General features: G+C 49.2%; 3 protein-coding genes across 9 annotated transcripts; 1 reads left to right on the top strand and 2 right to left on the bottom strand.

Annotated features, from left to right (window-relative positions):
* Window positions 1-521: 521 nt before the first annotated feature.
* ABCD4 (ATP binding cassette subfamily D member 4) lies at window positions 522-15,656 on the top strand. 6 transcript variants are annotated; one of them, XM_066188490.1, is made up of 19 exons: window positions 522-984; window positions 1,079-1,203; window positions 1,312-1,439; window positions 1,622-1,761; window positions 4,743-4,859; window positions 5,148-5,273; window positions 6,126-6,176; window positions 8,747-8,820; window positions 9,785-9,906; window positions 10,759-10,850; window positions 11,028-11,117; window positions 11,386-11,594; window positions 11,885-11,976; window positions 12,180-12,216; window positions 13,328-13,377; window positions 13,656-13,708; window positions 14,051-14,127; window positions 15,288-15,403; window positions 15,561-15,656. In XM_066188490.1, exons 1-19 carry the CDS (start codon window positions 938-940, stop codon window positions 15,654-15,656), a joined length of 1,842 nt encoding a protein of 613 aa, XP_066044587.1. In that variant the 5' UTR covers window positions 522-937. The 6 variants fall into 6 exon arrangements, with proteins under 6 accessions (XP_066044587.1, XP_066044586.1, XP_066044585.1 ...); XM_066188489.1 differs by having other exon boundaries at window positions 8,747-8,841; window positions 11,389-11,594; XM_066188488.1 differs by having other exon boundaries at window positions 8,747-8,841.
* On the bottom strand, window positions 14,136-27,913 carry LOC136292581 (acetyl-coenzyme A synthetase 2-like, mitochondrial). 2 transcript variants are annotated; one of them, XR_010721920.1, is made up of 16 exons: window positions 27,757-27,913; window positions 27,158-27,679; window positions 25,682-25,778; window positions 24,358-24,557; window positions 23,719-23,894; window positions 22,678-22,830; window positions 20,456-20,603; window positions 19,899-20,036; window positions 19,660-19,752; window positions 19,152-19,264; window positions 18,531-18,657; window positions 17,735-17,862; window positions 17,431-17,494; window positions 16,963-17,084; window positions 16,621-16,874; window positions 14,136-15,027 (listed from the first exon to the last, which is right to left on the bottom strand). XR_010721920.1 is itself a non-coding variant. In XM_066188487.1 (15 exons), the coding sequence occupies exons 2-15, from the start codon at window positions 27,468-27,470 to the stop codon at window positions 16,698-16,700; spliced, it is 2,049 nt and encodes a 682-aa protein (XP_066044584.1). In that variant the 5' UTR covers window positions 27,471-27,679; window positions 27,757-27,913; the 3' UTR covers window positions 15,619-16,697. The 2 variants fall into 2 exon arrangements, 1 of the variants encoding a protein (XP_066044584.1); XM_066188487.1 differs by lacking the exon at window positions 14,136-15,027 and having other exon boundaries at window positions 15,619-16,874.
* Window positions 27,914-32,248: 4,335 nt separating this feature from the next.
* VSX2 (visual system homeobox 2) lies at window positions 32,249-54,024 on the bottom strand. Its single transcript, XM_066186901.1, has 5 exons — window positions 53,586-54,024; window positions 52,339-52,423; window positions 49,382-49,505; window positions 33,904-34,084; window positions 32,249-32,914 (listed from the first exon to the last, which is right to left on the bottom strand). Exons 1-5 carry the CDS (start codon window positions 54,022-54,024, stop codon window positions 32,583-32,585), a joined length of 1,161 nt encoding a protein of 386 aa, XP_066042998.1. The 3' UTR covers window positions 32,249-32,582.
* Window positions 54,025-60,948: the final 6,924 nt, after the last annotated feature.

The following is a 60,948-nucleotide window of genomic DNA, read 5'->3' as shown; positions in this document are numbered from 1 at the left end:
CCCTCTGCCTGGGGTTTCGCATTGCTCTGTTCCCGTTCCTGCAGCAGGGTGGGGAGCACACACTGCCATTCACCATCACGCTGGGGATCGCTGCCTAATCCCAATGAGCCGGCTTGAGAAATCTCCTACAATGGCCACTGCAAGTTGTGTGTCCTTTGGAAGCAACCTGAAACTTCACTGCCGACCCCAAAATAAGACGGATGTGCAGAATTAGTACTGGTACTTCTTTTTTGTCTCCCCTGTAACAGGTGGGCAGTACTTGCTGCCCACGGCGACTGTCCCTCGGCCTCTGGGATCTCCAGAGGGAACAATTCGTGCCTGCCCAGCTCCTTCCTCAGGAGAGGCGTTAGCCCCCGGGTTCTCCGGCCCTGCGGCCTGTGGCTCGTCCCTGCCCGGCACCACGGTCCGTCTCTGTGAGCAGGCGGGCGGGGAGGAGGTGAAGGACGGGAGCTCATCCACCGCGCCGGGATGACGGCCCGCCGGGATGACGGCCCGCCGGGATGACGGCCCGCCGGGATGACGGCCCGCCGGGATGACGGCCCGCCGGGATGACGGCCCGCCGGGATGACGGCCCGCCGGGATGACGGCCCGCCGGGATGACGGCCCGCCGGGATGACGGCCCGCCCGGCTCCGCTGTGTGGGGACCGCGCGGGCGGGGCGGGCGCTGACCACGCACAGCCGGCACGGCGCCGCCAGGGGGCGTTGTGCCCGCGGTCAGCGCGGCGCGTCGCCAGGGGGCGCTGCCGTCTGGATGGCGCGCGGAGGCGGCGCTGGCGGGCGGGGTCTCTGCCGTGACGCCGCACACGACAGCGGCGGCGGCAGCGGCGGCGGCCGCCCCCGGGCGGGGCTGATGCAGGGCGAGGAGTGGTGGTGAATGTTCAAGTGAAGCGCCCACGGGGCTGGGTCTGGCCTGGCTGGTTCGGTCCGGAGGGCGCCGATGGCGGGGGGCAGCGGCAGCGCGGGGGGCGCCGGGGCCGGCGGGCGGTGAGGACTGACCGGGCTGGGCCGGGGCGTGGCGGAGGGGAGGTGGGGTGGAACCCCCGAGCTCACTGCCGTCCCCCGTCTCCCTCCGTTGAAGGGCTGCCTCCCGGCTGGACGGGCTGTTCCTGCGGCGGTTCCTGCGGCTCCTGGCCGTGCTCTTTCCTGGATGGCCCTCCCCGAGCGCCCTCATGTTCCTGACGCTGCTCGGTGTCGCCTTGCTGGGTGAGCCTGGGTAGTGGGGATGGGGGGGCTGCACCCCACGTCTGCTCCTGTGGTCCCTTTGTCACGGCAGTCCATCAATTCCTTCCCCTGCTTGCCTTTCTCCTCCAGAGCAGCTGGTTATTTACCAGGTTGGCGTCATCCCCAGCCAGTACTATGAGGTCCTAGGGAACAAGGACTTCTCCGGATTCAAAACATTGACTGCCGTTGCCGTGACTCTGATCGTTGTGAACTCCACGGTAAGACCAGAGGCTCACGGAAGGGAAAGCTGCCCATGGCTCCTGGCATGATCCTGGTTACAAAGGATTCAAGTCTGCCCATGCCCAGATCAACTAGTACAAACTGCTAGTTTTTATTTCATTTTGAAAAAATGTTTGTTCTCACTTATCTCTCCCCATCCATCTCTTTGCCCTTGTTCCAGCTAAAAAGTTTCGACCAGTTTATCTGCAATATGATGTATGTGAACTGGAGAAAATCCCTCACTGAATACCTCCACAGCTGCTACTTCCAAGGCCAGGTCTACTACAGCCTGCACGTGCTGCGTGAGGACGTCGATAACCCGTAGGCTGCCAGCAGCTTCTTTCAGTGTCTTGCTTGGCTTCTCCTGGGCTGCTGCGCACCTTTTCCTGACTACTCTTTGTCTCTGGGTAGGGGCTTGAGCCCTAGAAGCTTTTAGCATTTAGGCACAAATCTAGGCACCCTCTTCTACCTCGGTGGGAGGTGATACTTGTTGGTGGGAGCTCCTGTGACTGCTGGTCGTAGTGGTTTTAGGGGCAGGATGTTTCAGTTGGAAGGAAAGCGGATGCCCATTGGATCAGGGATCTAGTGCTGCTGTGAAATATGCTGTCTGCCAACTCAATCCTTGACACTGTGATGTTGCAAAGGGCCTGGCTGGAGTCAGCAGTGCCTCTCCTTCACCCAGCTGATGCATTTGGGCAGTCCTTGTTCTCTTTGAACTTCAAACACCAGAATCTGCAGCTGAATACAGTTTAGTTGTATTTTAGTGGTTTGATAACCCATGGGAGCCACATCCAGGAAGGGCTTTGTTTTGCACTGTATGAGGGTTGCATTTCCCTTTCCTGTTCCTTGGAAGGAAGTGTCAGTGGTGACCTGAAATTTAAGAGGAGGAGCAATCAGTCTCTCCTTGTGGATCCCAGCTTCCGCCCCCAAGAGGTCCCTCTCCATTTTGCTTTGTGCACTGTGCTGCTTCCTGCAGAGCTGTAGATCTACCTGGGCTGTGCAGCTAAGGTCGAATGCCCTTCCTCAGGGCTGTGTGTGGACTTTGGCTTTCCAGCCTGTCCTCGCACACAGGGCACTGCTGTCATAGCTGCACACTGTGAAGAGCTAAAAATCCTATGTTGGACATCATGTGAGAGGTCACAGAATCACGAATTATTCTTAGTTGGAGTGGATCCACATGGATCATTGAGTCCAGCTCTTTAAATGAATAGCCCATACAGGGATTGAGCCTGTGATTAGCACTATGCTTTAACCAGCTGAGCTAATCTCAGTGTAGAATCTCTCTGATTCTTCCCCCTCCAGAATTTAAAGTTATTATTAAATAGTAGTGGAAAAACTAGAAATAAAGGGGGAATGTTTTCCAAATAATGTGGTGTTATACTTTTGTTTTGAGACTCCCAAGTTCTCCTATGCTCGAGTGGCCACCCCTGATCTAGTCACTGCATTGATGCCATTTCCCATGTTGATGATAAAGAGGAGACCGTGCCCAGAGTCCTGGGGAAAAGTTGCTGTCTTGCAGGGACTCATAACTTGTTAATAGTGGAATCTTCAAGAAACTGAAGCAGCTTCTGCACTTCTGCTGCCTATTGCTACTGGCTGCTCGTCCTTGCTCCTTCATTGCAGAGCAGGATGGTTTGTGTGGCTGCTGCAAGCAGACATGCTGGGTATCTAAGGGGGAGCAGTAAGCAAGGAGAAAGGTCTCAGCTTGGGTCAAAGAGCTCTACATGTTTAGCTGTAGGTCATTATCAAGCTGATGCACTTCCAGGTTGCTGTTGGGTTTACTCCCACTGTCATTAAATGTTCATTTCTGATAGTGTTTTGCAGTGGCATGGAATTGCAACGAGAGGTTAAAAAACTGTGTCTGTCACCAGTCACCACATGATTATTCTGCTCAGGTTTATTTTTAACTAGGGAAAGTGTTCATATTGTACAGTGAAATGTAGAAGACAACTGGGTCAGTCTGCCCTGCAGCAAAAGAGACAGCTCTCCTGACCTTTGCAGCCAAATGTGAAATATGTCTCATCATACCTTGCTTCTGTTCCAACATTCAATCTTACTGTTTAGTGTGGTTTTGGTACCACTGCAAAAAATCTCTTCATCTTGCAATTCCTTGATGAGAGGTTTTTTCTGTGCACCAGGTACTTAGAGAACAAACTAGAGCAACAGAGACCTCCCATTATGCAGTGCAAACCAAACTGAGTGATAAATGCATGGAGTCATCCACTTTGAAGGAATGAAGAGTAGGTTCTGAGTGGCATACAAACACTTGCAGCACCTAGCAGGGCATTTGAGTTGATGCTTTCGTGTGTTTCATGTATTTTCATTTCATGTTACTTAACAGCTTGTAAAAAGCAATATCCTTCTATGAGACTATAGCACAACTTAAGTTACAATTTTATGGGAATATTACAGTCTGAGGAAAAGGAAAAATGCTGACTGTAAGGTCAGTCAGGGTGAGAGCTGCCCTAGAATTAAATCCGTTGCTGTTCCAGAACTGCAAAAGTGTTAAAACATGAATGTCCTTGTGGTTGTATCTGCACTGAGACTAATCAGGAGTCCACCCTTGCTCTTCATTCTGAACTCCAGCATTAAGTTACGGCCTTTCCACTGGAGCTTAGCACAGCAGGCTGAAACCCTCATCCATGTGCTCTGGACAGATGAGATGCTGAGATGTAGATATACTGAAATTCTTCCTAGTTACCCCAAGTGCATCTCCTGCTCAGCAGTGGGGTAGGTGGGACTTGAGGGTCTGTCACCCATGTGCCTGCTGCTAGTGAGGTGAGAAGTGTGTGCTGCTTCCTGCTCTTGGGAGGTGGGGTGGGTGGAAGCATCTCCTTCTTTGGAGCAAAGGAACCAGAGGCACTCCATGCATAGCCAAGGGATCAGCTCGGGTCTGATGGCATTTCAGCCCAGCACTGAAGGTTAGGGTGAGCGTCACTGTTTTTTCATAGTATGGGGGTTGTTCCAGGGGAGGAGTAAAGGACAGTGATGCAGAGATCTTCAGCGCAAGTGTTGAACAATATTGTTGAAAGTGGAACAAGGGATAAATACAAGGAACAGGGTGAAAGCAATGGCAGGAGTTGTTCTTCCTGGGTGCCATGAAGGCCCTTGGGTGGGTCCTGCTGGGCTGTGAAAATGGTCTCCTGTGGGGGAGCTGCAGGTCCTTCCCAGCCAAGGTTCTTCACCTGCAGCCTGTCCTATGTTCATGCAATGAAACAGCCTGTTTTGTGCCCTGTTAGGGCTTTAGTATTGGGTTTTGCTTCTGGGCTGGAATGGTGTCAATGGCTCTTTGTGTTGAGCAGGGACCAGCGCATCAGCCAGGATGTGGAGAGGTTCTGCAGGCAGCTCAGCTCCATGGCCAGCAAGCTCGTCATCTCACCCTTCACATTGGCCTACTACACATACCAGTGCTTTCACAGGTAAGGATGTATCCTGGCCCTGCTTGCACACCTCTTTTCTGTGTTCTTTTTTTGGAGCCTGCCACCCATACTGCTACTCCCCAGATAGATATTTGTACACATGGGTGAGTGGTCTCTACACTCCAAAGAGAACTCTGCCTTGGGAATGCTGGGATGTACAGTGTTGGCCCCCAAACTTCTGTGAAAGCAAAGAGAGGTGACAGCAGAGGGCTCTGATTGTTTGAGCCTAATGGTGCAGGAGTGTCCTTTTGCTTGGATTATTAGCTGACTTCTCTTTCTCCTCTGTAGCACAGGCTGGTTAGGCCCGGTGAGCATCTTTGGGTATTTCGTCATTGGGACGATGATTAACAAAGTGTTGATGAGCCCAATTGTGTCTAAACTTGTGCAGCAGGAAAAACTGGAGGGAGATTTCAGGTGAGTCCCAGCAGAGTTGTGTTTTCACTGCCCCTTGGCAGCTCTGTGAAAGCTGCTTTTTTGTCCTCATTCAGTACTGTGTATGTAGCTACTTCTCTTGTCTGTGACTTTCCCCACCCTCAGGGAAGGCTACCTCTGCAATGGTGCCTCAAAGTCGGTGTACTGAGCCCCTGCCAACCATTCACAGCCTTGTGTCATGGCTGATACTGCCTTTGGTTCAGTCTCACAGCTCAGTCTTCAAGCTGTTTGCTTGCTCACTGCTGGTGCTTCTGCTAGGAATGTGTTGAAGAAAACTGCACATGAAACTTCCTTGGGTGCAGATGCACATTCAGTGAACTGCGTCTACTGACAGAAATCAGGTTTCTACTTCACTGTCTTCGCTGGGTTCCTAAAGCAGCCCAGTCTTTCCATATGCTCTGTAACTCACCTCCTCCCCCTGGTTGACACAGTTGGCTGTGTGTGTAGCAGGGGCTTTGTAACTTTCCCTGGGGCTCAAGGCATCCAGGGACAGCAGCATAAGCTGTTGTGCACAGGGAGCCCAGCCCAGAGCAGGTGGCTGCGGTGATGTGGTATGGTGGAGATGTTGGATTAGCAGCAAACAGTAAGCCCAAGGGCTAAGATGTGCACAGAGAGCAGGATATCAAACAAATGCAGCACTGAGCTGGCCCTGAATGATGGCAGCTCGTGTTAAGCCTTCGTCTCTGGTGCCTTTCTGAGCCTGTTGAGTATTTCTGTCAAGAGATGCCTCAGATCACTGCTGTAACATGCAAGATAAGTTTCCTCTATGAATGGCTTTGGCTGCATAATTCACTGAGCATTTTTGTACAATTATGATGTTTTTTGCTTGTACAGGTTCAAGCACATGCAGATTCGTGTCAATGCAGAACCAGCCGCTTTCTACAGGTTAGTAGTGTTAATTTCTTTATATCCTCATAAGGATTGTCCCAGTTCAGAGCTTCCTTGTGTTCACATATCCTAAAGGAGCCCAAGTTCTGTTGCTGCAGCTTTCTGTCCCTTCCACTGCAGCATCATACAGCTGTGACACTCTGTTCTTTGCATTCTGTCCATCATCTGCAGAAGTAATCCACAGCAACTGGAGACAACTATCTTTCCTTTGTCTCCCTTCTAACATCTTTAGAGGCAGATACAGATTCGGTGCTGGCTTAGAGACCATTACTGATGTTTTCCCAGGTCCTTACCTGGAAGATTGCTCAAAGTCTTATTGAATCTGGTTCTGCTGAGGACTTGTTGCATGTTGCTTCTGGCCCCATCCCGCTGCTGCTTGCCTGCATGTCTTCTGTGGGTGTGCTAGCTACCTGGCCACCTTACCTCTGCTTTGCTCCTCTTGGTCAGTCTGTGCCCTGACCCTCCATACGCTGTACTGGTGCTCTGAATTTGCTCAATGCCATTCACTCCTGAGCTGAGCACACAACCAGGAGCCCGGCAGCACCTCCCCTATTTAGTGATGCCCTGAAGCCTGTTGAGCTGTCGCTTGGTTCACCAGGAAAAGAGGTATGAATTTGGTGTAGCTTGTGTTGGGGTGGCAGGAGCTAGTTGTTTCTTGTCACAAGTCTGCCTTTGCCCCATATGTTGCGAAATCAACACTTCTTCCAGGAGTTGTAGCACGTGTCCTCTCTCCAGTCTTCCCTGTCCTTGATCTGTATTTGGCTCCTTCATGCTCTATTGAGCAGGCATTTCAAGTGTTGTGGTGCGGTCCCACAGTGGTTTGATTCAAAGTCACTGATTTCATAACAACTTATATTGACAGATTTAAGTAACCAAAATCAATCTGGGTTTGCACAGGCAAGCCTGAGTTATTTCTTTGTACTCTGATTGATTCCTACTCGTTGATGATAGTTTTTTGTAATGGAAAAGATATTGTAATTACATTACCTTATTTAAGTACTTTTGGGGGAAACAGTACTTTCCCTCACAATTTAGAATTTTTTTTTATTCTATTACTAAGTAGAAAATGGAAAGTGGATTATTATACCAGAAAACAGAATGTCTTGGTTCAGTACAGTGTTTTAGTAGAAAAACTTCATTTTGTGTGAAACTAGAACTTAGCTGAGTTGCACACAACCAGGCATTTTCATGGTATGTGTCATAATTAAAAATAAAGGATTTTTTTATTACGTTGCATTCCTAGAATCCTGCAAGGGGAGGAGCATGTGGTGAGTGGCTGATTTTGTTTGCTCAACTTCTCTGGGTTGTGATCTTGTCTTCTTAAGACTGCCTAAACATCGTTTCAGTAAAGGAAGAAACACAAGCAGAGCACTGCCACCTTTTCACTTTTGTTACTAAGCCTTTGGCAAACTTGCTTTAAAAGTGAAGTGAATGGGAGGAAAAGAGGAAACCAATACAGCAATCTCTTCTCATCTGCAACAGAATAATAGCTCTAGAACAAAGGTCCCTGGTTCCTTTCTCACCTTTAATTCCTTATGTGCAAGCCTTTCTCCTTTCCTGATACATGGAAAGCAAAGATTGCAGCTCAGTAGTTACCTGAAATGCGTTATAAGGCAGTGAAGCCAAACTGAATTCTAACCAGGTGAATTTTTGAGAAAGAAAATGTATTTTTCTGTGAACTGGGAATCTTTTGAAGTGAGACCTCAAAAATCCTATTTTGGATGTTTTTGTGCTGCTTTCTGGCCTTATCTTCTTGGGCCCTAGTGACTCCCATTGTATAACTACGTTGGGAGCGTGGTTTGTGTAGTGGGCACAAGCCTCTGTTGGATGTCAGGAGCAGGTGAGAGTCTGAAGCGAGATGTGGAGCTCTCTCTGCATTTTGCCACCTGAGGGCAGCCCAGGCCTTGCAAAGCAGCCAAAGGAGCTGTCACACTTGCTGGAAGGTGGTGGTTTAGGAGATACTACCTTGCTCCTGGCTCAGCCTGGCCACTGGAACATCACCATTAACTTGTGTGGTGGGTGACCTGATGGAGATAACCCTGGGAAGGGGAGAGTTGTGGAGCTGTGGTACCTGTACCAGGGGTTGCGCTCCTCAGGACTTGGCTTTGTCCCATTCCTGTGGAGTGGGAAATGGGAAGAGGTGGGCTGAGGCTGATGGCCATGCTGGCCATGTGGGCTGATTATCACCCCCTAGACTCTCCTCTGCCCTCTCCTTTCTGGGTGCAGCTGTGTAGCAGTGCCTCCTTTCCAATCAGGGTGTATTTGGGAACTGTTTCATCTTGGGTGTACATTGCTTCAGGCTGCAGCCTTGCTGATAGTGTCTGGCCTGGCTTTACCTCCTCCTGCTGCGACAGCAGCAGCCATGGGCTCTGGGAGAGATTTGTAGGACTGTTTGCTTCAGCCAGAGTTTCTTGATGATACCCTCAGGAAGGCAGTCCTGGCTGTTCAGTTCCTGGTCAATAAAGAGCTTTTTAGTTGGAGGCAAAGGTGCCAGGCCCGTTCAGAGCTTCAGTTTTAAAGCCCATGGTCCTAGGATGTCTGTGGCACGTGCAATCTTATTTTTACAGGGCTGGGCGAGTGGAGCACATGCGCACAGACCGGAGGCTGCAGAGACTGCTGAAGACCCAGAAGGAGCTGATAGGCAAGGAGCTGTGGCTCTACAGTGAGTGGGCAGATTGGGTGTGAAGTGGGATGTGTGGTAACTCCATTGTGGTGGCCCACACACTGTGAAACTCTATTGGTAGAGCAGTTGGGTGAGTGCTGTGTTTTCTTCTTCTGCCTCTTGCTGGTCCGTGAAAGCCCTGAGGGTGAACACAGGGTGCCTCTTGCAATGTTAAATGGGAATCCTTTTGTGTAAAAGCCTCATAAAGAGGCAAAATTGTGGAGGACCGAGAATCTGGCTTTTTGTGGACCAGGTATTCACAAGAACATGCTAAGAAAAGAGGGAAGGGCTTGAGCTTTGGGGACTGTGTATGTGGTTGGGAGTTGGGGAAACTTCTTTCCTGTACAGCCTGACCCTTAAGCATAGTTGTCCCCTGTAAATACTCCTTCTCCCTTTTTCACCGAGTCCAGGTTTTTTCTTTAAATGACCCCTATAAAGACAGCTCTTCCTGATCTCAGCAGCACAGTAAACTTCTGAGCAGTGTAATGGAGGGAAAACCCTGAACAGAAGTGTCTGTGGGAATTTGGGATCATAAGTCTTTCTGCCTGTTGTGTGCTCCCAAGACACACTTTGTGGCAAACCATCTCACCTCAGAGCTTCCTTTTGCCCTTCCTTCCTGTTAACTGTGAATCAGTCAGGCCCCTGAAGCACAGCAACAAGCAGGCAGTGGCTTTTTCCCCGTAGTAGTCCCTGAGCTGTCTGTCTGGATGATGATTCTCTGCTCAGGGGCCTGCCCCAAAGTCCTCTTTGCCTGGAAAATGGATTTTCACCCTGATGCTTGCGCTATCCTGCAAAATGGGTTTTTCTGCTCTGGTTCATCATAAAGGGCTGAGGCAAGAACATGGCTCTTCCTCTGACTGGGCTCAGGGTCAGCACTTGGGCCTGGCTGGGACAGAGGTTTCTATTTTAACTCACTGTCTTCTTTCAATGTGTTTGTGCCCAGTTGGGACCAACACCTTTGATTATCTGGGCAGCATCCTGAGCTACGTGGTCATTGCCATTCCCATCTTTTCTGGGGTCTACGGTGACCTGAGTCCAACAGAGCTCAGTGCCCTTGTCAGCAAGGTGAGCTAAGGGTAATCTCTGTGACCCCATTGTGGAGGGTGAGCCGGCACTGAGGATGGAGGTTTCACATGGGGCTGGTGGCCCTGGGTCTAGATAACCTGCAGCACTTGATCTTCAGGTTAGACTGTCCCTACTTACGGTGTCATGGAAATGGGAACTTGTAGCCAGCTGGTATGTGATTAACTCGGGGGGGGGAGAATTGTCAAGGACGCATTTACGTAAGTGTTTCCCAGCTCAGACCTCTGTGTCTAAAAAAATACAGGAGGTCAGAAAGTCTCTGGTTTTCAGTAGTGCAGATGGGGATGGGGTCTGTGCAGTGCTGTGGGTCTGGGTTATGTGCTGGCTACTGCCTGTGATGAGCCTGGCCACCAGTGAGGCAGAGCTGGCTTGCCTTCACCTTTCTGACCTGACTCGTTACCAGATACTTGAAACTGGCTTGTGATAGAGAATACAGAGCTAAAAATAGCTAAATGGACACTGCAGGCTGAGACAGCCTGCTCTGAGCCATATATGGTGGTGAGGCAGAGTTGGTGGCATGGATCTGTGTGACTTGGGCAACCATGCTGGGCCCTAGGCAGGCCATCAGGCACTCTGCAAACACCATCCCTGGGTGACAGGACATGTCTGCCTGGCAAAAACTACTGTACTGAGCAGGGACGCCCTGCTTCTTTCAAATGTGGTCATCCTCACTCCCATCACCCTGGGTGACTTCACCACCCCTCTTTCATGTTGCTGAGACAGCTGATGTGGCCAAATGTGTGGACTCCTTGGCTGCCTCCTTGCAGTCATGGAATAAGGGTCAGGGCCCCAGCTCAGCACTGACCCTTACTCTGGCATGTGATTTCTCCCCAGAATGCCTTTGTTTCCATCTACCTCATTGGCTGCTTCAGCCAGCTCATAGATCTCTCCAGCACTGTGACTGATGTAGCTGGCTACACACACAGGTGAGCTTATCTGTGGGCACATCTCTGGAGGAAAGGGAAGTGCAGGACAAAACTCTGCCCAGGTCTGGGCTAAAAAAAAAGAAACAGTTGCTTGTGTGCAAGCATGGGCAAGTTTGGATATTGTGAGGAGGCTGCTGGAATTGTCCCTGGCATTCATGCAGCCTCCTGTGTGTGTAGGATTGGTGAACTGCAGGAGACCTTGCTGAGCCTTGGCAGAAAAAAGAATGGTAACTACTCTGAAGCCAAAACCAGCTGGGATTTGGATGGGTGAGTCGTCCCTCAGCAACTGGCTGGCTTGCAGCTTACATCCCAGCGTGTGGGGTTTCCATTAGGTGGAGGCGGCCCTTGGTGTCATAGTCTGTTGCATGCATTTGGTTGGAGCAGGCAGTGCTCACTGTCAGTTTTCATTCCCAGGGTGTGTGGGGCAGGGCTACTGTCACAGATGCACAGGAGGTCTAAGGTGTCTGATCTTTGTTAGTCTCAGCATAGTCACTTACCCCTGGATCTCTCATTCTTTGTCTTGGTGGTGGCCCAGCAGCCATTCTGGGGAGGACCCAGTGCCAAGGGACACAGCTTTCCTTCTGGAGCGAGTGACACTCTCAGTACCATCCTCTGGCAAGCTGCTCATCAAGGACTTGAGCCTCAGGATCTCACAAGGAAACAGTGTGATGATTGTGGGAAACACTGGTACAGGGAAGACATCTCTCCTGAGGGTCCTTGGAGGACTCTGGGAGAGCACACAGGGTAAGGACTGCTGCTTGACTCAGCCTTCTCTTTCTCAACCAAAGCTACCCTGAGTTGGGAAGGTGACAGTGTGGCAGTTTGTGAGGCCAGTGCCACCATGTGATGGTGAATGTGTCACTGATAACTGATTTGAGCCACCCATCTCTGTCAGCATCTTTGGTTCTCACTGCTTTGCTCTGTTGCAAACACACTTTTGTGGGGACTTGTTGGCTACTTCATGGGATAGGACTACCAAGGGCAGTGGGGAGTTGCTGCCTGGTAGTGCAGGTGTGATGAGTGTCTCTGTGCAGGGAGCATCAGCATGCTGACCTGCTTTGGCCCCCGAGGAGTGGTGTTCCTACCACAGCGGCCCTTCTTCACTGATGGAAGCCTGCGTGAGCAGGTGAGCCCAGGGCCTGTCTGCTCTGGCCTCAGCTCTGCTCCCAGCTGTGGTCATGCCCTGCAAACCCGTGGGGTGCACACAGGCCTGCAAGAGGGAGGATGCCTGTGGCTGCTCCTTCCCTTGTGCCTGAGTTCATGCTATTGCATCTCTGATGGGCAGTGTCCAGCTCCCTCTGATATGGATTCTTTTGCTCTGTTGAACAGGTTATCTACCCCCTGAAGGAGATCTATCCACCTTCAGGTTTGTGGAACTTTATTAGAGCAATTAACCAATGCTGTGGTATTGCCTCACTGTCCTATACCCAGTGCAGCTTCTCCCCTGCTATAACCCATCAGGAACACTCATCCATTTTGCTTTTGTTGCTCTGGTGTTCCCTAGCAGATTAGTGTGTATTAAGGTCAATTCTGTGTCCCCATCCTTTTGTGAGGGAGCACACTCACTTGATTAGAACTTGCTGTTATAGTACAATGAGGACAAGCTGGCCGTGCTTTTCCCTGCTGTGCTAGACATGATGTATATTGCTGTTGGGATATGTCTGATTTGTTTGGTACAGCCTGACTTTTAGCAAGCCATGTTTGCCTTCATCTCATTTTCCATCCACCTCCGTCTTTTACTGTTCCACTTTTTTCAAAATTATATCCCAGGTCAGAATGTATGGATCTTTTCTCTCCCCTGCCCTCTTCCAAAGCCAGACCACATGTGGTCTGCTGTAGCTTGGAGATGTCCAGCAGTGTTACTTGCTTCTTTTAAACACTTGGGAGTCACAATCTTGGTGAGAGTAACTATAGCCATCAGCTACTGTTATGACTCTCTGGCAGCTTCAGAGAGGTCCATGGCAGATGCACAGCCCTTCTACTCAACATCCATAGATGCTGACTGTACCAGGTCAAGTGCATGTTCTGCTCCACAGCTGACCCACCCTGAGGTATTTCTCTCCCCACACAGGGTCCCTTTTCTGGCTCTTACCTGAACCCCATTTCCATGATTCCACCACTTGTAGTGTGCAGTCCCGGGTCTAAGAGAGCAGCTGTTGGGCAGGGCCTTGGCAGTTGAAGCCTGGATCCTTGTGTTCAGGCTGTGGCCATGAACTGAGGCAAATCTCAGGTGTATCTGTGGAGCCCAGCCACCTCCTGGTATACTGCTCACAGGCATGGTTAACATTTTTAAGGAAGGTCAGTCTTCGGGGCTATCTCTGCCTAAGCTCAGGATCTGGTATAACTAAGAGGTCAGGTCAACTACATTGAGCCTAAGAAGATACTCCAGTTCTTCCCTCCTGCCCCACCAACTCCTTCATTCAGCAGTGGCCTCAGCACACACTGCCTCTGCTTATGCTGTGTGGCTTTCTCCCTAGGATCTGCAGATGATGAGAGGATTGTGCGATTCCTGGAGCTGGCTGGGCTGGTGAGTCACTGGTAGCACTGCTGCCTTCTTTCCCGGTACCACCAGTGAGGGAAGAAGGGATGATTTTTTTGCTGATCACAGCATCATGTGCTGAACTTATGTGGGGACATTGTCTGTACCTGGGACACAACTGTCTATGGGACAGAAAGAGGAGAGATACGGTACAACTTCAGCACGAGTGGGGAAAGGGAGACCAGTGAGAAGCAGGTGGCTGTGCTTAGGGCCATAGGCTGACAGGGTTGGGGACTGTGTTCACAAGTTTGCTGTGCTCTCTGCAGACTGATTTGCTGGCAAGGGCTGGAGGACTGGATGAAGAGGTGGACTGGAACTGGTAAGGGAGCTCACTATTTGTATGTATTTGGTTGATTTCTGAGTGGGGAACACTTCTAAGCACATGCACATTGCTGCTGGATTTATCTGTGTTCTGTGAGATGTGGACACTATACAGGAGCAAAACCTTCATGCCTCAAGCATGTATGCCAACAGTCACTAGCTGTGGTGTTCTGCAGGGAGCTGACTGTGTACAAGGGTGCAGTGCCGGGCCCAGTATGGAGGGGAGGCACAAGGGACACACAGGGACAGTTGTCTGCTGGTCTCCAATATCAGAAGCTGTAAGATTTTCAGCAGATAAGCTCTTTCTTGAGGAAGGTGTTGAATCTCAAACCTGCTGCAGGTATGACATCCTGTCTCCAGGGGAGATGCAGAGGCTCTCATTTGCACGGCTGTTCTACCTCCAGCCAAAATATGCAGGTGAGTGACTGAGTACAAAAGAGGGGAGAAAAAAAGACAAGGCTTTTGGTGTATAGAGAAGCTGGTGCAGAGACACCTCATGAAATCCCTTTTGAGCTAGGAACATGCTTTGTCTTGGCCATTATTTTAGCAGCATAGCACACAGAAGATTCATTTGTGAAATGTGAAAACAGTTCATTACTTGTGTGGAGGGTGGTAAATCAAGAGGCTGTACATAAGACATTTTTCTTCATGGGGAACTGGTGATTAATGTTCATGGTCCATGTCCAATGGTACAGAAGAAGAACTTTGTCAGCCTGCTCGCCAGTTGCATGTAAAGAAGTGCATGTGTTGGGGACTGTGGCAGCAGCTGTCATATCTGAAGCTCATGAACATCTGTGTGGTTGTAGGGCAAGACGGAAGGTTTAGCCCTGAGGTAGCAAAAGAAGACAAGGAGCAGTGGGAGAAACAGTCTTGAGAGACCACAGAAGCATCTGTGATTAGCTAATAGGGCCAATTCCTTAGGCTCTGCTGGGGGCTTGAGTTCTTGGAGGACTTGCCATGAGGGCCAGGTTGGATGTGGGTTAACAGAGCCAGTTTTGGTAGCAGGCAGCTACATGTAAGTACCTCTCTTTCCCCTGAAGCCCGTGGCACAGCTCAGTGATGTCTGGGCAGAAGGAACCTGTGAATTGCAAACTAAAAGCTGTAGAGATGATTTGAATTTATTTGCTCCAGGTCTGTAGTATTTACCTTTAATAGTCAGGAAGGTGCCACAGGCCATCCTACATGCTCCATGTGTGTCTCCTGACCATGTAAGGTTTGTGCTGACTGTTGTTCAGCCTGGCACTCTGGCACATGGTCTGCCTGGAGAAGGTCATGTCTTGGCTTTTGCCATGATGGGGATGAGGCAGTGGCTGGCAGCTGTTGAGGGAAAGGAGCGAGGTGAACGGTGTGGTTTGGATGGATTCAAGTACTTGAGGGGAAGGACAGCTTTCCTAGTTGCCTGACACCAGCTGTGCCAGAGGAATACCAGAGTCTTTAGGTTTTTCCTCACTTGCCTTCTGCAGATGCTCTTGGTGAACTCCAGTTAATATGTGAAATGTTCTTGGCAGTTGCTGCTCTTGCCTACAGGAGGTATCTGATGGGGAGAGGATTTGTGGGTCTTACGACTTCTCTTTCAGTGTTAGATGAAGCCACCAGTGCCTTGACAGAAGAGGTGGAGCATGAACTGTACCGTATGTGCCTTCAGCTGGGCATGACACTGATCAGTGTGGGACACAGACCCAGCCTGGAAAAGGTGAGACAGGGAGGTAGCGCTCCATGCCTCCCTCATGGTGGTGGGGTAGAGTGGGTCTCTGGTGAGCAAAGGGGAGTGACTAAGGCTGGACGATCTCACTGTGGGGGGACCATGCCCTTGTAGAGACATACCTCAGTCTTGTGCTATTGAATTGCAGTTTCACAGCTGGATTTTGAAACTTCATGGGGAGGGAACATGGGAGTTTACTCGATGTGAGAAGATGAAGCGACTCCCCTCTGAGGAAGGACACTGAAAAACATGCCCTTGTCTGGCCAGCCACAGAACCTGCACACATGTGGAAGAGCTCCCAATAGCAGACATGGAGCTGCCAAGCTAGCAGCTGTGTCAAACAGTGCGAGACCAGTTCCGGATTTTGCTGATAGACACAGAGTATGTCTGAACTCATGGTGTGGAGTTCTGCTAAGAGCAGATACAACTATGCCATCCTTCTCCCAGCCTCCTTCTGCCTCCCTGGCTCTCATGGGAGAAAGGAGCTGAGCTGCTGGGCCTCCCTGAGAGAAGCTGCTGCTGGGTCTTGTAGAAACAAGAGCCAGAGAAACCTCCACTTCGTCTGGGACACACTGGTGTGAGGCTGGAATGCAGCCTCCTTTTCTGCCCTCTGTGCCTTTCTAGGAGCTCTGTCTTTGATACACAGCTCTGCAGAAGATTTATGTACCTTGTGGCTCTGTCAAGAATTGTGTTTTCCAGGAGGAGACAAGGGGAGGAGAATGAATAGCACAGAGAAGGGGCATGTCTCTGCTCTCGTTGTAACACACAGCTACAGGTGAAAGGAACATTTTTGTATTAAAATCTGGGGCCAGTTTTCAAACTGTTTTTGTGGAGAAGAGTCAGTATTTGTTAACCAGACTGTTGGGTGTTTTCTTTCTGGGCTTTGAGATGTTTGTATATTGGCAGTGGTCCTGGACAAGACTATTGCTAAAGAGCAGAGCAGAGGTAGGAGTAGTATCCCTATCTAGGGCTGAACATCCTGCCTGCTGCTACCTCTGCAGCTACTGCAATGCTCAAGGAACTTCAAGGAGGGCTATCTGCCCTCTGCTTTCATGGAATGAAACAGCTTGTCTCCCCTTACTCTTCTGCCTATGATTCATGTTCTCTTCTCTGTCTGCATGGCTGTATGGAGACATGTTTTGAGGGTCTCTTGTGCTGTGGACAGGTCACTCCCAAGACTGCAGTGGAGGTGTGATCTGAGAACTTACTGGCCACCACTTGCGTTTCTGGATGGTTCCCTGGTTTTGCAGTGAAGGAGGAGGAGGTGGCTGCTGGCAGAGCCAAGCTAGTGGCCCTTTTGCTGCTCCACAAGGTGCTTGTGTCCCTCTATGATCTGCTGCACAGCCTCATGGTCGTCCAGGGTGGTTAGGTCCCCGAGCTCACTGGCCTTGTCCTCCACAATCTTCCGTAGCACCCGACGCATAATCTTACCCGACCGTGTCTTGGGCAGCCGGTGTGTGACCTGTGTTGGGGAGGAGCAGAGTCAAGGCTGAGAGAAAGGGCTCAGCCAATCTGCCAGTGTGGCTGTTGGACCAGTTTGCTTGTGTTACCTGAACATAATCTGGAGCTGCGTACTTAGCGATCTTCTTTGAGACGAGCTCCCGTAGCTCGGCAGCAAGAGTCTCCTGTGTGTAGCCACTGTCCTTCTTCAGCACAACAAACACGTAGGCTCCTGGCAGAAGGACCACCAGGTTACTGAGCACGGTGCATACCATGCCCCTGAGACCCTGCCTGGAACTAGTGCCAGGAGAGTCCTCTGCTGGTAGCCTCAGGGGGTGCTCTGTCGCCAAAACTGTGCATGCTTTTGGCCACAGAAGCACTGCTGCTGCCACCTTGTGCTGCTCCCACCTTATGCAAAGCCTAGCTGGTCTGTGGTGCAGGTGCAGGTTGTGATGGCTATGCTGAGATCCCTGCTAACATGCTGTATGGTGTGGACACAGCATTGCTACCAGCGCCACTTCCCCCTGCAGTGCTATAGCCCTGGGGGATGTTTCAGGGCAGGGTAGAAAGCATCTTACCTTCTCCCTTGATCTCATGTGGGTAGCCAATGACAGCAGACTCTGCCACTGCCTCATGGTGAGCCTAGAAGAGAACAGGGCAGGGGTTGGACTCAGTGCTTTTGGCAGGCTGGCTGTCACCTGGGAGCTGCCCTGACCTGACTTGGCTGTTGCAGCCCACAATAATGCAGGGAGATAAGGAAGGGCCTCAGATGGCCTCTGCCTTTTTTCCTTCTTGCCTCAGGAGGTCTGCAAGCACTGGTCTTTCCTCCTGCCCCTGACTACTTTAGTTTGGATGGTTTTACCTCCCACCCACATCTCTTACCACAATATCCTCCACCTCTGCAGTGCCCAGCCGGTGTCCACTGATGTTAATGATGTCATCCAGCCGTCCTGTTAGCTGGTAGTAGCCCTCACTGGTACGATACACACCATCCCCAGTGAAGAAAAATCCTGCAGTAGCCAGAACCATGCCATAGTCACTTGTTGGAGGGAGCATGTGAGCTGCTCAGCAGCCATACTCTCACATTTCCCCTCCTCCTCTCTGTTGGCTTCAGGGCCCATGTACTCTGCTTCTTCCTCAGCTGCTCAGGGTAAATGTGCCTTCCCTGTTAGTCTTCTGCCTCTGCTGGTACCTGCTCTATCATCAGGCTCCTGCCCTCATTCTGCAGTGTACTGGCTAATGCTGTGCCTGTCTCATCACCATGTGCTGGGAGCACTTTGCTCCAGTGCAAGTGCCTGTAGTCTTGCTGCTTCTCCTCTTCACATTACCTCAAGACACACACACTCTTGGGCTTGCTCAGTGCCTCTGGGTGAGTCACTGAGGCTGACAGGGTTCGCAAGAGATGCAGCAAGAGGTCTGTGCTCAGGGGGACTGCGAGCAGAAGGATAAGTCCACTGCCTTAAAACAATGTGTGATCCAGCTGGGGAGGTTGCTGAGGGGCAGTCCTGTGATATCAGATCTGGGGAGATGAAAGGCCTCAGGACTGTGGAGGGTCTCTGGAAGAACAAAGGAGCACTACCAGCTCTCCTGAATCCTGCCTCCATACAGAAAGCCAGCAAGCAGACCCAACCATACCCAACCAGACTTGTGCAAGTGTCCTGCCTCATGTTTTCCTTACCTGGATAAGGAGTCAGGTAAGTTTCCAGAAATCTCTTATGGTCATTGTAAATGGTTCGTGCCATACCGGGCCAGGCTTGTGAAATGCAAAGAGCTCCGGAGACATCATTTTCCAGAAGGACATTTCCCTGTAAAATTTCCCTTTTAGTAATCATGGCTGAAGGTACTTGGGATGTTTAGCTACTCCTTGTTTAACAGCCCTGTGATGGAATTGTCAGGAAGGGCAGTGAGGAGGGTCCTGTGTGCCTCACTTCAACACAACAGGCTTAGTCTCTCCCAGCATATGTCTGCAACAAACTGCCTCCCATGGTGGGGTGCAGGGCCTCTCCAGGGAGACTGGCTGTCCCTGCCCAGCCCTATCCTTCCTGGAAAGATGTGCCAGGGAGCCCAAACACAGCCTCTCTTGTCAGGACAATGCAAACTAGACAACAATTCAACTTCTGCACTAGCTGGAAGAACAGCTTCCCTGTTTGACCCTTTCCAGAAAGGAAGGTTGCTGTTTAGCAGAGATGAGCAGGAAAGACATGCTAACCGATTTTCACTCCCATTGGCAAGTACATATTGCAAGTACCTGGGGGAAAGGGGTCTGAGCCAGAGCCTAGACTGCAGGTTATAAACATACCTTGTTGTCCAAGAGGGAGGGGCTGATCCCAAAAAAGGGTCTCATAGCCATGCCTGGAAGGATTTCAGCTCCAGGATTAGAAGGACGGGGTGAGATACAGATGCCTCCTGTTTCTGAAGAAAAAGAAACTAATGCTCATCAAAGTCGGGGACAAGAGGAATGCCAAGTAGTACTGCTTGGCCAACAGCCTTTGCCCTCTTCCTTACTACACACTGCACAGGCTGGGGCTGACTTTGCCAGACAGCTGGGGGAGGAATTTTGCAGAAGGATGATTGTGCTCATTTAGTTCAGCAGGGATCTGTTGAGGTGTGCCCTCAAATCCCCATATTTATCTGGGTTAGCTTTAAAGGCCATTTTTCTCTTCCATGTTTGGGTGCTCATGGGCCCTTACAGCCTTGCTCACACAAGACTGTCAGCAACAACCACTGTCACTTGTCCAGCAAAGCAGCAGGTCACTCCTAAAGCCTGGGAGAGCAGAAGCTGGAACAAGGAATCATATGCATCTCACCAGTTTGCCACCAAGTGTCCACTATTGGGCATCGCGTCTCGCCGACCACACGGAAGTACCATTCCCACGCCTCCCTGTTGATGGGTTCCCCCACTGCAAGGGGAAAGAAGGGGGCATAGCAGAAATAGTGCAGTTTCCTGACTCTGGGGTCTCATGTGCTGCTACTCCTGGCATCTGTGGGAAGAAACACAATGTGATGTCCAAGGATTTGCTCCCCCAGCCCATGTTGCTGCACTTACCTGAGCCAAGCACTCTAAGAGAAGAGCGGTCGTACTTCTTCACCCATTCATCGCCGTATCTCAGGAGCAGGCGGATGGCAGTGGGCGCCCCATAGAACTGGTTAATTCTTAACCTCTCTACTGTTTCCCAGTAGCGGCCTGGAATGGAAACAGGGCCAGTAAGTATCCACATCGGTCCTCCCAGCCCAACACCAAGGCAGAGAAAGAAGAGGTGAGAGCAAAGACTTCAGCAGTGCCAGGACCCTCGGCCAGGTTAAGGATGGAAGCAGTTCAGGAGCAGCAGCCCCTTTTTCTTCACATCGCCTAGCTCTGCTACTGTTCCTTCTGCAGGGAGCGACAGGCATTAACAGCTCCACCCCTGGAGAAGCAGCAGTGGCTTCCTAAGCAGAGGAAAAGACTTTCCCTTGCAGCTCTCTACCAGGCACAGCCCACGGGCTGCTGCTGAGGCAACAGTGCCCTTGCTGCTCATGTCCTGACATCAAGCCACCAGGTCCCTGCCTGCTGTGGATCTCAGGGTGCTGTGGAATGTCCCAGCTCCCGTAAGTCACTTCACTCACCAGGGTTAGGATAGATAGGAGTGCTCTCAAAAAGGACAGTGGTACCACCATTGCAGAGTGGGCCGTAGACCACATAGGTGTGTCCCGTGATCCAGCCAATGTCTGCCACACAGCCAAAGATGTCTCTGTCCTGGTAGCTGAACACATACTGAACAAGAAAAGAGGAAGTGAGGGGTTTCACCTGGGCTTGCATTCCTGGCAAGGGGCACAACAGGGAGCAGTTTATTCTCTGTCAGCCCTAATGTCACTGTGTTTTTCTGGCTTCCTACCACCCCTACAGGGACACCTTCCTGCAAAGAGTTTGTGGGGTTTTTTTGGTCTTTTTTAATCAGGAAAAAAAAAATTAATTAAATAAATTTGAAGTTTAAAAAACCCCAAACTGTGAAGATGCAGGAGACAGACACTTAAAAAAAACCCCAAAACCCACAGCCAAATTTTCTCTTTTCCAATGGAAAGAGATACAGCCTTTCTTTCCTTTTGCTGGTATCTAGACAAGGCTGATCCAATCTTTTGATCCTGTAGTATTAAAATAGAACCTTCTGGGTAAGAAAGGTACTTAGGTGACCATCTGGAAGGAGAGGAGTTGTAGGCAAAGGCAAAAAGGCAGAGGACTCCATGAGCCTCCTGTAGGCACTGCTGGACTCCAGATGGACAGTGAACACTCAAAACCCACTAAGCACAGTAAGGAGCCCAGCACAGGAGCAGTGAGGCAGCAAGCAGAGGGACCATGTGATGCCTTGGCCCAGAGCAGCCTCAGCCTGCCCACAGGAGCTGGAATCTTTCCATCTCAGCTGGGTGAGTGCAGTGCTGTGCCTGCAGGCAGAAAGCAAAACAAGCTCTTCTTCCCACTGCCGCATTTATTCTTCATGAGACCCTTGGTTGCAAGGCTGGAACATGAAGCAATGATGACTACTCTGTGCAGGGCAGAGCTGAGTGCTGTCATATTGGCAGCAACACAACCAGCTTCCTAAAGCACTCTTCTTCATTCCATTTACTCAGTGCCCAGAAAGCTTCCCAGGGGCCACTCTCCCACTAGCCTATCACTTCTTCCTCTCTCCTCTGATTTCTGTGGTTTCAGACCCGCTCATTTCTTCCTGCAGCTCCCTGCTGACTTTCATCTGGGGACTCCAGGCCCTCAGGTGTTCCAAGGTGCCATAAGGGAAGCTTCTTCTGGTTCTTCTGTCTCTTTTTAGTGGAGCAGTGAGTTATGGTAGCCGCAGTCTGCCCCATCCAACTGAGAGATCTGAGTGTGTCAGCCCTGTGTCCAGGTTTTCGGTGCTCTTGGGAGCTAACATGGCCACATGCTGCTCACCCCCTGCACTGCCATTCTGGAATGACAGCCCTGCCTCTTGCAAACCTACTCTGATGGTCTTCAGAGGGTCATCCATCAAACTGAGCACAGCTTAGTTCATAGGAAAGCCAAGGGCACCTCTAGCACACACCCCAGGAGGTATAGCCTTCAGCACTCACAGCTGAACAGAGAAGACCCAGCTGGCCCTAAGCTTGCTTTGTCACAGGGTGTGTGGTCTGAGGCACTACTGGAACTGGAGTCACACTCAGGAAGAGCCATATCCAAAGCTGAGGGACTGTTCAGGTAAGAACTCCCTCTTACATGGAACCTCATATTATGTCATAGGAATGCTCCTTCCAACCACTCCTCCAGCCAAAGGCATCTCTGTGCTGGGCTCAGTGCTCTTCTATCCAGTTCTAACTTTGCTTTGGGCATGTGTCGTGGTTAAAGGCTTTCCTCTTCCCAAAGATGACCCACACTCTTCAGATATGGACCCTTTGTCATGAGGGCACTCACCAGTATTTTACAGGTACTGTCAGATGTGCTCCTCCCAGAAGCACTGCCTTTGATCTCCCACCTGAACTGGGGTAGTTACACTTAGAAAAGCCACAGTTTCTAGGAACCAATTGACTTTTTCCTTCTAACCCAGTAATATAAAATTACTCTTGCAAGGCATCCTATCCAATGTTTCTGTTTAGTATAGGACAATGAAAGATGAAAGCCAAGAAGGTAGCTCAGAGCAGAATGTACTTGGGAGACCCTGCTATGGAGCACTACCTGTAGACAGATATGTTCTGCTGGGGCTTGGAGGGTTTCCCAGAGGCTTTGCACTGGCTAAAGATGAGCTTGTAATGCAACAAGGAGCATGTGTCTTCCCTGTACTGCCTGTGAACTGCTGGCTCATGAGCACTTTGTGGCTGGGATTCATTACCTTGTGTGTGAGAGCAGCAAACAGCAAGTAACCAGCTTGTGAATGAACCAAGCCCTTGGGTTTGCCAGTACTGCCTGATGTGTAGAGAAGAAACAACATGTCTTCACTGTCCATGACAGCAGGCTCACAGTATGCATCCTCCTTCATCATCTCCTGCAGGAAAAGCACAGCAGTTCTCCCAGGGTCTCACAGCCTCCCCTGTGTCATCCCCACACCTGCTTGTGCACCTCTCTCCCGATCTCCCTCCCATCTGAGCACCTATACCCCCCTGCTCCCCACAAACATCCTCCAGAAGAAATGCATGGCAGTGTCACCCTGATTTTCAGCCTTCTGATTGTTTACATATTTCTACTGGAGTTTCTCACACATTTAACATAAACAAAGTAGATTGTTTTCGTATTCCTCTCTGTGATGAACTTCTGAGTTGACCACTGGGGTCAGAGAAGTGGTCCTTTCATTCTCCAATCCTTCATTAAATTCCAAATCCTATTTAAACCCCAAATCATAATAAACTTCCTCTTTTGCTCCTCACTTCTCAACCTGATGGTGAGTGTCGTTCTTTCATGTCCTGCTTATGACATGGCAGGGGCTCACCTGTTCAGAAGTTGTGCTCCATGCTGGCAGCCTAGCCACCCTGTGTGCTATGGGTAACAGGTACATGCCAGGTCCACCAGCAGACCCATGTGTGATAGGGTAGTGGCAGTCCAAGGCTGGACTCACAAAGTAGCAGGCCATGTCTCGTGTGTTTCTAGGGCCGCTGTCCACCCTGCTGTGTGCTCTGGCTTGCACTGCCTGCCCCTCACAGTACAGGGCTGGTAGTGTGGGAAGACACACCAGCTGCCCATCCTAATGGCTACTGGGACTGTCCTGAACTTGTGTGCAGCTCTGACTGCCACTGCTGCTGTGGGGCAGTGTCCCCAAATTCTGTCAATGCCAGCAAAACTGCCAGGGCCAGGCAAGATCCTCTCCACCCAGTGTCCCTGAACCAAGAGCAAGCACTTTGCCCAGGAGAAGTGGCAAAATCGCTGGGCAGCCTCTCACCTCCTCCAGGGGCATATCTAGAGCTGTCATGGGAATCTTGCTGTTGGTCCTCATGGAAACCAGAACCCGTTTCACTCCAGGGCACTGCTTCACAGCCTGGTCCACTGTCTTCTTTAGCTCAATAATCTTGCCACCTCTTAGCCCCTGGTTCACTGTAATCACCGTCTCTGACTGAGCTGCAGAAGATAAAAGAGCCACATAAGCAACTCTGCCCCTCTCCACCAGTCACAGAGCAGTTTAGCTCTACCCTGACCTTTCACATCTCTGTCTCTCAGCCCTTAGTACTCATGTCCTTCATTTAGAACAGCAGCTTTGCATCTTGGTTTCCCATTCATTTCTGCCTGTGTTGCATCCCCTTACAGGAGACATTGTATCCCAATCCTTCAGTCCCATGGATGGAAGAGAAAACCTGTTCATCCCATGGACTGGAAGGTGTTTAGTGAGCTCATGCCATTTATTGGGTTGCTAGTACCTGCTCCATAACTATACATTATGTCAGCATACTCTCAGAGAGTTCAGGAAGTCTCATTTAGAAAACCTTTGCCATCCACACAACCCTGAGCCCCCTGGAGCTGCTAACCAACAAGCTCAGCACTGTCCTCCAAGGGAAATATGTCACTGTTACCCACTGCCTCTTACCATCCTGGATCCTGTCAGCCAGAGACTCTGCACTGAAGCCAGCAAACACCACAGCATGCACAGCCCCGATGCGGGCACAGGCCAGCATGCTAGCCACTGCCAGTGGGCACGGGGGCATGTAGATTGTCACCCTGTCACCCTGCTTCACCCCTTGCCGTTTCAAGGTATTTCCCAGGCGGCACGTCAGCTCCAGCAGTTCTCTGCCCAAAGAAGCAATGACACAGTTAGAGACTGTCTTGCAGACCTTACCTGTGTGCATAAAGATGGGGGGCCTCAGAATAACAAGGACACAGCTTATATCCCTACATACCCTAACCCGCCTTACTCTGGAAGACCATGGGAGAGCTGTAAAAATCAGTGGGAAGGAGAGAGTCTCTAACACAGACTGCTATTTATGGAAAAGACATCAATTAGAATGATTTCTGTACAACAGCCAGTGGCAATTCCTCCGGCTCAGCAAATCCACAACACCTCAGCTGACTTTCCCAATGACAGCCTGCACATTTCTTACCAACCTGTACAACCAGTGTGACACACTACCCTGCACAGCTGGAGGTTACATGTGAGAAGTTAGATATCTTTCCCTAAAGCAGGGTCCCGTGCTTTGCTAAAGCTGAGGTCAAGCAAGAACAACTGCTGTACGAAAGCAGTGGACAGAAAGATGCCTCTCCCAAGAAGTGTCCCTCCCAGGAACCACAGCTTGGCCAACAGTGAGTCATTTTATGGAAGGGCTCTCCATGCATGGGGATTGGCAGGGATGGCTGGTCATACTTGTCGTGTGAGGCCTGAAGTCAGAGAGGACAGAGGGACTTGTTTGGTGTGCAGAGGGATTTAAGTGAATTCCGTGGCAGTGACTCAGAGAGCAGCCAATTTAAGCTGGAAGGTGGGAGGCCCCAAACCAACCTAGCAGGGCTGGACAGGCAGTCCCCCCGGAGAGCCAAATCCAGCAGCACTGCTGACATGAGGATGTGCACGGGATTTCTCAACACATTTGGAGCTGCAAATTTGCCTTTTTTGCAGACCACTTACCCAGAAGTTTAGATAACGGGAACCTGGGTGGGAAGGGACATGTGTGACTTTCCTGTATGTCTTACCTACAAGCATTGCAGTGCTGCCCCAAGGGGCTTGTATCTGCCTCCCCAGCTGGGCAAGGACTCCTCAGGGCCCAGAAGATTTAATCAGGGGGTAGGCTGAAGTTTCAGATCAGCACAAGCAAGCCAAGAGCTACCACACTCTGGACCTCTCTGAAGGGATGCTGCATCAGCAGATCAGCCCTATGCAGTGCTACAATATGCCTCTCATATCTTGAGAGGTAATTACTGACCTGTATGTCACCCGTACCTCCTGTCCAGGTTCATCCTTCTCCCAGATTAAGGCCACTTTGTCTGGGGCTACATGGACGTGACGGTCCAGACAATTCACTGGAAAGGAAAACCCAGTATCATTGATAAAGCAACCCTCAGTACCTCTTACCTCTCATAAAGCCAGCACTGGCAGTCCCATTTTCAGGTCAAAGTCAGGGCTGTGTGTGAATCTTCTCAGCATTAGCCTTGGGCAACCTTTGTGGATACCAGCCAGGAGGTCACAGGCACCATCCTAAGTCTGTTATGCTCCTCACCACTCCAATACCTGCCAATCCCACTATCAGCTTCCTCCTTAACTGCAGCCACGTGCAGTCCAGAGCAGAAAATGCCTGAAGTCCCTTTGGAGGTCACATCCCCAGTACCCTCAGAGTGTTGGTAAACATTAACTAAGACGTCACTCCACCCAGCACTGCCTTGCAGCTGCCTCTGAGGTGAACTAGGGCAGTTTTTCAGTGGCAGTGCTCCTAAATATCAAATGTAGGACAAAGTGAAGCTCTGCACAGGAAGGCTGCAGAGTACCTTTGTCCAAGATGGAAAAGAGCCAGGGTAAATACAGAGTGCACAGCCCCTGGCTTTCCAGGGACATCGTAAGCTGAGGCTTTGGCTGCAGTTCTTCCATGTAAAGTTTCCCACACTGCTGGCAGCTGCAGTTTCCTCAGAAGCCTTGTTCCACTCCCTGTTTTCCTTAAACCTGCTGAAGTCATGGGATGATGCAGCAGCCCCAGTTTGCATACCAGCTTTTTTCTCCTGACCATTTGTAGTTTTCCAGGAGAGAAAGAAATGCATATAAAAGGGGAAAGAGTAAAATGTCAAATCCCAAAAGCAAATAACTCTTGCTCTCTTTCCCAAATAGATTACATAAGATCTGATTTTCTCAGAGGTCTGTCTTGTATTTTGAACACGGGGACCAACAGCACTGTGAGCAGGACACAGTGTCACCAGCCCCTGTGTCTTCCCCTGACAGTCCCCCTCCGGCAATAGCCCCAGTCCACAGAAGAGCCTCCCAGTACAGTGGTGACAGTATGGCTCATTTCTCCTGTATTCTGCTTTCTATAGATACATATTGCCTTCACTGAGCAGGAATGGCCTAGAGCAATCCTGCCTGCTGAATGCCCAGGGTTCAGTGTTACTGCCTGTGGTCCTGCAGGACAGAGCTACTGCACTGCTGTGGGATCCACAGGGGCTGAGGGAGAGCAACCCAGCTCCCAGAACAATCCAGCTGCAACCTCTCCGATGAAACCCAGTTGCTTCCAGCAATAATCACCCAGCCACAACCTTACACTAAAGCCACTGAAGGACCAACTGGACCTTTTGGGGACCCCCTCTCTCCATACCTTTAATTCTGCGCTCTTCCGATACAGTCCCAGGGCTGAAGTCACACACACAGAAGCACCTGCAGGCACTCGGTGTGATCCCACGTCCATCTCCTTCCTTACCTGTCACATTCAGCTGCCCACCCAGGAACCAGGAGATTCTGCCCTGGCAAAAGTCACAGTCCTGGACAGAGTGGAAGGGGGTGATCCAGGTGAGCCGGCTCCTTCCTAGTGCTCCCCAGAAGATGTCACTCTGCTCCACTGACACCTTGTACAAATCTTGATGGTCCTTGGGTCTGGGGAAGGCGATAGCTTCAGGCATGTAGGCAGTGAGAGGCCCATGGCTCCAGGGTCTGGCAGCCACCAGCCCAGAGGGGCATCTGGGAGCCCAAGAAAGAGCTTTGAAGCAGCAGGTCCTGGCCAGCAGCCTGGCCATCACTGCAGGGTATCTGCCTCTCACAGAGGAAATGGATGCCTGCAACCCTCACAGCTGCTCAGGACACCTGGCCCAGGCAAGACTCAGGCCCCTGTGGAAAGTGGGGCTACGTTGTCCTGGCTGACTGGACACAAAACAGCTCTCTCATACAGGGAGCCTGGGCACCCTCTCTGCCCTGCCTTTTTCCTCTCCTCCTCTCTTCCAAAGCACTATGGGAAAAAAGAAATTCAATCACTGTAAGGGAGGGGAAAGGGGTGGGCTGTAGGAATATTTGACTGAAAATAACCTTCATGTTAATCTGAGTCCTGACAGCAGTTCTTGAACAGGAGCCAGGTAAAACGTTTGCCTGGGCTCTCCTAGGGGCCAAGGTGCCTGGGCCAGGCTCCAACAGCCTCCTTCTCTGCTAGGACTGCACTGTTTCATCCCCAGAGATGAAACATCCCCTCTGTTTCATCCCCACCAGCCTCCCTCACACCTCTGTCTATTCATCACCACCCCCTCCCTTGCCACAGAACCCCCCCAATCCTCTGCTGGCTGCAAAGGCACCTTGGGGCAGGTCCTTGTAAACTTAGGGCCACTCCCATGCTAGTCATGAGTGACAGGACTATCCCCTTCCCAGAATTAATGCCCATTTCTGGCAGAGCACTAGGCTGTGGTGAGCCAGGGAAGGTTTTTCTCACCTGGCTGTCAGCTGCAGGAGGGGAATATTGTATCCCATCCCACCTTACTGCTGGGTAGCTGTCAGAGCTGTCCCCTCTGGCAGGTTGGGCTGGGCTCTCTGCCTCCTCCCAAGCACTACAGACTGTCAGTACCACCAGCTGGGCTGGGAGCACTTAATGAGGCCATGGTGGAGCAGCTGGGGGTGGCTTGGCATGAAGCACTGCAGCCCATTTCCTCACACTGAGAACTCCCATCACCCACTGTAGCAGAACTCAGCTGCCTCCCTGCCTCCAAACAGAGTTTTTTATCCTGTCTTCCTTTTCTTCAGGCCCTATATAGCAAGGGTTTTTTTAAGGTAGAATTTGGAGGATTCCTTAATCTCATTGAACAAATACCCTTCTCTTCCTAGGGGGCACAAGAGACAAGCAGAAAAAGGCAAGTTCTCACAATCTATGGAGCTGGTACATTTGGTAAACAGGCTGGACACCAGTGTGGGAGACAGACACTATTTCCCATCAGGTGGACTCCTCCCAGACCGCACACCTGTTTTGTGTCAAAGTTGCCCCGAGCTTTGTGGGAACCTACAAGGGCGCTGTCCCCCTGGGGAAACACAGTCCTTTGGACTTACAGCCCCTCCACAAAGTCAGGCCCAAGCAGCCTCACTGTTGCACAAGTCTCTTATTTCCTATGCACATCTCCTCTGCCTCAGCGTTTTTCCTGTCCCTGGAAGACATTAGATTTTTCCACCAGACCATTCCCAGATTCTCTTAGCAGGGCAGGTAACTCCCTACCTGGCACCATGGTTTAACGAAGTCCGGCTTTCAGTTGGGGGGAGTCCACCGGCTGCAGGGCTGGCTCCCTCCGGGGACCTGGTGCAGCCAATCAGCTGGCTAGTTTTGAAGATTGACACCCAGTTAAATCACTAAAAAGAGTTGAACACACCTCTGGGGCAAAGCACCTTTAAAATCGAGTAAAGTCCAGGAAAAGCTTTCTTGGCTTCTGGCCTTTAAGCAGGTAACTGGCTGGGCCAGGCCGTGCCAGGCTCTGCTGCAACACTGGCCCCTTCCTGGGAAGCCCGGCCCCATCCCAGTAGGGCGGCTGGAACCCCTTCTTGGCAGAGCCTGATGGTCCTGTTTTGCAGTGGTGCCACCGGCCCAGGCTGCTGGGGGCCATTCCAGCGCTGGCAGCAACCTTGCAGCTGGGACCAGCACCGGGAGTGACCCCGCAGTCAGCACTGAGGGTGGCCCCAAGGCCAGGAGTGGCCGCTACCATCCTGGACCAGGAGCGGCCACATGGTAGGAACTGCACAGCCGAAACTGGTGCAGCCGAAACTGGTGCAGCTGGTACAGCGGCGCACGGCCGTGGCTGTCTCGGCATGGCTCTCAATGAACTTTGTTTAGCTACTTCTAGCCAGCCATGCTGCTGACAGAAGGACAAAAACAGCAGCAGCAGCAGCAGCTTCTCTTATTTTCGGCACTCTACATGAAGAAAAGCTCTGAGTAGAGCCGGCAGCCAGCATGGCTTGTACGGTGTCAGCAGAGATCACGTAACCAGCAGTGAGAGGCACGGTGAGCAATGCTCTGATGCACAGCCTGGATGAGATCAACCTTTTGAGCGTGGCAGAAGTCTGAACTGTTGGACTGTTAATCTGAACTGTTAATAAAAACTGTTACAATTGATAAAGCTTGAGAACAAATGAACCTATGAACACAAATCCTCTCCCGAATCAGGAAAAGGAAAGGGTGAAGACACGTAGAAAAAACAACATGGCATGTTGAGGTCAGTGAAGAAGGAGTCAAAATCTGGATTGGAGAGGATTGAGGAGATGCCTTAGTCTTGGGCTGAAATTCTTTTGTAAGGCTATGGTGAAGATATGTTTGTCAGACCTTGTTAATTCCCTGTAATTCATGGAATGCATTGGGGAGGATGCAGCATTGTAACCACAGCCGTGAGCACAGGCCCCAGTGTTTAATTAAGCAGATATTGCTCAGCTGTGATCCAATGAGAATCTTGAACAGAGAGAGATGAGAAACCTTGCCCCAGGAATAGAAGGAAGAAAATTTCCGTTCCCAGAGATGGATGAAAAGACCTTTTGCTTTTATGCTAGAACAGCTCATCCTTAAAATAGTACCCCATAAGTTGACATGGCCCATGAATGCAGCTGTGGGAAGGCTGCAAGAGATGGGAGGGACTTCACTATTGCAGATTTCTGGGCAGCTGCTATTTGTGGAAATTAAAAACCACGAGAGAACTGTTTCTTGTGGAGAAATCTCCATGGCATGGCAAGAGGGACTCCACTCCCTAAGAGAACTGAAGAAAGACTATTTTAGAGGTGGTAAACTGACTGAAAGTCCCAGATTTTGTCTCTCTACATTGTCAGTGGGAAAGAAAAGAGGGTGTAGGGAGAGAAGAAGTGTTCTGAAGGTTTATTCTGATTTTCTTATTACTTTTAATTCTTCTAATAAAGTTTTCTTTAAACCCTTTAGAGTTTTGAGCCTGTTTTGGCCTCCTCCTAATCCACATCTCTTAGCAGGAAATGAGTAAATAATTCTAGTGGGTCATTGGCGTTTGGCCAGCACTAAACCCACTACACCTGGTAAACCAGAATAGGCTTCCATTGCTCTCGAATTGGAGCTCACCTTGCTGGAAATCCCATGCGTGCCCTTCCCCCTCAAGCAGCTCCCCGACACTTGCAGTGTCTGGCTGCTGCCTCAGCTTCTCAGGCCAGCAGGGCCCTGCAAGCTGTTCCTGGCACAGGCTGAGCCTGCCTGGAGGTCTGTCTGACTCTCTAACACCAGGGCACATGCAATATGGGATGACCCAAAGCACCAGGGCTGCTCTGGATTCTGAAGTGACTTGTTCTCTCACCAGTTGTGTGCTGTAACTTCTGCTCCACGTACAAGCACACCCCTTTCAGTTTTGTATTTCACTGCAGAGAGAGATCCAAGCCCCATCTCCTCCATGCCTCAGTGGGGAGGAAAGTGCAGACCTCTGGGCTGCTTTGGATCTCTTACCTCTCGCTGGCTACAGCATGACATCCAGCTCCCTCTGAGCTTTAGCTGAACTCGTCCTCCTGAACACTGGTGACTGGACTCGTACACAGTATTCCTGTTTAGTTTTATTCTTCTTCATATCTTTACAGAAAATGGCACATAAATCACAGATGCTGGATGACTAGAAGTTGTTACAGCTCCATATCTCAAACACCTCAATACTGAATTATTTTCTCACTGTATATACATTATTTACACTCCATGGGCTATCATCTAACACGTCAAATGATCGGGGGAACAAAGACAAACAGGGGTTGGATGACTGGACTTAACCCTTCGATGGAAGAAAAACAGTAGCTCTGGGGAAGGGTGCTCACAGCTGAAAGCAGGACAGAAAGGGTCACCTGGAAGTCACTGTCCTATGGCTTTCAGAGGGGGGATGCTGCTTTACTGGGATGGGAAGGTGATGGTACCATGGAGTGAGTCTGGCTATGTGGGTCTGCATGTGCTCCTGTGGGACGTATGTACACGTTATGGGGTGTATCAGGGTGGATGTGCATGGCTGTCATTCCCTTTAACACTCAGAGGGTGAGCTGGACAAATTTAATTCAATAAATACATTAGGTGGATGTTATTGTTTCACCTGAAATAATGTATTCAATAAATAAATTCACCATTCATCCCCTCTGCAGGGGTGTAGGGTTTTGGTGTTTAGGGGCAGAGTCAGACCCAACTGCCCAGCCCTGCAGGAGCCAGTGAAATGGGCTCCTGCTCAAATCAGCTCAGGGCGCCAGGTAGGACCAGGGTGTCGTGGCTGTGGGCTAAACCTGCCTCTCCCTGCCAAAGAGAGGCAAAACATAACTTCTCTTAAGCTGCAGTCCTTTCCCAGCAGAACTCAGTGCTGGGGAGGGAGATGGGTGGAAGGTGCAAACCACCCTAGATGGATGGTCATTGTTTCATGCAAGCAGTGCCATGGGCTTGTTCTGCTGAAGCCTGGGCGACAGACAGAGGTGATGGCCAGCAGAAGGTGGTGTGTCTGCCTGGGGCACAGTGGGCAGGGATGTGCACCAAGGAGAGGCATGGCAGCAGGGAACAGGCTTGCTTCAGTGTGGCAAATGGGGTTTGGGGCTGCAGCAGGAGAAAGCCCCAGAGTCAGTCATGTGGCTGAAGGGACCAGAACCTTAGTGTCATTGGTGGCAGTGATGATGTGACACATCCCAGTCCCCCAAAAGGAAGGGGTGGGGGGGTGAGGAAGGCCTGGTGGGGTGGAGGAGCGAAGGGCAGGAATATGCTCAAGGGGAGCAGGCAGTGGGCACCCCTGCCAGGCAGCCCCAAACACAGAGACCCAGGCCCCTCTCCCTGGCAGGGGTGGCCAGGGACACCTGGCAGTCCAAGGGGGAATGTGGCCCCCAGAGGACACAGTGTCTGTTGGGGCTGGCTTCTGCCACCTCTCTTCCCCTTAGATCAACTTCTCCTCCTTCTGCGATGAGTTCAACTTCTCCGTCTGTCTCTCATCTTCTGCCACTGCCGCTTCCTCCCCTGTCTCCGGCTTCCTGCCTGGGGCTGGGGTGTCCCCGGCAATGGTCCCCAGGACTTTGGTGCTGTGCTCCTGAGCTTTGGCCCTGAGGGCAGCAATGCTGTTTTCTCTCAGTTCCTCCTGGGAAATGGTGGTTTTGGGATCAGGACCCCTTTCTTCTTTGTCACCTTTGTCAAGCTTGGGCAGGGCCTGGCGCTCCACCTCTGTCTTCCTCCCCGCCTCAGCCGCTGCCTCCAGAGACTTTTTGTGCATCCCTAAAAAGAATTGTTGGTATTCGGGTTTAGAAAAGCGCCTGGGCATGGGAAAGCCATCTTGAACTGAAAACAGCAAAGATAAAGAGAGGCCAGAATTAAGGAAAAGCAGAAACCCTCACTTCACACAGCAGTCATGGCGAGCCACTCGCTCTGGCCCCCACGCGAGGGCAGCCCAGGCAAGGCAGCTGCCTGCTGGGGCAGCCCAGCATCTGTGGGCTCTGGCTGGTCCCAAAGGTGTATAATTACTCTCCCCTTCATTACTCTCTGTGAACCTGAAGCTAATTTGATCCTGCATGGAGATGAGGGTCTCAGACAGCAGCATAGTTGCCTGAGCTTCACCAAGGCTGGGGAGGGAGATCCCTCATTAGGAGGGATATTTCTATTTCTGTGTCAAACCACAACCACCCTTCTGCCTCTCTCCATGTGACACAGACAGAAGGACAGGACAGCCCATTGTTAAGATGCCAGACACTAATTTTGGGGCAGAACCAGCCTGGAAGGTCAGAAAGAGGGAAGCAAAGAGCAGGAGTGTGACAGGGTAGCCGCTACCTCCATGTCTGCGCAGAAAACCAAGTGAAACTTGGGCAAAGACAGAGCATTTGGGAGTCCTAGCACCCTGTCCAGCATCACAGGGCTGGAGGAGTGAGACTGGGATGACCTCCTGCCTTGGGCAAGGATTGGAGCCCCTGTTCCAGAGCTGGGCATGAAGGATGCTTGAGCCATGGAAAGTGAAGGTTACCACCAGCCTAAACATGCGGGAAAATTTGTGTCCCAGACAGATTCTGCAGGTCATGATCCAAGTTCCAGCAGGAATTTGGGATGAGTGGTCAAACCCTATTGACAAGGGTTTGATGGAGGCATCAAGGGTGGCAGGATAGGGGGACCTTGCCCTGCTGCCCCTCACCTATTTTCATCATGACTGATTTCTTCCTTGCATGCCCTTGTCCCTGCCCATTTGCCATTCCCCATGAAGTTGGCTGCTCTCTTACCCAGGAGCCAAGGGGCACAGGACTCCATGATGCCATCCTTGGCAGACTTGAGGATGGATTCAGGCAGCGGGATGGAGTGACGCACCATGGCACCGTAGAGCCCATACTCAGCCATCACACTGCTCCTGCCCCAACACTTCTCCCTCTTCCGCCATTTGGCCCGGCGGTTCTGGAACCAAACCTGGAGTGAGGCGACAAGGAGGGACATGGGTTTTGTGCATGGAGAAGGCATGCCAGGCCCCTTCCCATGTGGGAACATGCATGTACTTCTGCAGCACAATGAAAGCAGATGGGTGGATGTTTATCCCAAAGGCAATATAACCTCTTCCCCCATGCAACAGACATTAGTTCTCTCTCCCTCCCTCTCTTGAAGGAGTGGTGAGGGCCAAGTGTGAAAGCAGGTCCCATCCCTCTCCACAGGATGTAATTAATTTACCATTGCAACATCTTTTTTTCTAGTGGCTTTTGGCTCTCATGACTGGGATTTTCTTTTTTTATTTGCTGTGTGTCTGAGCAGAGGTACAGGGCTGCAAGCAGCAGTGCCTGCAGGGAGGGCTGGGATGGGGGCAGATGCTCAAAAGAAGGGGGAAGCTGCTCTGTGCGCTTTGCCCTGAATTCTCAGTTTGAAAAACCCCTCATCTTCTCAGAAAATTGGCAGAATAATCTCTGAGCTGTGACCTGGGGGGCAGTGAGCAGAGAGGCGGGCAGCAATGGTAGGGAGGGGGTGATACTCGCAGAAATCTATTAGTGCTCTCTCTCTGATTTCCATTCCTCTTGTCTCCCTCACCCTCCTCCCTCCCCGGCTCCCCTCCCTTTCCCCCCCAAGCAGAAGCATCAGCTTTAGATGAAAAATTGCTTGAGGTCTATTCAGAAGGAGGCAAAGGAAGAGTCAGCCCCAGGGGCAGCCCAGGCCTGATTGAAAAATAAGTTAATTTCAGTTTGAATCGATAGGCCTCAGGCACTGAAATATCACGGGAAATTAAAGCAGCTGGTCCCCAGGGAACCACGCCATTGACCTGCGCTAATTAATGCCATGGAGTTACCAGGCCCCTCTCCGAGAGGCAGTCCCTCCCTCCCCGTGGACACCCCAAACACCTCCTCATTTAACTAATTAGACTCACAGAAAATTGGGTGTTAATTTGTTTAGGATTTTTTTTTCTTTTCTATTTTTTTCCCTCCCTTTCCCGGAAAGTACACAGCAGAATGGAAATGAATGTCGGGGTCTCACTGGCAGATGGATGCTCGGGGTCACTCTGCAATCTTCTCCGACTTGATTGCTTGATTAGGTCGTTAGCACATTAAAAAAAAAAATTGCTTGCCGTCTGGCGCTGGCCTGATGAGTGGGATGAGGCGGGAATCGCCTGGGTAATTTATCTTTTTATACTGCAAAGAATTTGATTTCAATCTGCAGATATATGGAGGTGCCTTTGACACCTGTTTAACATTACAGAGCTGACAGCTTAACCCTCTCTTGTCCCCACTACTCGTAGCTGTGGGGGAGCTCAAGCTGCAGTGGGGGCACTGGGTGTCTGTGCCAGTCCCCAAGCTCTGCCATGGGGACCATAAGACTGATGCCACAGGGTGATGTTGCTCAGGTGGCGAGGCAATATCATCTCTCCCACCTGTGCAGAGAAGAACTGCCCAGCACTGAAACCTTATGATAGGGACAGAGCTGCACAATAGGCATGTGGGTGGCTTGCTAGCACTGATGACAGCCACCGTTGGCCATTCCCAGGAGCCCAGGCAGCCTGCTCCCCCACACTGTTCTGTGGAATGGATGGGGTGGTGGTCCCACTGGCTGTGATCCCAGCTTCTCCCAGCAGAAGACACTCTGTGCATGTCAGAGAGGATGTTACCAGGCAAAGGAAGGAGGCTGCTTCACCACATGTCACCTCCTCTGCATGATAAACAGTCTGATTTACACTTTCATACTGCCAATGTGTAACCCCTGGACTGCGGGTGGTTGCAAATCCTCCAGGGCCTAAGCAAAGACCCTCAGGAATGCAGAGCTTCCTCTCTTTGCCCTCTCCTTCATGCCTGTGTGAAACATGGGTTTGCTTGGCTGTGCAGTCAGCAGGATGCTGGCAGAGCATCTCACTCCAGGTCAGGCAATCCTCCCATTCCCAGAGCACAGGGTGCAGAGCTGCAGGTGCCTCTTTACTGCTTTTACCACTTGCCCTTTCTCTTCCCTCTTGCCTTGATACCCCTATCATTTTTCCTGCATGCCTCATGCTCCTCTTCCTTTTCTCTGGCCGGGTCTCAGCCTGCCCCAGCACTGCCCACTGCCACTAAACCTGCTACCCTGGAGCATCCCCTTTTCCATGGCAGTGTTATGCAAATACTGGAGGCAGCAGAAGCTTTGCCAGCTGGCAGCCCAATTTTGACTAGAGCTGGTAGAAAATCTTCAATCAAAAAATGCTGATTCAATCACACAGGAAAAACTGCGTCCAGCCAGTGGAAGTGTAATCAGAATTATCTATAGCTTTCTTCTGAATGCGGTATTTTAATCTCAGCTGCCTAAGACATGCAAAATCTATGCTTTAAAGCCAAATGAGAAAATCAAAATTGCATCAACATCTCAGTAAGATCATTCTGAGATTTCCAAAACCATTTTTTGTCATTTGATGGGAATTTCCTCTTGGTTTTGATTAGGAAAAATGAAAGTTTGAAATCCCAGAATATTTAGCAGAACAGAAATCAGGAAGACTGACCATCTTACTTTAATACCAGGAACCATATCTTCATCTGAGGCATGAAATTAAATGAAACCAATGGTGCTCAATACTGAGTATTGCTGGGATCAGATCCCAGTCAAGCATTGCTGTCACAAGCTCATTCTGAGGAACACTGAGTGACGAGCTCCAGCATGGCACTGGCAGCCCTCATGCCATTTCAGATCAGCAGGATTGTCCCCTGTGTCCTGTTTTCATTGTTTTGTCCTCATTCAGATGGCTCCATCAGTGGGGCTTTAATTTACAAGAAGATCTCAGTGATTTCTTCAAATTTATCCATGTGTTACCAAAATTTTCACATGCCTTGATTCTGAGCTGAATTACACGGTGATTTTAGTAATTCAGAGGTATTTTCAGCTGTGTTGGTGCATCAGTCACAACATCCAAATATCCATTTATTTATTATACGCATGTCACTTTTCTGGGAGAGGGTTTCACCCTTAAACTTTACTCACCTTACATGTCTCTTGTGGTTTTGGTATTCCTTGGCTGCTTATTGTTCTTGCTTGGAGATACCTACTCTACAGCTTCCTCTGACTCTGTAAGATTTGGTCTGCTTCAAACAATGTCTAGGTTTGTCCACATTTCCTCTTGCCCCTTGGATTGGCTCAGCTTTGTGAAATGCTTTACTGATGTCGCTCTGTACTGTGCACCTTCCTTCTCACTTGTTTTCATCTGGTTCTCTGTTCCACAGCCCAGGGTATGGTGAAAAGACTGTGTTTATGTCATGGGCAGTGGTGAAACTTTCTGCTTAATTTTAGACTGAAGCATGTCACACGTTTGTGCAAAGCTGTCACGATGTGATGTGCAGAAGTGTCTTTTGGACCAATGTGTTACACCCCAAGAAGTTTCACACCTTTTTATTTTCACATAAACACCCTTTGTGAAAGCTGGAAAGCTTGTTCCAGGAAGCCTGTCCTAAATGGACAACAGAGAAAAGTGGACAGGTTTATCTTGCAGTATTGCAAAGACTTATAAATGGGAATGTTTCTAACTTTAATCATCACCTAATCCTCGCCTCCAGTGCCCACTACCCAAAGCAACAAAAGTCCAGGCATTCTGTACTTGACTACAGGGTTGCAAGGGTTTTGGAGTGGGAGTTTTGGAATCAAGACTGGCAGTGATATAATCTCGACAGTTTCCTCCTCTGAATCACAAATGACAACTGATACTTCTTCCGATTATTGATGATGCAGAAGAGCAAATTGAAGGAGGAGAAATCTCTCATTTTGCAAGGAGATGTGAGAGTTGACACATCCTTGTTATCCACATTCATCATATTAGTTTGTTTATCTAATCAGTGCCTGAAACATTGTCTGCTAAAGAGAGAAATCTCCCTGGGGTTGGCCATAATTCAGAAATCTGAATTAGCAAAGGGATATTTTAAAACATCTGAGGTGCTCCTGTGTATTGTTTCTGTTTTGTTTCAACCTAAAATTTTCCACTGGTAACACTCATTTTCCTGGCAGCTACTTTCCAAGCTGGGGTACAAAGACAGGAGAATTGATATTGGAATACTTTTTCTTATTAATATAAAATATATATATTTTTTTGTCTCTGCCCAGGCATTCTTCATCTATTAAAGTAAAATTCCAGGCTTGATAGCGGTGAAATTTTGCTTCAACAAATCTCTCATCCTGCCTTTGATATAGCATTCCAACAGGGGCATTTCAAGGAGCGAGGTTTACGGAGCACAAGCCGGTCCCAGCCCAGAGCAGCACGAGCGGAGTGTCCACTAGATGGCCACGGGCAGATGCACGTCCGCACCTGCGGACACGCCGACACGGACACTCCAGCACACGCGTTTGCCAGGCTGCAGGGAGCAGCTGCACACAGCTGTTGGCAAAACAGCACCTAAAGCGAAGGGAAAAATCCCAAGACCCCCAGAGTGACGCTGAGACCATCTTCCCGGCACATGGACAGGCAGGTGTATGTTCCTTGTCCATCAATTCCCCACTTGAAGTACTTTGGAGGGTCGAGCTGCAGACCAGACAAAACCTCCAGCTGCCCTCCACATCCGGGGCCCTGTTGCCATCTCAGTATCCAGTCTCTCCTGACAGCTACACTTCTCCCTTTTCTACCTCCTCCCTCTCCAACCCAAGACTTAACAATGACAGTGGTCAAAATGAAAACCTCCTCTGAAAAACCAGCGATGTCCTCATCCTCATATCAGACAGGACCTGTGGCCCTGGCTGGGTGCAATCTGAAGATGTGAACACTGTAAAGAATGGCCTCTTAGCTTGCTTGGAGCATGTCCCCACCCATACCCATGAGTATGGGGTGTATAAAGTATACTGGGGCTATGTAAAAGACTGCCATAAGAGCATGAGGTCTGACTGTGCCCTGGGGCTTCCTCAAACCCCTCCCTTTTAGCAATCACTACAGAAAAACTTCCTGGCTGCTGGTGGAGACTGCACCACTTGTGTAAAGCCTGGGAACAGTTTATTGCTGTCTTTTCAAATGTAACATCAAAGTTATTGGTACTGTTTATGGTGACATCACTTTCTATGGCTGGTGTAAAGTGGTTATGAAGTTAAATGAGAGCAGTAAAGGTTGCACATGGGCTGCATGGCTGATTGCAGGACTCATCATCCCTCTTCTTGCTAAACACTGGGAAAGAGCTTGCTGAACTGACTTTTGAAAGAGCAATTCATATATACAACATAGCAAGAGCCCTTCCTGATAATAGCTGGAGTTGTGTCCAACCCATTTGGCTAACAGGTGCAGGCAGAGATAGAAGATGAGCTGTGAGACAGCACTCATCCCTCTTGAGTGAAGAAATAATGGTGCATCCAATTTTGGGTCTCCTCTAAGCTAAAAGAGTAACAGGACGTTCATTGAATAAGGGTTTAATCAGCACCTAGCAAAAATGTACATGATATTACCATGCCACCAGTCCTGCAGGCTAGGCCTGTCTCTGAATCCTGCTCTTAAAAGCACTGCATGGGCCAAGAATAACTATTTGTTGCAATTTATCTGACATATGCAACCAAAGCTATAAAATCCCACTTGACCTGGAAATATGTCTTAAAGAGCATCCCCTTGGTAAATCTGGGGTTTTTACCTGGCCTCATGTGGCAACATGTTTTTCCACTTCTTGTAACCTTTCAAAACCAAAGAGCTTCATTTGCTGCAGGGATCCCATCTTCCCCAACGAAAAACATGATGTGCAGGGTCAGTATGTGAGACCAGTGGGTTCAGCACACACTCAGCCTGTACATCACATCTGCACAGCAAATGCATCTCTGAGTCATTGACTTCACCACGGCCACACTGTAACTCCAACTGACCAGTACCTTAGCCGGCACTACAGTATGGGCTCCCATATGCTGGGACCTGGCAGATCAGCACCCAAATTCCTCGTTTCCTAACATGCTGAGTGAAAAACAAGAAAAACATCAGGGTCATAGAAGCATGATAGTCACAAGAAAGCTCACGAGAGTGCAGTCATCATCCTAATCCACTCAAACCCAGGGAGACATCTGTCATTGTTACACATGGTGATAGTGCACATCCATCCTTTAGGCGATCATGGTACCTGACTCCATTAACCAAGCTGCTGTCTTGCCTGAATTATTTCTTTTTGCCTTTTCCCCCACTAACACTGCTCTGCAGGTCCTCTAGCACAGAGGAAACCTTAGCAGAGATCTTCATAAACATTGTATGTAATGGCCTCTGTAATCATGCAGGGACACACCGCATTATCACTTTCATGCTAGAGAAGGTGAGTCAGGACAGTCAGAGGAGAAATGTCACATCCCCTTCATGATGCCTTTTCCATGGGCCCTGAAATCAGACAATGGGATGCCAGCATTCCTCTGAGGCTGTGGAGCACTGGCTGTGCTCTGGGACTGCCCCCTCCATGCCAGTGTCAGCTCCATGGTGCCCTGCCCTTCATCAGTAGATGCTGAGCAAAGGGCAAAGGTGCACTCTGACCTTCTCTGGAAAAAAAACATAGGCACCAGAGGCTGTGCACCAGCGAGACATGGTGTCTGTCGTACTACTGGTGCCCACTGTTCCCTGAGATAACACTCAAGCCTGCCCCTACATGGATGGGGACACTCTGCAAAGTCCCCAAGGGGTACAGCACATACTCACCAATGCACTGCACCCTTGAAGCATTAGCTGGAAGATATCTATACAAACATGAAATTTTATAAAATGCTGTAAGATGTAATCAGTTTCCATGCACCAGCTTGGTGAGCCTTCAGCACTCTACTCCTATCACATGTCTGCTCCTAGCTCTACTTGTTCTTCAGCTCTGTGTACCCTTCACCTTTGGGTAATTCACAACTCCAGGGGTTTTCATATGACATCTTCCAGCTCCGGAAAACTGATGCTCCGGGCACTGGCTTCTGCTGTGCTGCTGTGCCTGCAGCCCACACCACCAGCTCGGGCACAGCACAGCTGATGGTGTGACTGGCAGAGCTGGAAACACGCAGCCTGTCTGGGGATGCTGCTGGCACCAGGACAGCACATCCGAGCTCGCCAGCACAGCCCCAGGTGTCTTTGGCTGGGACCCTCCCTTAGTTGTCACTTAGACACTGAGCCTTGATCTCATCCATGGTCATCATATAAGCTGAAGAAGTTGATCCAGTCAAATAACAAACAAATAACCAAATTTTTGTAGTGACAGCCATGGGGCACTTTGAGTGGAAGGCTGGCAGTGAAGGGACCCAGAGGTATCAGAAAAATGTGATGGACATTAAGCAAGTAGTCTTGGAATAGACCTCACTGGCACATCTGGCTCTGAGCAGTGTCTGGCACAGGTATTTATCATGCATGTTCACATGGATGGGATGGCTAGATCCTTCCAAGAAGTTTTTTCTCAACAACACTCACAGTTCAACCCTCCCTCTGGGTGAGCCAAGCAGTGTCTTTAGGAAGGAAAGGATTGCACGGTGAGAAAATATTTTGCCATGTGGATCCCAAAGCTGCAGGTGAACCAGAGCTCCTCAGAGGCATAGGTGGGCAGCTTGTGTATGCTGGCCTGCCTGAACAGCACAGGCACGAGCTAACCCAGCCTGGCAAGGTGCTGCTGCTTATCCACATTGTAGCAGGTCAGCTACAACAGCCAGGCACGAGTCAGTCACTAGTTACTTCTAGGCCACAGAAGGGACATAACCCCTATGTTTATGAATGTACAACATGCATGGCATGAGCATTTATATAACTCACAGCAAGGTGACCAGATACAAGCAATGCTTGGCTTGCATTCCCCTGCTACAATTTTGAAGAGAAAGCTGCAGCTGAAAGCTCTAATAACAACGTGGCAGCCATAGTTTCTGCTCTGCCTTTGCTCAGACATTTGGGAGCCTACCAGATACCTGCTGAGAGAGAAAGTGGGGAGCAAAGTGTGCTTCTCACACCAGGCAGGTCCTAAACTGAACACCTCTGGCTGCTGCTCCCAGGACAGTAACACTCAGGGTAGACAGAAGAGCACCTAATGCTTTTTCACAGCCTCCAATGAAGTGCCCTCTGGAAGGCATCTTTGTTGTAAGATACTGTAGAAACAGTTTGTTATCCATCTCAGTTCCTCTTTTCTGCTCCACAGAAGGACCTGCCGGCCTCATGCATGTGGAGATTGAGGTTCTTGGTATATATGCTGAGGACTGGACTGCTCTACAGTGCCTGGGCAAAACCTGGCTCACAAAAGACCCACAGAGAAGGGCAATGAAAAGGAGAGCAGGTTTGTGCTTCCAGAGAAGAATCAGTAGAACTTGTTGACATCTATCAGGGTAAAAGAAAAACACTAGAGAGAGAAATAGATCCATTAAGAAATAAAGGGGAGAGTAAATTAACTGAGTGTCTAAAGTGCCTCTGTTATTGAACTGTTAGAAAAATCTCTATTCAAAGTCAGGAAAGGAGGAAAACTTTGTAATAAAGGGTCATTAAAGGAAAACATGAGTGCAACAATCAGGTGTTCCCTCTGCCAGGCGTCATAAGGTTGGAGAGGAATCAACTACTGAAATTGCTGGGATGATCAATTATATTTTAAAAACAAGTTGTGAAAAACTATAGTGTATCAGAATAGAGAAAAGTTCATCCTTAAGTGAAGAAGTGAATACAAGTGTTCCCAGCACAGGGATTTGAGACAGTATTTCCAGAAATGCTAAACAGATCGAGGAACTGCAATGCCTAAGCTAACTCAGAGAAGTGTTAGCCTTAAACCACTGTTATTAAGAAAATGGGGGGATGAATGCAGGGAAGAGTTGTCACAGCCTGGCATCATGCCTGCAGGGCCATTCCTGATTCTCTTGGACATGATGGGGAAAGCCTTTGCCAAGGCATTCCGCAGAAATGGACTTCAGCATATTTTGTTGCCCATCTGTCTTTCCTCTCCCAGGGAGCTCGTGTGACCCAAGGATTGAAGGTGGCAGATCCTTGCTGATAGTGTCTCCAAACCATGGGGAGAACAAGCAGAGTCACTGTAAAGAGCCTTGTTTCCCTCCCAATACTGTGGAGGAGCACATCAAATTCACAGTCCCTTATCCTGGGACAGTCGTAAACCTCTTGGAAGAACAGAGCACAAGGCAAGAATAGGCAAGTTTGGGTTTATTTGTTTTTCTGTCCCATATAGAAAATTGATCAGTCGCTAAAGCAGCTCAGGGACTGAACATAGAGGGATAGAGCAGTACCTGGGTAAAGAAAATATTCATAACTCTGTACCTCAACCTCTGCACTAAAAAGACCTTTTAAAACTGGACCTAATGGCCCCAGCTCTAGCAGAGTAAAAATCCCACAAGATAAGGAGGCAATCTGAATGGTCTAGCAACAAGCAGGAGAGTTCCCACTTAAATATGCTGAACTGTCATTCCCAGCCCTCCATTTTCCTTCTTTTCTCCTGCCACATTTTCTTTCTCTGTCCAAAAACATGTAGTGTAAGACTTTTCAGACAGGAATCCCTTTGGAAAGGCTTGCCTGGGTCCTTGCTCTTGCCCATCACCCAGCCCCCTCTGTTTGCAGCTCTGGTAATTAACTTGTAAACGAAGTTCTAGCACATGGGCTGAAAACAGGCCATAGATAAAGGGTAATGAAAACAATCCATTAGAGAAAGGGCCAAATTAAACAACTTTTAATTGAAAAATGGAAATGAATATGAATTTAGATCAACTAAACAAGCATGTCATTGAAGAGGCAGAAAAGTAGATGAACTCCTAACATACCAATTAAAGACATGGAGGCAGAGATGCACCATATGCCACGAGAAAAACTCATAATAATATTCTCAGTAAGCCATGAAGTTTGATTAGTTTTATTACTCTCACTTGTATACTTCCTACATTTCTAGAAGCATAGGGGAAGTTTATGACACTTATCTGGTATTACACATTATAGTCATGGCTTGTCCCAGTGCGCATGAATTATTGGCAAAGGTTGCCAGCACTAGCTGCTCAACCCTATTTCGTTATTAATTGCCTGCAGGACTCTTAAAACATATGTATTTTGAAATGGTTGGCTCACACAACAGCAGCACTTTGGGCTTGTCCTTCACCTTGGTAATCTACCTCCAACAACCCTAACCACTCTGGTAATTTCCTTCCAGCTACATGGTCCCCGTGAACATGCTGTACAGGGATACCAGTTGGAACCCACCAGCAGTGTGCCTTATGCTGGCCTTTCTCTGTTCTGTGTGTGAGTCACCCAAAATTTTAACAAGAGAGGTCCTCCCTTCTTAGAGTAATAGTGATAAGCTTAGAAAACCCAACACCACCGCTTTCTGCAGCACTAAGTAATGCTTTGGCGGCCATTCCAGGCACACATTCAGGAAAGGTCACCAGCTGCATGGAGCAATCACAGCATTCCATACTTACACCATGGAATTCAGACTACACCTCAGCACTCTGCAGCAAGCAGGAAAAGCTAGCAGGAGAGGAAGAAACCAGGGCTGCTAAAACTGCATGAAACTAATTTTTCTTCATGCTTTCAATCATGTTTCTTGAGGGGGCTCTCTGGGTTTGCTCCTGAGCTCACACTCAGTGCAGTACTGGTTCCTTAGGCCTTGTCAAATTATGTTCATCTCAAAACAGAGAACCTTTTTTGCAAAATTGAAGGAAGGTAAGGTTCTGTCCTTGCAAAATACTCTTGGTACTTGCTTCTCTCTTAATGATTACTCCTCCCGGTTCCTCCATTCCTGTTCAACTCCTAAAGAGCTTCACAGTGATACTGAAATGATCTGATAGCTAAACCAATACTTTTTCAATTAGAGATTTAGTTGACCTTGTTTTGTTTTTAGCCAAAATTGGCCTCTTAGCTGCCTGAGAAAGGTTGCTGGATGCACAGACAATCGCCGCTCTGCACACAGCACCAGCCTCTTCTTGGGATTCCTTTTGCTTATGTGAGCAATTTTATTTGTCCCCAAATTTGTCATCCAATAATTACCATACAATCTTTTAACAAGGACTGACAAATTTTAGCAGTTTTATTACCTTTTTTAATTGATTACTTCCCTTAAAAGGTGACATTAATGTCCCTACAATAGCAGTCAGGATCTTATTTTTTTGAAGTACTGATTAATCAATTTGTTTGATCAACAGGAGACATACTTTAAGGACAAACATACACAATCATTTCAATAATCCCCAAATCAAACTGTTACTGAACTTTAATATTGTAACTACTCAGTTTAAAGCTTGGAACTGTTCAGTATTAATAAATTCAATAGGGATAAGTCATCTAAAATCCACACGTTACACTTAAGAGATTTGTTAAGAGAAACAGCGATTTAAGTCAGATGTCGCAGTATTTGTCAGCCTCAGGACATTTTTAATACTTCATGATGTTTGTTAAGGATATACTTCCCCACAGGAATCTACTTACCTCTCTTGGATTTTACAGAACAGTCTGGGTTTATTCCAATACTGGCACTTCAACTCCTATGAATATTCTTTCAAATACATTGATTAATGTGGTCTTTTTCAAGCATCTTGCAAAATAGCAACAGTGACATCTGATCTGACTTGTGCATAGTATCTCACTATGAAAAAAATTGTTTTCCCATGCTACCCAATGGGAAGATGCTCATTTTCCTTTCAGGAGCAGCCAGCTCAGTGTGGGAGTAAGACACACATAGAGTGTGCCTGCCTAGGAAAAAAAAAATACATTTTCATCTTCTCTTTAAATGGAGGTTTTGAATATTTGTTTCCCTGGATACAATGTTCTCTTAAACCAGTAACTTTTTTGGCCTCTGATGGCTATTTGTCGTGTTCCACTGAAGCTTTTACCTGCAAACAGTTCCTATATATCATCCTTTCAATTGCCCTCTTTGAATTTCACTTTCACATCAAATTTCATAGGTGATTTACTTTCTCTTTGACTAATCCCTCCTGAGAAATAATTCCATGAATGAAAATAAAGGGTAGATATCAGTCTTAGGTGAGGATCCAGTGGGAAACCACATGAAATGCTGTACAAGTCCACAACATGTGGTGCTCACAACAATATTAGAAAACACTTTCAGTAGCAACCTACAAGAGGGAGGGAGCATTGCTGAAAGATGAGAGGAACCACAAGCTACAATGAAAATGTAAAAGTATAGAGCTCCCCCAGACAGCTGGAAACTCATGCAAGGAAAAAAATGCAATGATGTGAAATTATAAATACTATGAAGATGAGTGTAAAGATTCATTGTAAGCAGTCTCTTCCAAGGGGCATTGAATTATGCTAAGAGATTCAAAGCAAGATTTACTGCACTCAGGCAGTGCTGCTGCAGAACTTCTTGCCATGCAATATTAAGATATTTACATGTATTCAAAATCCCAGGAGACTGACAAAGTACTCAGTATTATTAGATAGCTGCGCTGTGTAGCATCCACCTCTTGCCACTATCAGAGCTGGTAGGGTAGGTTATTATGCTTGTTAGCCAAAGTTAACAAAATTCCATATGAAAACCAGAACAATGAAGGGAAAATCTTGAGCATTAAATAAAATCTGTCTAACAGAAGTTTGAAGTGACTGAATTAGACAAATAGAAATAAATAAGGAAGCAAGAAGACCAGTGCTAATCCAAGGCTATTTCTGCAAGGGACCACAAGTCCAGCTGAACTGGTGTGAACACACCCATGTGGTCCCTTATCTCCAGGAAGGCTGACAGACAGGATGGGATTCCTGTAAGAACAACCACATGATTAAGAGATGAGCATGTGATTTATGAACGATGATTTAAGGAAAGATCTTTGCAACATGCTTAAGCAATGATGAAAACCAAGAGTGACAGCCAGAAGAAGAAATGTCTAAGATTTATTTAAAGAGTGTGAACTTTATAACCAGGGGGAAAGAATTAGGCTTGTAACAAAAAGGTCCAAAGTTGAAAAGGAATATGAGGTAAAATATCAAGAAGTACGATCAAAGTTGGGAATCGCCTTGCCATGGCTTGTCACACACAAAAAATACAGACAAGGAAATTTCATAGAATGTGTGGTAAGGGACAATCTGTTGCAGACCTGTTGGAAAGAACAGTGATGCTCAGGACTCGCATGTGAGCCTGATGCTTACTCTGGCAAGGTGCTTAACAAATGCTACAGAAATTCTGTCGTTTCTCATTATTTCCCCTTTCATGATCAGCAAAACTGTTATTCACAATCACTTCTTTCTGGAATGTGCAAGCCATTAGTTACACCTGAAGTTCAGAACAGCCACATATTGAGGTGCTTCTACTATCCAAGTCTAATCTTATCTCAAGAGCAGAGGGGTGACAGTAAGGAGTCCTCCAAGGTTTAAAAGCTGCAACACAGGTAGAGTAGGCAGTTGTTCGTTAGCCAGCTGCAGAATGACAGGGCAGACAAGTAAGTGACAGCTGAGACACTTTACCCACTCTTTCATTTCCTTATCAGTTAAAACACTCAGCACTAGAACGGTGCTCCAGGTGCTGAAGCCATACAAGCTGTGTCAGCTCTACACTGTCTGCCACAACATCTCACTCCACCTCACACAGAGTGAATGCTCTCAGCTCTGGCCAGAGAAATGGCACCTCTGGAATTCAACATACACTGTGCCACTAGATGAACCTCTTCCTCGAAAAGATCTTTTATGGGAAATCAAAGGATCTTTCCAACCCAGCACCAAATGGTGGCTGTAGGCAACAGTAAACTCCCAGTAAGCTCTCCTCTCTTGACCTGATGTCCTATAGGATCACAAGTGGAGAAGTGACCATTCATCCATTTCACTCTTTCTAAGGCAAAGCATCAGGGCTTGTTTCTCAGAGCAAAATCCTAATGCATCAGGTAGGATTTGAGATGATAGGCCATTATTTCTGAAGACTGGTGGAAATCCTGTTAGCACCCAGGTTATCTACAAGCTGTTAGATCAGCGGGAGTCCTGCCAGGTCAATGGGATAAGAAGCATGAGATGTTTTTATAAAAATGTCATTTTTGATTGAGCACAAGAATAAGGGTGGTGAGGGGGGTTGAGGACAGAGGGTTAAAAGGCTACACTTCTGTTCTGGAGGATCTTCCTGTCCCTGCACAGGGTGATACTGCAGCAGCTTCCAGCATCAGTATTATTCTGCTAAGTGCCCTCTGATCTACATTCCAAACCCACAAGGGAGCAGCCTCCTGGGCCATGTCTTCAGCAAAGAAAGAGCAGAAGCTCAAGACACAGCTTGGTGTGTGCTGGGCATGCATGAGGGATGAACAGAAGGAGGAACCAGGGAAACCAGGACCCTCCCAACACCACATGGCACATAGGACAAGATCTCTTGTGGAAACTAATATGCACCAGTCACAGAGGCCAGCCACTGCCACTGTGTGGAAAACTAGGACAGGTTAACTTCCAGCCAGACCAGAACTCCACCTGCTCAAGTCTTGGCCATTACAATCCTGTGCCTTGTGTAGAAACCTGATGGGAGCAAGCCATGGGGTAAGGTGAGGCAATAGAAGCTGCTGGAGCCCACCCTTGTGAACATCATGTTAACTCTGTCCAGTGTGCCTCCCACACTGTAAACAGCAGCTGTTAAGTCTTCTCCAGCTATCTGGCTGTACTGCATGCCAAAGGCTGGTCCTGGCCCAGCTCTGCAGCTCAGGCTGCTCCTTCCAGCTGGAGTATTCACCACACAGCAGTGGTATTCCAGACAACCTTGTTCTACCTCCACACAGCAGCACGACAGGACTGATATGCAGTGAAAACCTTAATGTTAAAAGCTGTTAACTTAATAAAATTTATCAGATTAACAACAACAACAAAAAAAACCTATCCCCAGAAACTTTCAGGGAAACATCACTTGAGGAGGCAAATACAGTCAAAGTGCAGACGTGATGGAAACATCTCACTGGGACTCACCCATCATTCCCACACTGCATCCTACCCACAGCTGTACTAGCTGCCCATGCCATCCCTGTGCATCCCTCTGTGGCCAAAGGAGCAGAGATGACCTCTTTCCCTTCAGCAATGCCCACCCAGACATGGTCTCTGGGAGGTTCTGTTCTTGCTTTTACCAAGACTTTGAAACACTGTCATCTTTTTCCACATGCCTGTTGTCCTTCTCTGATTTAGGATTCCCTCTGTTACACACACCCTAAATCACTGGTGCAACACACCACACACAGCACATATCGACATACAAACACCAAATACAAATCTGCCAAGAATATCTGATCTATCTGCCTACCCATCAAAAGCAGCAGAGTGGACAGCCTGGGGAAGTTTATTCAGAAAAATGTCAGTATTCCCATATTCCCCTACCTTTTCTTCACAGAGGGATGAACATGGCTGAGAGCAGCACAATAAGGGGGTCCAAGAGATATGATTACCTGTATCCTGTCTTCTGGCAACTCTGTTTTCATGGCCAACATCTCTCTAGCATATACGTCAGGATAGTGGGCCTCATTGAAGGCCTTTTCCAGTTCCTCCAGTTGATAGGATGTGAAGATTGTCCTGAGGGGAGTAAAACTCTTTGATCAAAACACAAGAACCAGCAATGATGAAGAGTCAGAGAAATGGACACTGGAAACAGTGAAACCTGGGTAGCCGGCTAATACATAGCTTTTCCCCACCTCCTGTGTTTCTGTAGACAAAAGGTCAAGCACCAGGGTGAAAGGAGAACCAGCAAATGTCAGAAGACAGCATTTTTAACAGTTACAAATCGCCTTCCCTTTCAGGGACTTGCCTCTGGAGACAGCGGCTCCCCCGCAGCAAGCACCCGCAGCGATGGCTGCTGCCCATTGTGAGGATCATCACACTGAGATGAAGCAGCGTCTCCTCAGCACCCTGTCTGGAGAGGGGCTGAGGCATTTCCCAGCTGCTGGTCCTTAGCCTCTTCAAACTCCATGTGCAAATAATCCTTCACCTTGAGTCTCAGTCTTTGGACAAATTCTCCAAATGTTTTCTCCACCCTAACCCACCACTTTTCACCAGATCTTCCCCATGAGAGTCAGGACCAGCTCCCTTCCTCTGCCTTTACCCTGGCTGCTTCCTCTCCAGTATCCTGTTAGCTGCTCCCTGCCAGTTTGCATTACCCCATTATCCTTTAGAAATCCTCCTGGATCGCCCTGGGCAGGCAGCAGCCCAACCCGCCTCTGTGCAGCCAGTTCTCAGTTTGGGACAACCAAATTGAAAAATCAGCAGCTGGAAAGCTGAGACAGATGAAAGCCCTTCTCTAGCAGATGGATGAGAAGTCTCGGACCACTTCCACTCCCTGAGGGTTAAAACTCCCAACCTTCAACTCCTCCAGTACAGAAAGCACAATTTCTGATAAAAGCTAACAATACTGCAATGGCAAAAAAAATACTCCAAACAAACAAACAAACAAACAAACAACCCCAACCAAACAAAAACCAAACCAAAACAAAAAAGCAACAAAAAAGCCAAAGCAAACAAAAAAAAATCTCCACCAAAAGAAAAAAAAAAAAAAAAAAAAAAAAAAAAACCAAACAACCCTCAACCCAAAAAACGAATTGCAGTCCTTGTGTAAAGTAAATATATAAATTTACCATCAATCTAAGAAACATGCATCTCCCAGAAGGAAAGAGGAAATAGAGTCTTTTTCTAAAATACATCCAGATTTCAGAAAAGCTTCTCAGTTCCAGAGAGCATAAACAGAAAATATCAGAAATATCCTCCGGTATACAAAATGAAAAGGATTCCACCAGATCGATAATATTACTAACAAAAGCAGCACGCAAATGCAAGGGACCTGCCTGCAATCAGACCCTTCTTTAAATTCACTTTTAAATCCATTCTCTTTTCAAACTGTTTTTCTTCAACTCTGACAAATCTGTGAACTCCAGGGACAGCAGAGGTACACTGAATCATGTATTTTCTCCCTCTGGGACCACAGAAAAAAATATTCCAATTTTGATCCAGTTTAAATTTCAACCATTTCCCTCCACCTTCCCCCGACAAGAGCGGAAAAGCCTGTCCAGGCTCACCGGCGGGAGGGTTTTGCTGACATTCAGCTGAAGTTCTCCCTTTTTAGCTCATGCTCGGGTAGTCCCTGTCCCTTTTACAATTCACAATCCACTGCCCCTTTTGGTCTTTTTCTATCCTGCAACTATTTGCAGGCTATTGGCCAGTCATCTTCCAGCCCTTCCGTGGTACAATTAGAGATCTTAACAGTTTAGCACAGAATATACAACTACAGCCAAATGCTGCAGGTCTGTTTCTGTCCAGAACTGAAAACAAAACAAATCTGAATTTCGTTTCCTATCTCTCATCCAGATCGGGACCTGTACACCAGTCTCAGCTGTGTTATCACCCAGCTCTGTATGGGGCATAAAGGAAATGAACTCTTACTTACTCCAGAGCACTCAAACTGGGAACATTTGCCTGGGAAGGGGGCCCGGGTTTGGAAACGAGCCCTTCAGACCGAGCCTCCTGTTGCACACATAGCAGGATGTCTCCAGAGATAGTCTGTCTCCTTCCACCCCGCGTCCTGCTAGGCTTTCACTGGAGCGTCTTTTAATCCACCTTTCCTGCATCGTGGCAGGATTGATTTAATTATTCCTAAATCACGCTCAGTGGATGGTGTTTGGCCTTCCTTTGTCCTGGCGCTCTGGCCACAGCAATGCCAGAACCCAGCACGGGATTTTTCGTTTCTGTTTATAAAGCACAAACAAACCAACTCCATTTTAACTGTGGGAGAAGTCAGGCAAAGTCTGACCGTGCTTATAGGAAACCAAATCCAAAGTGGATCTTCGTTTCCTTAAACAGTTTCCCAGCCTACTTCAGCTTCTTTACAGGCTGTCTCTGATTCCCAACTATTTAATCTATCGGCAAAATGTTTATTTTTACGTAATAAAATATTTAAATTATTGACAGAAATTCTGTCTTGCTGACAGCGAGTATTAAGACTGCTGTATGTGGAGCTGGAAACGGCTTTTATTATTTCTGACAGGTTGATGATTTTTCCCTTCCAAACACTGATGACCCGCATTCCACCGCAGCTTATGGGCTGCTCAGGATTGCGGCTCGGGATACCTGGATCCGCAGCCAGAAAAATTTAAATAAAATGACACCTGTGGTCGAATCCCCCGCTCCCTGTAGGCACGTCCCCATATCCGATTTATTTTGGACGGATAGAAAGAATAAAGGGAAGGACCCATTGGGGACGCCGCAGGGGCGCCGGGGCGCTCCGGTGGCCGGTGCCGGGAAGAATATTTTGCTCCAGGCCGGAGCGGGTGGTCCCCGCCGGGGCGGCGGGGCTCACCGGTGGCCGGTTCCCTGGGGACTGCGGCGACGGGAGCGGGCGGGGTGGCCGCCTCTTTCTTACCTGTGCCGCCTCTTCTTTCGTTTCTTGCTCTGATTTAGGGAGGATTTGGACATTTTCCGGTCGCTGGAGGAGACATCCTCGGAATCTGCGGAAAGACAAGCAGCGGCTGTGGGCTGGGGCTCGCTCCCCGCCAGAGCCCTCCCGGGTAGGGCCAGGCCCGCCGACTCCGCTCCCTCCGCCGGCTCCGGCCGAAGATTTCGTTGCGATCGCGCCGCGGACGGGGCCCGACGCCGGCCGCTCCCTTCAGCGCGGCCCCAGCGCCGCTCCCGATCCGGTGCGGGCAGCTCGGGCCGATATGCCCCGGCCAGGGAAGGCTCCGAGCCGGGACCGGGCTCTAGCTCTCGCCTCTCTCCACCAGAGTCGTTTGCTGAGGCTGCTGTTGCCTCGCTGCTAAAACACAGAGCCCGGCGAGCTCAACAAAACCGTAGGAAAACGGGAAAGCTGCAGCCCCCTCTCCGCGGCCGGACAACCGCGACCGCCTGCCCCAGCCCGGGGATCCCGTACTGCGCCGCAGAAACACCGGAGCGGGGAGGGAGAAATTAAGGTTTATGGAGCTACCAGCAAAAACAAGCCCCGGGAGGAGCCCGGCTCCCCAGGGATGCCACGGCCCGGGGATGTTAAGGGCAGGACGCCGCCGCCTTTGCCCCTCAGGAGCAACCGGGGGACGGATCAGGGACCCGTATTTCGATGCGCGCTCCGGTCCCACTCCTGTCCGCGGCGCCGCGTCACCTGCTCTGCCCCGGCCCCGGGCTGCTCTGCGGGCCGGGCTGCGGGCGGGGGCCACGGCCACGGCCCGGGACGGGCGCCGCTGCCGGAGGGAGGCCGGGGATTGCCCCCTGAGCCAGGGTCCGGCGCTGCTGCCTGCCGCTCTGAGGGGACCCGAAGCGGCCGCGGAACGGGGCCTGCAGGCAGAGTTGTGAGAGGCTGCTGCCGTCTAGGAAAAGGATGCCGAAAGACTCCTAATTCTCCGGCAACGACACGGGGTCGCGGGGGCCGCTCCGACGGGGCTCTGCGCATCCCTAGGCCGGGAGCCCGGGGCCACGCCATCAGACCGCGGCCGCGGCCCCGGACGGGGGAAAATATGGTCCCGCCCGCCCTTCTCCTTATTCTCAGGATCGAAACGAAATCTCCCTACCGCCGCCGAGCAAGTGGCCTCCCGCCGGGACACCGGGTCCGGGCGGCTGCTGGGTACGGGCGGCGGCGCTGGTGGGGCGCGGCGGGCCCCCGGGGGCCGGGGACGTGCCTACCTGAGCTGGCCGTCTGGCTGCTGTCCAGCTGCCCGGGGGCCCGGGCCAGGGGCTGCAGGTGGACGCTCTGGGGGTCGGAGAGGACCTCTAGGAAGGTGGGCTGGGTGTAAAAGCCGGGGATGCCGCTGGCCCCCAGCAGCCCCATGCCCACACCGCCCACCCCGGCGGGACTGAGTACGGAGCGGGCCGCCAGCAGGTGCCCGGCGGGCAGAGAGTCCAGGGCGGCCCGAGGGTGTGACGGCGGCTCCTTGTTCAAGCCCAGGATCTCCTGGATGCCGAAGCCAGTGCAGCGGGGAGGGGTGGGCCCAGAGTTGGACTTGACCCCAGCCGCGGGGGGCGGCGGAGGCAGTGGCGGGGCGGCGGGGGCGGCGGCCGCGCCGTCGGGCTTGGGCTTGCCGGGCAGGCTGGGGGCCAGCGCCGCGCCCGCTTTGCCCGTCATGCTGCGGCCAGCGGTCCCTGGTGCCCGCTCCGGGAATGCCTGGGAGCCCCCGGCTCAGGCCCCTTTTATCCGCCCAGCCGGGAGCCCGAGCGGGGTCAGAGCTGCGCAGCCAATCACAGGGGCCAGCCGCGATTAGGGATGCCAAAAAGCCGGCACCGGCGGCGGCGGGGCCGCTGCTCGGCGGGCTGGGGCCGGTGCCCGCCAGCGGACTGGGGCTGCCGCCCGCCCCTGCGCAAAAAGGGCCGGCCCGGCCCCGTAGGCCCCGGCCCCGCTTCGCCTCCAGCCGTGCTGGGGAGGTGGGGTTAGGAAGAGAGGGAGGGAGGGATGGAGGCATCCCTGCTTTCATAAACACGCACGGCGTGGGGCACCGGCCCTGGAGGAGAGATGCGCAAGGCTTACGTGTAGGGAAACCACGGGCTCTCTGGCTTTCTTGCTCATCCCATATTCTGAGATAAATAAGAGGTCAAAAGAGAAACTAGGGACCTCGGAGGTAAGCTAAGAATTAAAACTGAGCAGTGTTCCTTAAAAATACAGAGCTGGAAGCTTTGCACGTTGGAGAAGCATTCATGCCATCAGAGTGGGTGAAACAGTTGCTTGGACTCTCTAGACACCCACACCCGTGAGCAGGATTTCTGAACCATGCAGTTCCTCATTAACTTGACTTTTATCATCTGTGGGCAAGACACCACACACCTCATCCTTGCCAGCATTATCCCAACCAAGGGCATTAAACTAAGAGAAAGCCCAAGACTTCCCCTGATTCACTCAAGCTGAGGCAAGAGCTCCACCAGGACACACACTGTGACCGCGGTCAACAGTCCTCAGCGTGGCTCCTACAGTCTGCTCACGAGGCCAGTTCATCAGCAGAATCCCAAACTGGGCCTGAGACTGTACCCCCAGTTCAGCATGAAAAGTCCATCTTCTGCCTCATCTTTGAGGAGTAGCAGCTCCCTATTTCTTCTCTTCTCCATTTTGCAGGGCTCTAGGATGGTTCATGAGGCTAAATGGCTCCAGTCTTCCCATGAAGGGGAGCCTGTCCCCGGGGGAAACCTGTCCTCCTGGTCTCTGGAGAAGGCTCTCCAGTGCCAGGTTCTTGGTGAAACAAGGGCAGGGGACTGTCTCTGAAACTTTTTGTATCTGTCCAGGATGGCCACAAGTGCTTTGGACTGCCCAAAGGACATGTCCCGCATACTTTGGAAATCCTGGTTTAGCGTCTTGGCCAAAGAACTGGGGCTGCTGCAGATGCTGAAAATCTTGCCTTAACTGAGCAAACCATGGGCACGTCAGGATTGCTGAGACTGTCTCATGTTAGAGCAGCAAGGTAGTCATATTCCCAGCCATTATTTTAAAGAAACTCATGCCTCCACAGAGATGGAAATGGCTCACAAGAGGTGAATTAAGACTGCCAGGGCACTGGGGTGGCCACCTGCTTCCTAACAGACAGGAAGCTGGGAGCCAAATGTGTTAAGAATCATTGCAGCATGTTTCCCCCAGCCCTGGTCCCATCTCATTGTACCTGAGCAAGGCAAGCAGAGCAGTTGTGGGCAGTATCCAGACTCAGCCTTCAGTCCAGATCACCAGACAAGTTGATGGGGATGAGGCAGGTACAAGTTCTGGCCATGAAATCAAGTCCCTGAGTGGGGGTCCAGATCAGTAGGTTCCCTCCAGATCTTTCTTAACTGCCTGTATCAGTGGGCTGACCATGAGCAGCCAGTTTCACTTGTAGAGGGTGGGGAGGTTGCACTACACACCTTGTCAGGGTCATATCTGACAATCCTACCACCTCAAACTTTGGTTGTGTCTTGTCAGCATTAGCCAATTCTTGGTTTGACCTCTGTCCCACCCCACCGGGACCCCCCAGGTATGGTATGCAATTTCCTTTCCCAGCATTTAACCTGGAGTTACAGAAGCTATGCCTCAGCATGACTGGGTCTTTTAGAGTGAAAATTCAAGCTATCATCTTGCCGATAAATTATTCAGAGCTTTATTATGATTTCTCTAATTCTCATGTTTTTTATAAACTGATTCAAAGTTCTCCAGAAACAGTTCCTCCCCAAACATCTCTGAGGCCAAATGAAATTGTGTGGGTTATGTGGGCCCAAGCTGTAGTCTGCTGTAGAACTAAACCCACCAGGTCTTAAAGCCCTCTGAAAGGCTGTAACTACCTCTGTTTGGTACCAGCATCAGTGTGAGGAGGTGCATACTGTTGTTCTGCCTAAAGAACCGCCCAGAGCTCACACAGGGTGTAGATATGCACAGGGCCTGCTTCTCAACTTGAGTCCAGGTTCTGACAGCTCTTTGTGCACCACAATTTCTCTCTTTTTCCTTCAGACCCAGCTCTGCATCCCTGCCCAAGGACAGGTACAGGGGTCTGGGTTATTTGGGTGTTCTAGTTCAAGCTAGTCACAGAGCCCAATTTGACAAGCCCATCAGAGTTTATCAGCCTGAGGTCCACTCTACAGCCTGTGTCACCTTTATCATTTCTAGCCTCCTTGATGGGTAATTAGAAGTAGTTCACACAAAGTTAATGCTCTGACCACTGTCAGGATGTAAAGGTATAGACATAGGGGCTTTGCTGATATATACTGGAGGTTCTTATATATCAGTACTTACTTGTATTTCAGTACCTCTCTAACTAATTTCTGGCAATATTTTCACCCTGTCTTGATCAGAAGAAATTCTGGCTTTATTTGAGCTTTCCTCAGCTGCATGACTCGGTTTCCTGCTGAGAGAAACATTAGAAACCTTGAATTCTCTCACATTTTTCTGATCCAGCTCATCCTTTTTCTTCCACAGTTCATCTGTATTATCCTTGGGGCTGAACTTTTCCACTTCTCCCATTTGTTTGCAAATCTGTCCTTCATCCAGGCACATGTATTGGGCTGCCTTCATTCTTTCTTCAGTCTTAACTTTACTTCAGCCTTCTCTTGTGTCCATGGACAAGCTGAATCCCAGTAGAAGCAATGTTTGTTGTTAACCCCTTACTCTCTAAAAAAGGGTTACTTCTACTCAATTTCTATTACAGAAGCATGCCCTTTGTTGTCTCTGCCAGCAGTGGGTTCAAAGCTGCCTTTGTCTAGACAGACCTCAGTGGTTAAAAGTGCCTTGCAAAAAAGATGGAGAGCAACTTTTTACATGGGTAGATAGGGAGAGGACAAGGGGGAATGGTTTTAAATTGAATGAGATTTAGATTTTTTGCTAGGAAGAAATTCTTTACTCAGGAAGTAGTGAGGCACTGAACAGGTTTCCTAGAGAAGTTGTGGATGCCCCATCCTTGGAAGTGTCCAAGGCCAGGCTGGATGAGGCTCAAAGCCACCTGATCTAGTGGCTGACATCCCTGGTCATGGCAGGGGGTTGGAACTAAAGGATCTTTAGGGTCCTTTTCAATCCAAAACATTCTATGATTCTCTGATGATTCAAACAGATAGGTCAGACCTCATCTCCCTGTACTCTTCCATCTCCTCTACAATGACTTTTGGGTTCTTCCCAAGCATCAGATATCTTGGTCTCCTCTACAGTGGAAGTGCATGCAGCTCCTGCCTGTCTCCTTTCAAAACTTACATATGGAAAAATACTTTGAGTAAAAGCCTCTCTTAGTATGTTTTTATTTTAGCTGTGTTCTTAAACTTTGCGGATCCACTGAAGTCACAGTCACTGGACATTTTAACATTATCCTTCCACCATATGTTGCACTCTAGATGGACATAAGACATGATAATGCTAATATGACAAGAAGAGACACTGTATTAATCAAAACTGCTGAGACATGAAGACTGACCAGAGTTCCCTGCCTGCAGATGTTGTAAATTCTGTCTATCGTATAAAGTCTTCAAATCAAGGCTGAAAATTTTTAAGAGATGGTCTATAACTCATCCAGAAGATATTGGCCTGATGCAGAAATTATTCGGTTTTGTAGCTTATTTTATCGAAGTTCAGGCTAGAAGGTTGTAATGTTCCCTCCAGGCCCTAAAATCTTGAACTCCGTGGAGCTCATGGTGTCTGACAGGGATGTTCCATCTATACAAAAGCCTTCCCATATAAGAAGCTTCTGATGTCAAGTGTCTTATTGAACATATATTTTTCTATACATGTCAGTCTATTGATCTCTAAATAATCAAAGATACAAAGTACATGATGACAAGAGATTATGGCACCTGTCACGCCCATGGCCAAATGCTCCCAGTTGGCAGCTGCTGGCTGAGTTACTGCAGCCCTGAGCAGACCTCTCTGTTTCTGCCTGCTCTGAATCATCCTGGTAGTTTTGAGCTGCACCTCTTAACCCCTGGGTAAAATCTTCATCCTACTAAATACAGCAGGACCTTGGTCACTGACATTTAACAGAGCTAGGATCTCACTTTGCTTAGCACTTCTGACATTTTCCTTTTTTTCCATTATACCTCTCTTCCTCTCCTGACAATGATGCATTCATATTTTTCATATTTTCTCTCTGGCTGAGCACCTCCATTCATGCCACATCCAGCTGCTAGGACTCAACCATGCTGCACCACAGGCAGTTCCTCTGTACTGCAGCTTCCTGTGGCAAGGTCAGAGTAACTCAGGATACCTTTCCACTGGCACCTTTCAGCTTGAAGCATTGGGTGGCACTGCTCTGCTTAGGACAAGGGGTTAAAAAACCCTTTTCTGCATGGGGCTGCTGAGCAGTTAAGGGCTGAATATCAAAGCTTTCTGTTGGCTGAATATATCAGTAACTTCCAGTTGCCTGGAAATCAGAGGAGAAAAATTTAACCCTTCAGGCCAGTCTGGAGTGGGTGCTGCATGTCAGTGTGCCATCACATCTGGTTCATTTCCCCTCTCTGGCCAGTGCTGGATGGGGCAACACCAAAGGTTCATTTCCACTCTTTTCCAACTCCTAAAACAGAAGAGAATTTCATGGATAAATGTTTATATCTCCTTTTTAAAGAAGCTTACTATAAATGAATTTTATAGCAAACCATATGTAGACATGCTTTTAACTCTCCTGGAGCAACTGAACTTATTTTTGTTCAACCAGTTTCAAGAGTTCCAGTGTTGATTCATTAGAAAGTAACAGAGCAGCAAGACATGGGCTTTACCATGTGGACCAAAGTCTGTTCAGCAGATATAATTTTAAAGTCAGCTAAAGTGTGGCGTAGGAAAGTAATGATATTTGACTTTGACATCCTAAATGACGCTACCATAAATATATATAATAATTTGATTGATTCACCATGAATGTTGGCCACCTCATTAGCCTTTCAATTATAATTTCAAATTATAACATCATTTTTGGCTGAGGATGTCCTGCTCACTTCTAAATAATGCTTTTGCACATGAGTACTTCAGGTAAATTACACATTGTATCAAAGGGGTTTGTCTGATGCATTTTCATTTAACTGTATTAGATGTTTCCTTTTCTTGATTTGTGAGAAAGAGGAAATTTGGGAACAAGTTTGATGTCCTTTCCATCATCAGATAATAAAATACACTGCTTTATTTAAAGAAAAGTATGTGTTTGTGTTAGGGGGGAAATCCCGGGGAGATGTAGTTTTATTACAAGGTACGGAGTCTTTAAGGAAAATAAATACATAGGAAAATTAGATTAGAAAACTAGATTCAGCTTCTGCCCATAGATGAGTACCTGTCCTGTGGACATATACAAGATAAAGTATCTAAAGCAGCTTTCTAGCCAGCCCATGGCATGGGTTGCACTCTGTTCTGCCTGTTCTGCATCCTGAGCTTCAGGATGGATCTGGGCTGATTGCTGAGGGACAGCAGAAAAATAATGAGATATCTAGAAAGCATACAGGGAAGATTACTGAAGTGAGATGTCAACAAGTCTTCCAATGCATTGAAAAAAATTCCAAAATTGTCCACTATATCTACCGAGCATAGCGGATAGACTGGAAGCATTATGCCAAATGGCTCTGTCTGTAGCAAGGCAGTAGGAGACACTTTAACAGTTAGGAAAGTGTTAGGACAGGATGCTGATCCTCTTTTGGACAGGCATTAGGATAGGATGCCTATCTTGGAGAAACTTCACTGGGTAGGTTTAAGGACAGGTTACATACATCTCACGTGATTGGTTTGTGTATGGTGGATCCTACTTACAGCTGGGGAAAAGCCTAGAGGGCCTGCCAAGGTCCTTGTGAGCTGAAATTGCTGTCGGTACAAATAAGAAGCCAAGATGCCAAGAACATCACTGATTCCACTGCCATTCAGAAGACAGAAGTCTTCTACTAAAGGTGAAGTCTAACAGTCAAATTTGGGAAGACAAGTAGCTTTTTCCCCAAAGGAAGCAATCTTGCTTTCCAGATCCTAATCATTAACTAAAGAAAAAATTATTCTGCCAATAAAATTGCATCAATAATCTTAAAACTGCGAAGTGAACCTAAAATGATGCTAGGGAATCTAAGCAGCCTGAAGCTCTGATGCTGTAAAGAACTGCTCTTACTCGTGCCACATATTCTAGTGAGGACATTTCCAATTTTATTGTTTCACTTTCTCTTTTTGGAAACATGTTTGCATTTCATGCATGGAAGGAGAAGTCTGAGCGGGTAAAGTTGTGTTCTATTGATTTACCAGATGTCTTTCATGAAGTTGGTTGTGAGGGAATGCAGTGTCTTCCTGGTTTTGGCAAACATGCTTGCCTATAACCCATTGCAAATGGCACCTTGCCTGTGAGTGTTCCCTGTGCTGTATTCTAGAAGAAGGATTCCAGTGGGGTTTTTCCTCCAGTGCACCCACAGATTGGTTTGGGTTTCCGAAAGTGCAGCACACAGACAATCTCAAAGTGATTTAACAAGGTAGTGGAACCAGCTACAACCTTCTTCACTGCATCAGTGCCCATAAGGATGTGTGAGGAGGTGGGATGCTACAGCAACCCCCACCCCAGCACCATCAGCAGCTGTGGTGCTGCCCTTGCCCACATCCATGCCCTTGCCATGG

The sequence above is a fragment of the Chamaea fasciata genome, unplaced genomic scaffold (genome assembly GCF_029207755.1).
Source record: "Chamaea fasciata isolate MVZ Bird 193981 ecotype frontalis unplaced genomic scaffold, bChaFas1.0.hap1 SCAF_7, whole genome shotgun sequence".
Lineage (NCBI taxonomy): Eukaryota > Metazoa > Chordata > Aves > Passeriformes > Sylviidae > Chamaea > Chamaea fasciata.
This window is presented reverse-complemented; position numbering and strand designations above follow the sequence as displayed.

Excerpts from the sequence above, each read along its gene's own strand:
- VSX2 (XM_066186901.1), bottom strand. The coding sequence starts at position 54,024 with ATGACGGGCAAAGCGGGCGCGGCGCTGGCCCCCAGCCTGCCCGGCAAG. Across the intron at positions 52,424-53,585 it reads CAGCCAGACGGCCAGCTCAG|ATTCCGAGGATGTCTCCTCC; the intron begins GTAGGCACGTCC and ends GTCTTTCCGCAG. Across the intron at positions 49,506-52,338 it reads CGAAAGAAGAGGCGGCACAG|GACAATCTTCACATCCTATC; the intron begins GTAAGAAAGAGG and ends TACTCCCCTCAG.
- ABCD4 (XM_066188488.1), top strand. The coding sequence starts at position 938 with ATGGCGGGGGGCAGCGGCAGCGCGGGGGGCGCCGGGGCCGGCGGGCG. Across the intron at positions 6,177-8,746 it reads GAACCAGCCGCTTTCTACAG|GGCTGGGCGAGTGGAGCACA; the intron begins GTTAGTAGTGTT and ends TTATTTTTACAG. Across the intron at positions 12,217-13,327 it reads GGAGATCTATCCACCTTCAG|GATCTGCAGATGATGAGAGG; the intron begins GTTTGTGGAACT and ends CTTTCTCCCTAG.
- LOC136292581 (XM_066188487.1), bottom strand. The coding sequence starts at position 27,470 with ATGGCCAGGCTGCTGGCCAGGACCTGCTGCTTCAAAGCTCTTTCTTGG. Across the intron at positions 25,779-27,157 it reads TGGGCAGCTGAATGTGACAG|TGAATTGTCTGGACCGTCAC; the intron begins GTAAGGAAGGAG and ends TTTCCTTTCCAG. Across the intron at positions 19,265-19,659 it reads GGACACTTGGTGGCAAACTG|AAACAGGAGGCATCTGTATC; the intron begins GTGAGATGCATA and ends CTTTTTCTTCAG.